Consider the following 72089-nt stretch of genomic DNA (forward strand, 5'->3'; position numbering starts at 1 on the left):
GGTTGAGGGACTGTGGTTGTGCGGATCATAACTGGGCCAGACGAGACCCAAGCAGAACCCGAGGTTGCCGCTGCTGCTTCTCTCCGAACATGGATTCGAGCAGAATATGACCGAACCACCAGCTCAGGTCCGAGCTGAACATTATCAGCACCCGTTTTCATCGATGAAAAGGAACAAAAGTGAAGGGAAACGAAGAGAGAGAGAGATGGGAGGTTTACCGGTGAGCTTCGTCGGACCGCCACGAACTGCCGTCGCTGCTACCTGCCGCGCCGCCGTCATCTGACGCCGGTGTCCTCATCTCCTGCGGCTACAGTCGTCGTCGGCCACCACGATGAAACTCGTCGGTACAACCAACTTTGACGTCGACCTGAACGAGGGAGAGAAGGGGCTTGAGCTGCTGAGGTGTGTGCGTAGGATGGAGGGGCTTCGCTGATGTGTGAACATGGGAGGTGGGTATTCGCCGGTTGGAAAGTGGGTGCCGGAATTCCGTTATCCGGTTGCCGGAAACACAGCCCAGTCACCGGAAATTCTGAATGGGAGTGAAGGGGCAGTGGGGTATGCGGCTGATGTTATGGATTTAGGGTTTTGGTTTTTGAGAGAAAATGAGAGGGGTGGGGTTTTAGGGATATTTTTATAGTGTAGGGTTTTTAGGTGAGTTGGGTTGGGCTTGGGCCCGGGTGTGTTTGGATCCACAATGTTAGGCGCCTCGCTCCAACGTATTGGCCCGTTTATCATAACCCGTAAATAATTGAAATTCTCGTCGTGGGTTATTATTATTTCGCAAACAATAAATATAATGATAACGATAATAATATTAGTAATAACTAATAATCGTGAATTCGAGCATTAACAAAGCGCTCGTCTCTCGTCGATCAGGAACAAGGGTTCGAGTTGTCACAGGCTCGTTGGCATCCGTTTGAGGAGGTGCGACTTCCACCGGGACTTCTCGCAGATTTTCAAGAGGAGGCTCTGCTGGAATGTCGTCCCACCCGGTAGGGTTGTTGACTCCAAGTGCTAGGTTCCAATCCTCTTGAGGGAGGATGGGTTCCATGGGAGGTGTTATAAGAATATTTAACCTCTGGTGCAAGAGGTTAATCTCTTGAAAACTATTTTCCAGCCCCACCGTAAGATAATTTATACGGTCTATTAGGACCTCCTTTACCGAAGTCATTTCATCGATAGCTTCCCGTAGCGCCATGACGTAGTGTACAAGGGTAGCTTCAATGGAAGGCCTTCTTCCACTTCTACTGTTTCTTTAATGCACCGACGATGTTTCACTGTTTTCACTTGATATTCTACGAAAATAAACCGAAAACAGCTTATTTTGATGAAACAATATCTTGGACACGGCCCCGTGCTTAGTGAGCACGGCCCCGTGTTCACCTTTCTGCAGAATTTTGAAACAAGGAATCTTGAAGTTTTAAGTTATTTTTCTAACTTGTGAAGCTTTTTTGATCAATAGTAACTTAAAACAATGTTATACAACTTATTTTTAACAGGATTCCTTGAACAAAACTCAATATTTCTTGCCATAAAGCTTAAATTCTCAAACTTTAATGGAGGTTTTTGGAGAAAGATGAAGAAGAGGAAATGGATAAAAGAGGAAAGGACAAGATGGTTGTTGGAACCTTCTTTTAGAACATACCTAGGACGACATGAGAGAAGATCCATTCAAATCTCTGTCCCTGGATGGTCCAAATGTGCAGAATTCTTGGCTGCATTTATAGAAAACGACAGCGTGCTGGACACGGCCCCGTGTGCAGATAGAATCCTGACACAGTTTGTCCGTATTCCGACGTAAAAGTCAGAAGGGAATCTTTTGGTGGACACGGGGCGTGTTGGCTGGACACGACCCCGTATCGAGGGGCTGATTATGAAGTTTGTCTATTTCTAAGGAATCTATTCGGATCGGGTGGTTCCTTACTGGATGGAACAACCCCAAAGTGCCTAAGATACCTTAATTGCCCTAGATTAAGACGAGAACGCAAGTGGTTGTCTGTGAGGGTGATTCCTATGCTATATGTAGGTGGACAAGTCCAACCCTTTCCCGGGCTCTCGTTAAAGAAGGTATATGCCGAATCGCTCAGGTCTATGTATGCACCGAACGAAGTCGATGGAGAGTCCTTCACGGCACAATCGGCACAGGGACGACTATCGTCCAAGTCTTCGCTAGAATTGAAGATATTTTTGGGAGCAACGAGGTTGTTGGAATGCGATCCCAACACTTCTTCATGGTCATCGTCTTGGGATGGATTAATGAAATCCTTCCTAAGCTCTTCTAACCAATTTAGAACTAGATTATCTAATTGAAATAACTCGTTAAGGAGCATTTCCCCTAGAATATCTGGTTGGGCGCATTCGAGGGAGAGATAATGATTATTTTTACTTTCGTCTCTCTTAAGGTTATAGGGAGACGGTGGGTCTATATAGTGGGGCTTATAATTTAGAAAGTAACATTCTAATTCTTTATGTTTGCCTCCACATAATTGACACCACGTACCATAAGAGTGCCGAAAGTAAAAAAAAAAAATCATTATCACTCATTTTTGTGTCAGAAATTACCAACCGTCGGGATCTTACGGTTTTGTTTTCAGTAACTGAATCTTGGGCACGGGGGCGTGTTGAGTGGGCACGGCCCCGTGTTCAGCTTACTGTCTGACTTAAAACAAGATTGCCAGTTCCAATGATTAGGCACGGGGGCGTGTTCAGCAAGCACGGCCCGTGCTGAGTTCTGCAGAAGTTGAAAAATTAAGAAAATCTAAAAAAATAAAAAGAAAATAGAGAAAAAAGCGTTTAGGCCGTTGATTCCTAACTTTCTTAAAATCCTTGTGTCCCCGGCAACGGCGCCAAAAACTTGATGCGTGTTAGTGTGTATATGTTTTAAGTGTATATTTTAAGCCCTTTTACACTTTTTAGCCAAGTTTTAAATTTATAAAACACGATATTTACTAACACTCAACACACATATGGGCAAGTGCACCCATCGTGGACATAGTATTGTGTTGGTAAGATACCGAGGTCGTCCAAGGACACAAGAGCTTTTAGTACTGGTTTATCCTCAACGTCTAATCAAATCAAAATGTTAGAAAAAGATTTTTAAACTAAGAAAATAAAACTAACTAAAATGCTGAAAATAAAAATAAAAGTAAAAACAGATAGACAAGATGAATCACTTGGATCCGACTCGTGTGTTAGTGTAACCTTTGATTATTTTCGCACTTTTGCACTTGTTTAAGAGATTATCTTAGTTATTGTAGTAGGCCCCTCTTTTGAAGGTGACGTTACCCTCAACCCAGTAGTTTGAGTCAGCAAGGATACAATCCTAAAGGGTTGGATTATTGAAAGATAATTAATTAAGTTATTAATGCATAATGTGGTAGGCCCCTCTTTTGAAGGCGACGTTACCCTCGGTTAAGTAGTCTGAGTCAGCAGGGATACAGTCCTAAGTAGCCGGGTTAAAGTTTTAATAGTAGTTTAACTTATGAGGGGATCAAAGAGTTTGGACCCCCGCCATCCAATCCCTTTGGGTATTGAAGGGGTCCTACTAAATTTGACCCAGGTTCTTTGCAGGATCTATACACTGAACAATGGCAAGACTCTTACCAAACCGTTCCCTTAACCCCCGACCAGGTAGCCAACATACCTCCATATAGACCATGGAGATATGAATGGTGAAAATCTTTTATTTTATATAGACAGTAAAATAATGCCAAGACACCACGGATAAACGATAAGGAAGAATCACCTTCAACATAAGAAACTAGTAATTAAAGTCATTAATACAAAACCAATTAAAAAGTGCGAAAGATTAAAAATAAAAAGTATTATACTAAACACTTGTCTTCACCAAGTGATGTAAGAGACTGAGGCAAACATGGCCTTTGATTGTCAAGAACTCTTACGATCAATCTTGGATCCCGAGACGACTCACACACTCTATGATGGACAATGGATGATGGTGGTGGATGATGGTGTTATGGTGGTGATGGGTGGTGGGTGAAGTGTGAGAGAGGTGGTGTGCCAAGGGATGAGTTGAAATGGCTCCAAGCACTCCTATTTATAGGCTGAACAGAAGCCTGGGCACGGCCCCGTGCCCGCTGGCACGACCCCGGGTCCATCTGACACTCTCTCTCTTCATTAATTGTAATTCGCAATTACAATAAATGCGCCTGCAGCAATCTGACCACGCCCCCGTGTCCGCTGGGCACGGCCCCGTGGTGGGCAATAGAAGCTTCTATAGGTTTGTCTTTTCTGATGCTTCTTGGGCACGGCACCGTGCTCGCTGAGCACTGGGCGTGTTCAGTCTTCTGGCTTCTCTGTTTTGCTTGGGGAGATGTTGTTGAGGGGTCGGGCATATCACTTTTGTTCCTTTTCTTGTGTTTTTGCTAGATTTTGCTGTCTTTTTGCTTCTTTTGTTATTTTAAGCTCATTTAATCCTGAAAACACAAAAGGAAGACAAAAGCATACTTTTTCCAACATTAGTACTAAAAAAGGGTTAGTTTTAAGCCACAATTGATGTAATTTATATGTTGCATTTTGTGCACATCACTACGCTTATTTTTACTCTCAGCACAAGCATCTTTGTTGAGTTAGGAGTGACATCCATATCTCGATAAAATTCTCCATCTCTATCCCGTGGTTTTGCCACACCTTCAGGAACAAAGTTGTTAAGTTAGGGGAACCCGCATCTTAATGACTAGTTCCCCTCTCTACTTTGATTTTACAAAACTCTCACCAAAGTCTCGATTATCCTAATGAACCGAGTCACGAAGTAACTGGAAGGATGAGTGTCGTTCACCGTGTTGCGGTGAGAGCATAGTCTATTAGGCCAAAGCATGTGCTCAGAGTCGTTGTGAATAATATAATCACTCTGGGAAGTCAATGTCTAGCACCCAAGATGCTCTGTTTCGATTCTGAGCCCGCAGCCCCTGATTTTACGAGTTATCGACTTATTTATAATTTTTGGCGTTTTAGTTTGTGAGAGTTGTGCTCTACGCTGATGGTTTCGATTTAACGCTTCTTGCTCTGTAAAACACGCATAACTCGCACCACCCCTTATACTACTCGCAACGCTACTCGCTACGCTACTCGCTATCGCTTGCAACTCTCGAATACGCTATCCCTCGCAACAAAAGGTCACGACGCGCGAACGTTGAAAAATAGGTGAATACGTGCAAAATATGTAGGTGAATACGTGCAAAATATAGGTGAATATGTGCAAAATATGTGCTTACGTGAATTACGTGCTCCTGTGTGCTTATATGCCTACGTGTATACGTGCTTATGTGGTTTATGTGCCTACGTGACTATGTGCTTATGTGCTAACGTGTTCATGTGCTTTACCTAATAATAATAATAATAAGTATGTTGGTTAAAAGCTAAACTTTTCAAAACTAAACCCGATATAATCGAATCTCATCTAATTCAATTGACGACGTCTGCTGTAGACAATGTCGTCATTTGGATTGCACACCCAACGCGTCGCTCGACGTAACCATGCTGACAAGCGTGTCGCTTCACTGGTAGCGAAGGAAATGGCTAAAGTCATAGCTCAGATCATCAGTGAGATCAACGAGGTCAGCAGCAAATCGTACGTCGAGTCAAAGAGCGACTCACCTCGAATGCCCCTTAGTTTCAAACAATTCAAGGCTTGCGGTCCTGCTAATTTCACGGGTGAAGATGGACCCAACGCTATGTTCCAGTAGTTTGACTCAATCGAAGACACCTTCAGACAAAGTGGATGCCCAGAAAATCAGCGTACTGTTAATGCTACTAGAGTTTTTCAGTCCAGGGCTCTGGACTGGTGGACTGCTGAGTGCAACAGGTGTGGCAATGATTCAGCTTATGGCCTTTCTTGGGAGGAACTCAGGGAGCTTATGATGAAGGAGTTCTGTCCTCCTCATGAAGTTCAAAAGTTGGAGAATGAATTCTGGCATATCAAGTAGGATGGAGGTGACAATGCTGGTCTTACCGCTCGCTTCAAGCAGCTCAGTATCATCTATCCTAGCCAGGTGGTAACACCTAATATGATGATCAAGAAGTATATTCGAACTCTCCCCGACTGTGTAGCTGACTTTGTTCAAGCACCTAAACCCACTACTATTGAGGAAACTACCAACTCGCCGCTGAGATCAACGACAAACGAGTCTTAGCTGGGTATTTCAAAACCTCAACCAAGAGCCTAATCAAGCAACAGCTACTCCAGCCACAGAAACTGCAGCATCACAAGTTTCAAAGTCTTCACGCCAAAATCGCAAGCGAAAGGGCAACAACAACAAGAACTATGCTACTACTGCCGCTCCTCTCAACGCTGTCCCCGTACAACCCAATAACCAGAGCTGTCAAGCTACTGTCACCAACGCGCCGCCTGCTAAGAGCGCGTATACTGGTGTTCACCCTCTATGCCCAACTTACTCCTACCATCACCCTGCAGGGGTGAATTAGCGTTTCTGTGCCAACTGCAACATCTATGGGCATTTCACTGCTCACTGCCGTTCAGGCCCACGTCAACAAGCTCAAGCTCTTCCAGCACCGCCAGCTCTTCTGGGTAACCAAGCTCTTCTGGGTAACCAGCACCGCCAGCTCTTCTGGGTAACCAAGCTCTTCCAGCACCGCCAGCTCTTCTGTGCCAACTGCAACATCTATGGGCATTTCACTGCTCACTGCTGTTCAGGCCCACGTCAACAAGCTCAAGCTCTTCCAGGACCGCCAGCTCTTCACTGCTCACTGCCGTTCAGGCCCACGTCAACAAGCTCAAGCTCTTCCAGCACCATGTCAACAAGCTCAACCCCTTGCTCTTCTGGGTAACCAAGTAGCTCCTGCGCCCGCTGCCCATGTGCGAGCTTGCTACTCTTGTGGTGACCCTAATCACTTTGCTAACGTCTGCCCAAATCTAGTTGTGAAACAAGAACCGCAGCAACAACTGCAACAGCAGCAGCAACCGCAGCAGCCACAACAAGCAGCCCGTGGAAGGACTTTCAACATCAACGTCCGACAGGCTCAAACTGACAACAATGTTGTCGATGGTACGTTCCTTGTTAACGGTATTTATGCTTCCTGTTTATTTAATACTGGAGCCGATAACTGTTTTGTGTCGTTTGAATTCGAAAAGCTCCTAAACCGTAAACGCGCTAACCTTCCAACGACGTTCGACGTAGAAATCGCCACCGGAAGAACCATCACCGTTAGTTCCGTTCTTCGTGATTGTACTCTCGAACTCAACAATCACGTTTTCCCGATCAATCCCATTCTGATGCAACTTGGTAGCTTCGATGTCATAGTAGGTATGGATTTTCTTCGTGAAAATCGTGCTGAAGTCGTTTGTTTCGAAAAGATGATTCGTTTCTCTCTTGCTAATGGCGACCAACTCTGTGTTTATGGCGAAGTATCCTCGAAAGAACTGAAACTCATGTCATGCATTCAAGCAAGCAAGTATCTCCGAAAGGAGTACATAGCTTTCTTAGCACACATCGTAGTAGCGGAGAAGGAAAAGAAGCCAATGGAAAAGGTACTTGTGGTTCATGATTTTCCCAATGTCTTTCCTGACGATTTACCCGGTCTACCCCCAACTCGTGATATTGGCTTTCGTATCAACCTCATTCCTGGAGCTAACCCTGTTGCTAAAGCTCCCTATCGCCTCGCACCGTCCTAAATGCGTGAACTTTCTCGTCAACTCCAGGAACTACTTGATAAAGGCTTCATACGCCCTAGCACATCGCCATGGGGCGCACCTGTCCTTTTCATGAAAAAGAATGATGGATCATTCTGAATGTGTATCGATTATAGGGAACTCAACAAGCTTACTATCAAGAATCGCTACCCTCTCCCTCGAATCGACAATTTATCTGATCAACTGCAAGGCGCTACGTGTTTCTCTAAGATCGATCTACGTTCTGGTTATCATCAACTGCGAATTCAGGAACAAATATCCCTAAAACCGCTTTTCGTACCCGCTATGGCCATTACGAATTCGTGGTCATGCCTTTTGGTCTCACAAACGCGCCCACGGTCTTCATGGATTTGATGAACCGTGTGTGTAAACCCTTTCTTGATCGCTTCATCATTGTGTTTATCGATGATATCCTTATCTACTCGAAGTCAAGAACCGAACACGCGCAGCATCTTCGTTTAGTTCTCGAGCTTCTCCAAGGGAATCGCCTATACGCCAAGTTCTCCAAGTGTGAATTTTGGCTTGAGGAGGTTCAATTTCTCGCTCACATCGTCAACAATCAAGGTATTCACGTCGATCCCGCGAAGATTGAAGCAGTTAAGAGTTGGATTACATCGAAAACCCCGTCCGAAGTTTGTTCTTTTCTCGGATTGGCGGGTTATTGCCGTCGATTTTTTGCTAATTTCTCTAAAATCGTTGTTCCTCTCACCTCTCTAACACATAAATACAAGCCTTTCATTTGGGAAACCGAACAAGAGGATGCCTTTGAAACTCTTAAGCGTATACTTTGCAACGCTCCCGTACTCGCACAACCCGATGGAAACGACGACTATTGCGATGCCTCTAACCTAGGTCTTGGTTATGTTCTTATGCAACGAGACAAGGTTATCGCATACGCGTCTCGACAACTCAAGGTCCATGAGAAGAACTAAACAACCCACGATCTCGAACTCGGTGCAGTTGTTTTTGCGTTAAAGATTTGGCGACACTACCTTTATGGTACCAAGTGTAAGGTCTTCACCGACCATAAGAGCCTACAACACATCTTGAACCAGAAAGAGCTGAATATGCGCTAACGCAGATGGGTTGAACTTCTCAACGACTACGACTGTGAGATACGCTACCACCCAGGCCAAGCAAACGTCGTAGCCGACGCTCTTAGCCGACGAAGCTATTTACATAGTGTTCGAAACGTTCAAGCCCAACATGACCTCAAAGCCCTCATTCGCGACGCTTAACACGCCTGTTTTCTCGAGAACGCCTTGAAGGAAGAAAGAATCCTTGGAACCGAAAACCAACTAGTGAATAAACCTAATGGTATTTTTCATTATCTCGAAGCATTTGGATTCCTAGTCGCAATAATCTCCGAGAGATTTTGCTGACTGAAGCCTACAAATGTCTCGATATTCCATTCATCCTGGTGCCGACAAGATGTACCAGGACCTTAGTGCCAAGTGTTGGTGGCCAGGAATGAAGAAGGATATCGCTTTCTATGTTTCGAAATGCCTAACGTGCTCGAAAGTTAAGGTTGAACACCAACGACCTTCTGGCTTACTCGTACAACCCGAGATCCCGATGTGGAAATGGGAGAGTATAGCTATGGACTTCATTACGAAACTCCCTCGCACGCCATCAGGTCACGATAGCATTTGGGTTATCGTTGATCGTCTAACGAAATCCACGCACTTTTTACCGATACGAGAAGATTACAAGGTAGAACGATTAGCACGAATCTATACCGACGAAGTTATTTGTCGACATGGGACACCTCGTGACATCATCTCTGACCGTGATGGTCGATTTATCTCACGTCTCTGGGAGATATTCCAATCCGCTCTCGGTACTACTCTTAATCTCAGTACCGCATTCCATCCCCAGATCGACAGTCAGACTGAGCGCACGATCCGCACCCTTGAAGACATGCTTCGTTCGTGCGATTTTGGTGGTAATTGGGATTCGCATTTACCTTTAGTAGAATTCTCGTACAACAACAGTTATCACGCTAGTATTCAAATGGCACCTTTTGAGGCATTATATGGTAGAAAATGTCGATCGCTTATTATATGGCACGAGATCGGAGACGCTCAAATCACCAGTCCTGAGTTATTACAAGAAACGACTGACAAGATCCTCCAGATACGAGACAACCTCTTGAAAGCTTGGAGTCGTCAAAAGAGTTACGCCGATAAACGCCGCAAGCCCCTTGAGTTTGAAGTTGGTGATCACGTACTCCTAAAGGTTTCACCTTGGAAGGGGGTGATCCGATTCGGCAAGAAAGGAAAGCTAGCGCCACGATACATGGGACCCTTTAAGATTTTGGAAAGAATTGGCAAATTGGCCAACCGACTCGAGTTACCGGAGGAACTCAGCAACGTACATCCGACTATCCACGTCTCAAACCTCAAGAAGTGCCTAGCTGAAGAAAATCTTCATGTTCCTCTTGAAGATTTGCAAGTTAACGAAACCCTACACTTCGTGGAAAAGCCGGTAGAAATCATGGATCGAGAGACCAAGAAACTTCGACGCCCTCGCATTCCCATAGTGAAGGTTCGCTGGGAAGGCAAACACGGCGCCGAGTTCACTTGGGAGCTCGAAAGTGATATGAAAGCTAAATATCCACATTTCTTTGTTACGCCTGCACCTTAATTTCGGGACGAAATTCCTTAAAGTAGGGGAGGCTGTAACAACCCGACTTTTTGGGTCATTACTTATCATTGTTATTCTTCTTGTAATCGCTTGTACTCCCGAGATCCCGATTATCGCTAGGGGTTAAAAACTATTTTAAACACATTTTAAACGCATATTACAACGCTTATTCAGAACGCAGTTATCGCATTTAACGCTATTTGTAACACATACAAATTGAATGTATTTTATCGCATTATACATTGCTTGTTAGACTAAACGCTGTCACAGTGCAATCTCAATGCAAATCGAAACGCGGATTTACTTTATGCATTTACTTGTGTTATTTGTGTGATAATTTGTTTAAATGTTATGTGGTGATCAACGCAACGCTTATACGCTCGAACGCTCACTCATAACTCGATTAAACGCAATGCAACACTTAACAGACGAACCAAAGTTGGAAAACTAACAAAACACAACTCGGCTGATCGAATGGACCACCGATCGAATGGACTTCCGTCCGGATGGCCATCTGCTCGGATGACGATCCGATCGGATGGCCATTCGACCGAACAGTCATTCGACACTTCGCCACTCTCCACCGACTTAAACTCACTCTCACCCTATAAATACTACCCGTGCACCATCCTTTCACTGATTTGACACCTCCATCTGATCAAACACACTCAAGTCGCTCTCAGTCACTTTTACTCGTGATTCAAGACTTTTTCGTAATTATTTCTCCTCAAATCTTGTACAATCATCATCACTAATCACTTATACATCATCTTCTCCATCAAAATCACACACAAACACTTACTTTTTCTCTGAAATCACTGATTTGGACCTCTTGAAGGTGGTTTCCACCCGTTTTGCTCCAACAAATGGTTAAGGAACACCACTTGATCGAGATTGGTTCTAGATCTGAAGGATTTCCACACTTTTAACTTAATCTCAACAAGATTTCAACACTTTTTCAACTGTTTTCAAACTCTTCTTCAATTTTCTATTGATGGAACCCAGACTTATTCAGACTCTCTACTCGTTTCCTAGTTGAGAGTTGGCTTGAAAACGGATTTCCCCCAGAGAGATGACCGATTAACGGGTCAGACATGAAACTTCATCAAGAACAGTGAGTCTAATCAAATGGGCTGAGACCATTCGATCGAATGAGCCGGACGTGGTGTGTTTCCGTTGTTTGACACGTCGTCATGCCGTCTCCGTTAAACTCAAAATTTTTACTTAGAAAAATTTACAAATTCTCAAATAACAGATCGCCTACTCGAGTGGCCATCCAATCGGATGACCATCCGACCAGGTGACCTGCCCCTTTATAATTTCCAATGTTTAAATGATTTGACTAAACTTCGAACTTTAACGATTTACAAACACCACACATCTTATTCGAATGGCCATCCATTCGAATGGTCATCCACTCGGATGACCATCCATCCGGATGACCATCGGCTCGAATGGAGACTCATCCGTTCGAATCACCATTCGAACACTCAACCATTCGATATTATGTTTACGCTCTGCTCAACGACTTACACTACTGATCTATGCTCAGGCTAACTCAACGCGCTCCCTTCAATCTAATCAGGCTTGTGTTTACTTGTTAAACACATACTGTGAGTATTCTCGAACCCATTTTCATTTTAACGCACTTTTGGGTGTTACATACGTTCTCTATCAAAACACAACAACACACAACACAAACATTTTATAAATGCTAACCGTTCCCGCATGCTATACATGATCTATGAATGCTTGTTACTATGCTTATACAGTGTTACACTATACCGCCTCTAGCAACGATAGTACTATAGTTTGGACTCAGTACCTGTCGTGGACAGGGGTTGCTAGGGATCACATCACTTTACTTCACGTGTCCGCTGGACATGTGTCGCGCATACTCTACAACGCAGTCTCGTGGTTAAGTTGTATGCATTGTTTGGTAGTTACATGCTTCGCCCGTTACGTGTTACATGCTGGTTATGCGTAAACGCTTTCACTACTATATGCTTTGCAAACTTGTGTACTCACCTTTATATATTATGTATTAACTTTATTTTAACGTATGTGACAGGTTGATAGGATGCTATGCTATGATGAAACAAGCTAGGAAGTCTAGAAACCCGCTAAATAAAAATCTGAGTTATCGGAATAGTATTTGTTCATGAGACTCGTTATCTGTAATGACTGTTATTGCTTTATATGTTAGTAGTATGGGATATTAACGTTAAATATATTGTCATTTATTAGTTGTTATAGATTCTCTTGAATAATCTGTTTCGCTCAGTGCCACGCCCCGATGATTCTGCCATCGGTTGGGGTGTGACATATACCGATCCGGTTTGTATAAACGGAAACACTCAGCCCTAGTCGTAGTCTCTGGTGAGAATGATCTCATCAACATCATCGACCGAACAGGGTTTACGGCCACCGCTACTCGGGACATGATAGAACGGCAGCCAGCAACGATGGGTTACATTTTGCAACAACTAAGCCAAATCATGCCATCTTAGCCTCAGATGAAAAAAATCATCTACATCAGCCTGAGTAGAGATGTTCTGGGCTCACCGGTGGCGAATTTCTCTCTACTTCATCTCGGTAGTGAGAAAAGTAGGAGGCACCGCCTGACAGAGGCATTCAACGGTCACCGGCGGGGGCCATCTCTCTCTATAGTAAGAGAAGGAGAAAGACGTACAGGAATTTCCGGCGGCGATGATGGATTCAACGTCTAGTGAGAGAAGGAGACGACGGTGGCCTTAAAGAGAGAGAAATAACCACATCACAACAATTTTCGTTCTCTAATCTCTATGAGAGATTCACAAAGAGGAATGTTTTAAGAGGTAACAGGTGTAATGGATACTAATTCTTTTTTTGACACGTTTGATTAAAATGCACAACCTACCAGATTAGCCATTCACATAAAACCACCACTCAAAACACTATTCATTTAGTTTTGTTATTAATAGATAGAGATTATAAACATCTTCTAAGTATTTTTTTTCTAGAAAATTTAATATAAATTTGAATTTTAATTAGTACTTATTTAAAGAATGTAAGAATTTAATCTTTCCAGATGCTTCCAATTATATAATCATATTTCAATCATACTCGCTTTTCCACTTAATATATATATATATATATATATATATATATATATATATATATATATGAAAAATAAGTATTAAGAATTATTATAATAATATGTAGTTTTTTTCTTCATATTTTTTAATGCTACATTAGATTCTATTATACATATTATTATTTACATTTAATTGTACCGCTACGATATAAAAAAAACCAAAATCAACCGAATAATCTATGTATTGGTACCAGTATTTATTTATATTGTTTCTGCTTTCGATAAACCAGTATTTTTTTATTTTGGTTTTGTATTCGATAAACTAACATCGTATCGCTACTATGCCGTACCGAACAGCATCGGTACCTGTACCGTACTCATTTGTATGGTTTATTTTTTGTCATGAATTTTGTGCCGCAACCGTAGTCAACCGAATCAACAACATCGGCATTGGTAGCGGTACTTATTTGTATTGTTTTTACTTTTGATAAACTGACGTATCCTATCGAACAACATTGTTATATGTACCTGTATTCATGTTTATGATTTCCAGATTCGATAATTTTCATTTACACAACTCTGTCTGCGATGATAAACGAATATCATTACCAATACCATGACGATCTAAACCGATCGATAATATTTGCACAACATCGTTGTCGGGTACCGGTGTTCGTTTTTTCTGTTTTCAATTGATGTAAGACATGTGATGCTTTCTATACTGAATGCATATATCGTACTAGTATTATAACGAACCTAACCGATACCGATCGAATGCCCGCGATACCGTACCGCCGCAACGCGTGGGGAAACAACCTATATAGTAATAATAGAAGCTAATGAATAGTAACTATAATATTATATATAGTTTTTATATACTTTTATTATTCGAATATTATAATTTTAGTTATTTTCTTTACTTTTTAAGTTTTCATATTCTTTTCCTAACTTTAATGATTTTTTTAGTATCACGGGTTGGGATAGGCTTGATGTCAACCGGTACTGGATAAGTTGAATACATTTTCATATTTTTTTTCTTAACTTTAATGATTGTTTTAGTCACGGGTTGGGATAAGCTTGATTTCGAATGGTATCAAACCAGTACTAGTATCGAAAATACCGGTACGGTCCTGTTCGGTATCGGTATCGGTATCGATACATGAAGGTAAAACCGGCACCAGTCGAGTATAGAAAAGGCCAAAAGTCGGTACCGAATTGATATTGAAAATCTTTTAGTTTGGGAAATTCGGTACTTCTATTGGGTATCATTTGCTCATCCATGATCACGGGTACCATACGAACAACAACGGTATCGTACATTTTTTTGGTTGATTTTCTTCAACTTTTAATGATTATTTTTTAGTTTTAAGGGTAGGGATGAGTTCGGTGCCAACCGATACCGAATCGGTACTGGTACCGAAAATACCGATTACGGTACCGGTATATGAAGGTAAAAACCGGTAGCGAACTGGTTCCAGGAACGTCAAAAGTCAGTACCGACTTGGTACTTAAGATATTTCGGTTCGGGAAATTCGGTACCGGTGCCGGTACCTAATACCATTTGCTCATCTCCGACCACGGGTTTTATACGAACAACATCATTACAATACAACTTTTTTGGTTATCTTTTAGTGTTTTTTTCTATATTTTCTTTTTATTCTTGTTGGCGGTTCATTGCGCAACACACTCGTAGTGATTTCAAAAACTTCATTAGTTTGTAGTTACAATAACTTTTAATCTCATTCTATCATAAATACACACTACAATTAGGGCTTTTGTCAATGAAACTTTCATAAGCCCAAATAATTCCCACATCGAAATTTCACTGTATTAATCTATAGCACACATAATATCAGCTTTACATTCTTTAATATTGATTATAAGGTCTACCGTCTACATATGTTTATGACACTAAATTCAACATTACTAGGTATACAAGCATAAGCACATAACACTTTTGCTCCCTTAAGAATGCGACTGTGGCTGTGTTGAACCAACCTGAACCTCGATCGGTAGCCGCAGAGAATATTTTAACGCTAGATATCAATGAGCCTCGAAATAACCATAAAACATGTTAATCGTTCTATTCTGGTAATGGGATATCAGCAAGATCCTCTCTATAAGGAGCATTTGTCATCCCATGCCCTCTACTCACACCATTATCGCCACTCTCCATGCTAACTTGAGCACTTGGATCAAGTTTCGTTGGTTCGATATAGGTGACCACAACATCCTTACGGAACATAAGGTAGAGTACAGATAGCACATAGATTGCCATGATAGGGAACACTATTATCCCAATGAACACGTTAGCAACTCTAGGTAAAGTGCTATGGATTAGCCAGTCAACAAATGAGGTGGTCAAGTAGTAAATGTTGATGCCGATAATCATAAGTCCTAGCACCCAAGAGAAGACGATGATCTGCACAAGAAAGCGTCATTAATGTGTTCGATGAATTATAGGTATATCATATCTAAATATGTAGTGAAAACAGAAGATTGATAACTCACAATCATTGAATTCTTGTATGGCCCCATTTTTATAGTTGTGCTACTGAATTTAAGGAGTGGAATTAAGGCGAAAGGAAGTTCAAATGACAATATCATCTGTCACACATCGTTAAGAAAAATATCAACTTACGGACACATGTAAATGCATTTGAAATAGGGATGGGAAATGGTACACAATCCCAGTCCCATACCCGATTCAATACTCACCGGGTATCTGTCAGATAATTATTGATTGGGTATCGAGTATACACGCATATATCGAGTATATTCGTTAGTTTATTAAAAGTTACCCATTGAGATTTCCAAATACATTTCTTTTCATTTATATTTGTATATAACTTTATTATCCAAGAAATTTAGAAATATAAGACTAAAAATTAGTTCATTAATAGAATATATTCCATTAGCAAAAGACAAAGAAAAACAAAAACTAAAATAAAATGTCTAGCACATAGTTCATGGTTCATGTAAACGGATATGCATGTTACAGGTAATCAGGTCAAGTATCACACCTAATAACATACCCGTCACATAACAACATTTTTTTTAAATTAATCCACTCGACCACTACCCAAATACCCGTCTCGTTACCCATCAGGATATTTTCAGGTTTCGGTTTTCTGGAGGGTGCAGATTTATTCATCTACCATCCTAGTTTGAAATGTGAATTATGGAAAGGAAGTGTGAGACACAAACCGATGCTATGACAATTAATCTTCCAGCACCAGAAGATCCTCCAATGATTGACACTATTAAACTAGGTGTGATGGCAATGCATCTTGTTATCAAGTTTCTCAGCCATTTCCTCATCTTTAAATCCAAGAAACCCTGCAAATAGCATTGATCAGCGCGTAGTGAGTACACACTTGGTTGACTATTAAAAACATGATATTGATACCGAAATGGCATGGCTAACTGCATTTGCAATGCAAAGAGACTTCCTTACCTGCATAATAAACTGTCCTGCATATGTTCCAGTAATGGTTGAACTCTGACCAGAAGCTAGCAGTGCAATAGAATAAAGAGTAGAACTGGACTTCCCCAAGACATTCTGTGTAGCAAATTTGGAGAAATGTAAGAATCTTTTATCAAATTCAAAGTTCTTAGTAGCTATAAGATGCACATATAAAATAACTCATACTTTAAGAAGAAATGAAGCTGAGTCAAGCGAAAGATCGCTGCAGCGATCCAACTCGTCACTTGATAGGTTTTCGGCTGAGCAAACAGTGCCGGAAACAGATATGATTGAGACGTTGATCAAGAATGCCACAAAGAGTGCAATACCACTCTCTATCAGAAAGTATCTGCACGCATCCTACAAAACATCATCCAGTAAGACATAGACTCGGTTTAAATCTTTTGATTGTACTTGTATTTAATAAAACTTACATTGACCCCACGGACAGAGTTTGGAATCTTGCGTGAAAGAACAAGAGCCGAATGGAGAAAGAGATTATGCGGCATAACAAGTGCACCAAGTAGTGCAATGGCATCACCAGTGGCACCATGGCCACTAAGTTTTGGAATAAACATTCCCTTTAGTACATCACCAGCAGGTGGCTTCACATAGCTCATTTCTCCAAAGAAGCAACCAGCCATGATGAAAACTAGAATGGCTATCAGTACTTCTAGCTTCCTCACCTATATATATTTGTATGCACTTTTATGAACAATCTTAATTTTATGTAACATATATGTTGAAATGTATATAAAATGAGCAATGAACTAAAATGCTTTTTGTAATTCGGTTATTAGTTAGATATACACCTTTTATTATGTTTTATGTTGTGATAATATTGTAACTGATTTATTGGAAAAGAAAAAAGAAATTCAATATTTATGAGTTTGAGTTCGCCACCTCTAAAAATGAATTTGGTGACTTCAATACTAGGGTATCGAATTGTCTACAAACCAAAACATTTTTAAAAACCTTCCGATAACGTTTAAGTTATTGTTAAATCACCTACAAATTAAAAAAAAAAAATCATAAATAGTCGATATAGAAAATTATCAAAATGATCATATTGAACATGACTAAGTACAAACAACTCTTTTTGCCAACAGTGGCGGATCTAGAAAATCCGCCAAGCGGTAACGTTTTATAAAAAAGCAGTAACGAAATCGAAAAAACGTCAATTTTTTCCAAAATTTACACTAATTTTACACTACTGCCGGAGCGCCAAGCGTTAGCGGGCGTTCCCCCTTGTAATGAAGTAGATCCGCCCCTGTTTGCCAAAATATCCACCTCGGCGCTATACTTTCCAGCATCTATGCAATGTTGACGTCGCACAAACCTCTATGTATTAACTTTTAAAAATTGTTTTTCTTATAAAAAATCTTTAATTTTTATTACTTTAAAAAGTTAATTAGGTATAACGTAATTTTTATTATTTTAAAAGTTAGGTATAACGTAATTTTTATTATTTTAAAAGTTAGGTATAACATATTTTTTCTTAAAAAGTTCTATAATAACTGTTATTATTATTATTATTATTATTATTATTATTATTATTATTATTATTATTATTATTAATATTATTATTATTATTGATTTAAGTTTTTATTTTAAATTTGTTACAAGTCTTCGTCATCTAACTGTACCTTATGCTATATAATTATTTCTTAATATAATTAGGTATAACGTATTTTATGTTTGTTAACAAAAATGACACATACGATACATATGACTTATCGCCCATTAGTTCATTAGTCATTTAAAAAAAATATATATTTTGTTGTGACTGTTTATATTTTTATTCCTTAATAAGTTATATTTTAATTTTTTATACTATCATTATTATTAACTTTCTATATATGATTCAGTTTTTTATTAAGTCGATTTATTTTTTAAATATATAGATTATATATATTTAGTATAAACATGGTTGTGGTTTTTATTTTATTTTTTTGGTGCAAGAGTAACCAAGTCTTGCGCCAACATGGCATTATAGGCGCAGGAGCATGTAGATTTTTCCCTGTGTTGTGACACAATTTATAAAATTGTAGACGTGCCATTATTTTAGTAGTTAAAAATCCTCGTAAAAGTTTTAGTAAATGACAACTATTGCAAAATTGTTTTTTCAAATCGCTAGCTTTTGGGTGATTTTCACCTTAAAGTATGCGGATAGTGAAGCTATTAATGGAACATGACAATGTTTAAGAAATTTAACTAATATATTAATTCATCCTATCAAGTATTCTGTATGCTATATATAAATAGTTTAATCTTGCCGGCCTTCTAATAAAACGGTCAACTTACACCATATTTTTGGAGACCAAGAAGGAGAAGGGTGCTGAAACCAGTGAGAAGAACTCCAACCCAAACAGGAATCTTGAATAAGATATTCAGTGCAAAAGCTGTCCCAATCACTGTCCACAACAAAGAAATAATAAAAAATATGCCCACAAAAGTTAAAATAGAACATTATATATATGATTGACACATCAAGCCACATAATTGTAGTTTGTTAATTCACAAAAATACAACCATACCTTCGGGAATATCTGCTGCAATGACTGCAACCTCAGCTAGCAGCCATAGACAATACTTGACAAAAGTTGGGTATTCTGCCTTGCATAGCTCGGATAGATGCTTGCCTGGATAAGAAGCCTCACATTCGTTATCAAAATTATTTTGTTAGTAACATATGTCGATCTCTTTTTACGTACAGAGATGATAAAACGACTATTTTTTTTTAAATCTACGTGTTTTAGCAAAATGATAAGCGCTTTCGAGAGGTTATAGAGCTATTTTGGTTTCTAGGGAATTCGCTACCCAGGATAGCAGACTCTAAACAGAATTTAACGTCAAATATTTACGTGGCAAGCATACTCCTTGAATATGTTAACATGAGAAAACTTAAAAAAATGGCTCTGCTCCTTTGACTAACAACAAACTCCTTAGGGTGAAAGGGGTGCAACCCTCTTGAGATGGGGTAGACTTTACACTCACCCGATCATCTATTGTGATGTCAATTCTCCTCTCTAGCTCTCCTCTTGCCCAAAAAACATAAGAGATGGTTCACCCAAATAATTTTTTATTAAAAAAAGGAAAAAGAAAAGAAAAAAACTATGATTGGTTGAAAGAGAAGGGGCCCACCAGATATCCCCTCCATCTCCTCTTCCCTCAAGCGGTGAGTAGTCACCTATTCAATCATCATCAATTGGTTGAAAGAGAAGGGGCCCACAACTTTGGCGACAGCGGCGGAATTGCCGATCGGCAAATGGAGTCACCGAACTGTTTGCCTCACCCACCCCTCCTACCCTTATGAACCAAAACAAGTTTAAAAACCTTTTACAAAAGCTTATTATTATTTAAACCACATGGAAATAAAAAAAAATTAACAATTCAAATACAATACAAGATAACCATCAAAGTTGAAAAGTACCCTCGAACTAATTTAAACACAACACAAGAACAATAAACTAGACGTAGATAACTACTTTAACTTATCATTAGCAATATAATAAGAATTCTAAGATATAGATACGAATATAATACATACATAGCTAATGATAATTAACGACTGATAGTCTTACCGGTGGTTACACCTAAATTTGCCGCCAGAGATTGAATGACAAGTGCGAAGATTAAGCCGATTAAAATCACCCAAAGAAGCTGAAAACATGACATTATTCGACAATCAAATCAAAGGTGTTTTTATCAAAGTGTATGTGTATCAATGGGTGTTCTTGGCATGAACATAAACCTCGTATCTGTGATTTGCTCCTGCTTGTAAATCGGTTTCCACTGTACACAAACATAGATAAGTTTGTAACATTTAAGGTAATTAAGGCCTAATAAGATATCAAGAGCACAATATCAAACTTACAGTTTCCAGGATCAAGATAAGCCAAAGAAACTAGAAAACCAGGACCAACAAATGAGAGGAAAGTTCTCCATCCAGGTTTCTGATTTGTTTAGCCATTTTCATAGGTTTAAACATCAGAATAATCATCTCTCGGTTAAATATATAGACGTCGAATAAGAAAATGCAAATTGAAACTATGAAATTAACCTGATAAGAGTCCATTTCTTGATGATCATAATCTTTGCTGTTAACAACAGGAGATGAAATTCCAGTCAGATTAACGGCTGAAATGCGATTGCTTCCTCCGATAAGTTTTGATTCATTCTCCATCCCTGCCATGGATCACTGTGACTATTTTACCTTTGAAGATGTGATGATGGAGTGTCTACATGTATCATTGGGATTATAGCTCTTTAACTGAAGTTTATATTTATAACTGAGTTTCAGTGGTTACATTAATTTTGGACTATTATTATCATTGTTGACATATGGTCAAAAGAACGGCCAATGCCGGTTGAAAGCGTGGGATGACTTCATATTTGTTATTTATTAACAAAAAAATATATAAAATTAATATACTTAACTTCGATGACGGGTCTTAAACTTTTAACTAGAAAGGGTTAGAAGTTTTAACCAAAAGTAACAAGGAAGCCAGACTCATGACATATAAATTTTAGAGTAAACTTCCGTTTTCCTTCATTTGGTTTAGTTGTTTTTGTTGGGAATCAGACGACAAATATGCAGCGGAGTTTAATGATGTATTAGGGTTGTGAGTGGGATTTGTGTTATCATAGATAAGTGATCCAAATTGGATATGCATGATGAAGTGATATTGATGAACAATTGAAGTGATTAAGCGGACAATTCTTAGAGGGAATAAGAATGTCTTGATACCGGATATTGTTTCCGGTAACTCGAATATATACATATGAGTATTTGGCGGTTCGAAAATGGCGGGTAACTGTCAAGGACAGTTATTTGAAAAGTTTTTCCGCTTATCTACCGATCATTACATAATCTTATCACTAACTAAACTAATACATATCATATGGTGTTCTAATTATATGTTCGAATAATAATAAAACATATAAACATAACTTAATTTAATAAATCCAACATAACCCCCCTTAAACTAAGTTATGTTTCCGAGCTTGATCCAAAACGCTTCGATTTGCTTCATCTACAGCCCATCTTGCATAGTTGAAATTGAAGCGTTTCCTTCTTTTCCCTTTATTCCAGTCTTCATCATCAATACCTGCAAATAATGCGACTTGTTCCGTCCCTGCAGATTCTTGTTGAGCCTCTCCTGCACTTTTTGATCTTTCATGGCAGCCACCGGTAGACTTTCCTTCTTCTATAACAGTCTCCTTGTCCTGCACTTTCTTTTGAACTTGTTTGAAATTGTAATAATACTCTAGGATATCAAGATACATGGCATATGTGACTCTCATGTAATCTCCGTCTTCATAATCGAATCCCATATCATTTGCTATTGCAGGCCACAAGTTCTCCGTTGTTACATTTCTGTAACCCCCATCCACGGCCACCAACAAGTACAGACTCAGCAAGTTAACTTTCTCATGTGTGAAGCAACTGGTGGAACCGGCCTTGTTGAGATTCCCATGTATTCGAATAGAAACCATTTAACCAATTCTTCAAACTTTGAATCGAGTATATGTTTATACTTGACAACAAAGTCTCGATCATCCAGTAAGTTCATAAATGCTCTACAGTCTTCGAATTCTTTGAATTCCATAGCCATAACGATCATGATACTCCAATCTGTCTCTTGTGAAGACAGATGAAGTTCTTCAAAATATGAATTCAAATATCGTTGCTTGAACTCTTCATCAAGTACACCTTCTTCAATTATTTTTTGCTTTTCTTGTAACCCAATCTCCTCTTCCCTCGTCATCCCACTCGCTTCATTAACCAAATTATTCACCGGAACAGAAAACATGGGAAAGATTCTGCAAGTATCACCGTCTTTGTTGATAGTAAATCCTTGCATAGTCAATTGATCCATGCTTAATACGTTTCTGTCTAATTCCGGAGAATAAAAAATACTCTGAATTTTCATAATTTCATTACTCGTTTTAATCTCTACCGATCCAACTCCCCGTGTAAACAAGAAATTTCTTTCACACGTCTGTGTATCAACCCCAATAATGTGTTTAATGCGTTTAAACACATTCAAATTTCCGGCCATGTGATGTTTAAACACAGAACTAACGTACCATAAATCGCTCCATAGCCCTCCTTCGGTACCGACAACGATCATTTCTTGATGATCTTTGATCCCTCCTTCTTCGTTCTGTATCCCCGTATTCACTGCTTGCCGGATAAGTTGGGTTGCCTCCTCTGTTTCCTTTTTCAGACATGAAGAAATTTGATGCCCGGGTTTTCGGCAGTAAAAACATACCTTTTCCCAATAACGATGTTTGTTCTTGCCATTCATTTCATCTGTACAATGTTGGCACGGTAAGAGTGTGGATGTTGATCGAATTTCAGTCGTCTTCATCTTTCCCGTCGAAGCTCTGATACCACTTTGTTGGGAATCAGACGATAAATATGCAGCGGAGTTTAATGATGTATTAGGGTTGTGAGTGGGATTTGTGTTATCATAGATAAGTGATCCAAATTGGATATGCATGATGAAGTGATGTTGATGAACAATTGAAGTGATTAAGCGAACAATTCTTAGAGGGAATAAGAATGTCTTGATACCGGATATTATTTCCGGTAACTTGAATATATACATATGAGTATTTGGCGGTTCGAAAATGGCGGGTAACTGTCAAGGACAGTTATTTGAAAAGTTTTCCCGCTTATCTACCGATCATTACATAATCTTATCACTAACTAAACTAATACATATCATATGGTGTTCTAATTATATGTTCGAATAATAATAAAACATATAAACATAACTTAGTTTAATAAATCCAACAGTTTTAATGGTTTTGTCTCAATCCTTTAAAAATAGCCATTTTACTCATTGATCTATTTAACTTGTCTCTATTTCACTCTTCACCTCTAACTCTGTCTAAAATGTTTGTTTAAGATAAGGGTATTATGGTAATTTTATAAATAATGATTAACATATAACTAATTTATTAATCTAAAAGATCAAATCTCTCTCTATCTCTTTATTATCTCTTTACTGTAACAACAACAACCAAAACCACAATCACCATCCACCTTTACGAATTACCATATCTCTCGCTCTCTCTAAACCCAGTATCTTTTTCATTGATTCCGTCACCACCACAATACTTCCGGCACCACCACAGTAAATTCCGTTAAACCGCCACCACCACCACCACCTCGTCATTAGAACCACCACAATACCCCCATTATTAGAAGCACCACCACTTTGATCTCAGGCCTGTGAAGCCATAAAAACCGTCAGTGCACTCTAGGGTATTTCAGTGGTGGTTATTGCAGATCTAGGGTATTTTGGTGGTGGCTATTACAGATCTGAACTCGTCCACCGCTAAGGAACCCCCAAATCTGTGTAGGGTTAAGACCCGGGGCTAGGGGAATACGGGGGGTCTAAAACTCAGATCTGCGGCGAAATGGGTGAGTGGTGTTGATGACAAGTGGTTACAATTTGCAGGTGGCGGTGGATGATGACGATATTTGGTGGCTGCTTGTGGTCGTAGGTGGTAGGGGGTCGGATTTGGTGTTTCGAAGGGGTTCATTTTTCAGGTGAGGTGGGTGGTTTAAATTGTGGTGGTTGTGGTCGACTGATTGTGGCTGGCAGGTGGTGGTGGTAGGTGGTGAATGGTGATGGTGATGTCGGGTGGTGGTGGGCGGTGTCAGGTGGTGGATGGTGGTGTAGGAGAGACTATATTTGTTATGTGTGTGTGTATATATATATTAATACTTTACATTTAAATGTAAATTACCAAAGTACATTTATTTTATATACTTGAAATTACCAAAATACCTTTCAATTATCATACAATATGGATGGAGTTAAGGCTGTGGAGCAAACTAGCGATAAATCCAACATCAGGGAGTAAAATGACTATTTCTAAAGAATTAAAGTAAAACTGTTAAAACGATCAAACCACAATGAGTAAAACGAAAGTTAATTTTAAATTTTACACTTTCAAACGAAAAGTGAGAAGGGGAGGGGGTGTCCCCCTCTGCTTAACTTTATACCGATTAAGTTTTTTATTTTATTATCATTTACATATCATGTGCGCCCGCTAGTGACCAAAAAGTTTGTTCGATGTTTAGAATCTTGCCAGACTTTATATTACAGCCAATACTGGGAGGTTATGCATCAGAAGTCTATCACTTCAAATTACCACTTGACTTATTTATTATTTGTACAAACAACCTTTAACGTGATGTTATGGCATCCAGGTAGATGCTTCTTGGCTTATTTATTATTTGTAGAATTACATATTTTGCTTATTTATCAGCTTACTTTTTCTTATATAAACAAACAAACCTACGCACTAAAATCGCATTCAGCATTTATTTTCGTACAAAAACTTAATTTTATTTCAGTTAAGGCATTCACATCTCATCCCCCATCCTTAACCACATAATTTAACTAAAACTCACAATTTTTTTTTAATTTGTTACTCACTTTTAAAAAAAAAATCCTACATCACATTCCCAATATTTTTTATCTTTCTTCTACTCACATCTACTCGTAAATATATTAAAATAAGGCTAGCATGAGACCTGCACGTTGAGACGAGTGAGGACCAGTTACTTTTGGTGCACTCGGTATAGCAAACAAAAGAAAGGACCAAAAAATATGGTCGTAATATGCCTAAAACATGTTCACCTTAAGTTTTTTATGCTACTTAGGTTAACTTTATCACAATATTAAAAATTATATTCAGTAATAAAAAGTCTTAATAAATATACATCGTAATTTGTATTTTTGTATAACAGAAAATTATATTAAAACGGATGCTTAAAGTAACATGTCTTAACGCATAATCTTAAAGTATTATTATACTATATAAAAATATAAGATTGTAAACCTAACAATTAAAATATGTAAATGAAAGGTTTTAGCATTAGGGTTTAGTTTTTATGTTTTAGAATAGGGTTTAGTTAAACTGTCATGAAACCCGTACTTAATCTCGTTAGTTAAACTGTCATGAAACTGCTACAAATAAAGAGCCTTATTATAAACCAAGTAGTGATTTATACCAGTCAATTAACCGTTACATTAAATGTTAACACCGCTATTAAAATCATTATTTTTGTAATAATGAGGAGAAACTAATTTGCTTTGTATGTTGGATTTAATTTATCTTGGCTCAAAACGGTTCAGATAAAACCCGATTTTAGAAGAAAAAGGGATTTGGGAAAACTTGCGGAAAACCGACATAATAGATAGCTTGAGAATGTGCCACCTATCCCACCAAATGCTTTATTTATGATACGAGTTTTTAGAACCCGTGTGTTTCGATAGGACTATCAAATTGTACCAAAGATGGATGTAAAAATGTTGAACCACAACGCGCGTTGCAAAGTGTTAACTCATCAACTTTAAACTAGAACGTAAAATTACATTATCGTAGGAAAAAAATATTTTAGTCAAAACGATAACTAAACAAACCCAAGAAATTAATCAAATAGTACTAAAAATAAATAGATTTAGCTATATAGTTAAAAAGAAAACATTGCATTGAATGTTAATTCATAGTTATCAACAATAAACGTTACATTTTAACTATCATATTAAATAATTTGGTAATATGGTGGTAGTCCATTGACAAAAACAAAACGTTTAAACACCTTAGTTTGAAATGGTAAGATTTTGGGTTCAAATTCTATAGAGTACAGGGTTTAAAAGAAAATTTTACCATTCAAAAAAATGGTATTGTTTCAATCCCACCATTTCAATATACCGTACTATCCACAATAAAATGTAATAAAATTGTACTTTTTCAAGATAAAATAGAAAAATCATTGTAAATTAGCTTATAAAATAATTAAATTTTTTTCCTTATGAGAAACCATATCTTCATTTAAACCATACCCTTGACCCATTCTAATTAACTCACCCTATTTATTTAACCAATCATGACAAAGCAAAAAGGAATAGTAATAATGCGAGTAGAAATATTTTTGTAAATTAATATAGGGGAAATTAGTATGATTGTATGTTATTGTACTATACACATCGATTAGTGAAATATAAATCTTTTTCTCCTTGCATCTCTTTTGTATTGCCTTGCTATTAAACTAGTTTTATAACAAATTATCAGCTTTGCTATTAGGCTAGTTTTATAACATATTACCAGCATGAAAGTGCTCTCGCCAAATCCTAGTCATGTTCCAATAAGTGATTTGTAGTCGTTTCATTAAAGTATGTTCAATCAGACATTCTTATAGTTTCTGTTAAATTAATTATTGATATCCACTTACCACTCTTTTGTTTGTATGCAAATGTATTTCTTCAAAGTGATCATAAACTTAAATAAATAAACAGTAGCTTCCTTTTAAAAAATTAAAAGTCTTTCGAAAAAAATAAATCGTAGCTTCGTTCTTTTTTAAACTATTTTAAGAGAAAAATATATTTGACGTATTTCTAGAGAAATACCATTTTAGTGTTTTATTTATCAATGCATTGTATTCTATTTATATAAGATTAAATATGAAACATAAAGAAAACATTAGCTAATTAAAATTTAAAGCAGGAAAGGTTACAAAAAAGTGTATTTCCATATATCCACTTTATAAAGTCAAAGCATTATTATCAATATAGTTTTAAAAAAAATATTTAATATTCAATATTAATTATTATTAAAATGATTTTGACCAACAAATATATATAAATTTGATGGTCAACCCAATACTAGTAGCAGGACAAATATGCACATACCATGTATGTTGTAAAATAATATTATATTTTTGTATTACTTGACGTTACTTTTAGTAAACAAAAAATAAAAATAAAAAAAAATAAAAAAAAAAACGTTAAAACATAAATAAGATAAATTTACTTATTGTATTCATGTCTTTGTACTTGTTGATCTTATTATTATAAATTAGTCTCATTAATATTATGTTTAAAGAATTAGCAACTTGTTTGGGACTAGCATGTTTGTTTTAAATAGTTATTGCATATGTCATGAGTAGCAAGAATTTTATCTAAGATTTGTGTGCATGTTTATTTGTTTGGCTGTTCTTACATGGGCCGAATGAATTTTAAGCTTAAGTTAAGAAGTCATAATCTATAGTCACAAATTAGTAAATTAAAGAAAGTTTAGGTATTATATAACGTATTTTCATGTGCTTGTAATTTATTTATAGGGCCATTTATATCAAAATGTTTTGTTATAACTTGTTTTATATGTCGATATACCATAATGTCTTGTATTTTATAATCTAACTTTATAATATATCATATATTCTAGATGTTGGTATCAATAGTATGGAATAGAATAACTAAACCAAAATTATTGTCAATCTCATGAAAAAGTGTAAATATGTTTAGACATGACGTCTGAAATGTAATTCTCTTTAAATCTCATTATTCATTTATAGAATATCGTAGGATCAAAGAGCGATAAATGGTACATGACGGAATTATGTAATTACTTCTCATTTATATTATGTCGTGAGAAGATTAATTATAAGGAGAAATAGGGTAAAATAATATTCATTTATCACACTTAATATATGCTTCTAAAGTTAATTTCTTTTAAAGATATGAAAAGTTTGACATGATCTAGTACATGTGTAACCAAGTAAATATGGAATCATGGATATATTTAGCGAAATTGTAATAGTGCTAATGTTAATAATAAGATCAACCATTAGAAATGAGATATTTATCTAATAATACGTTTAACCATAATTATTTACAAATCAATGGAGTGATCATATAAAAAATGTAGAAAGCATAAAAGTTATACATGTAATACATTGTTCTCTAATATCTTATGACTTGAATTAGCATACGTGCAAATAATACATATTGATCATAAACCAAAAGTTAATGGATCATGATTATTTAATTGATTGGCATAACCGGTTAGACCACGCCGAGTCAACGCTGATATGAAATTCATTGAAGACCCAAAAGATTCTTCCTAATAATTAAACATACAACATATTCTTTTGAGGGAAGTTAATTATTTGCCAATTAAAATAGGATATGAATCCCTAAATAGTCTAGAAATAATTTTTGGGTGTGAAAATCCTAAGATGATACTATTTAGTGTTTTAAATCGATGCATCATCTGAATGGTTATCAAATCCACAATGAAGATTGTGTGACTTATGGAATAGCTAATGATAAAACAAGCATATTGTTCTAGATTGACGTATTTATTTTTGTTATAACGGTGACTTTGATTCCTAAGTTATTAATGATCATTAAAATAAGTGTTTTTGTTGAGATGATCTGTGACAACCAGAAATTTCTAGGTCTTTCCTCTACACATCACTTGTTCACGATTCTGTTTCATAATTTGTTTTGTGTTGTAACATGTGCATTGTGATGGAATGTTTAAAGTATTGTTATAATGTTACATGAAAACTTAGGAGTTGTTTAAGGGTTAGACTTAGCATGTTTATATTTAACTTTGGATTGTGCACACACTTAATCATGAAGAGCCCGAGCCAACGAAGAACTACAGTTCTTCGTCACAACCACTCGACGACGAAGAAAGGTCTTCGTCACAACCTTGTTCGACGAAGAAGGTCTTCGCAACAAGCTCTGCTCGATGAAGGTTGGAGCTTCGTCATAAGAGGTTCGCCGAGAGGGCCTTCGGCCCAATTGAAACCAGGCCCTGTTCACATCTTATAAACATACATCTGTACGTAAAACCTAAGGACTTCATCAAACTCTAACACTCAGCCCTTTCTCTCTCGGCCGAGGGTATTCAAGTGTGTTCATCGAAGCCTCAATTCTTCAAGCATCATCTCCTTCTCTAATTCAAGTGTGCAACCTTAACACTCTTGGTTAGTATAGTTCATCGCTAGACTGACTCGTGTCTTTGTTATCATTGATTTTGTGTACTTGTATGCTAAAGTTCATTAGTATGAGATCTAAGTATGATTTTGGAGCTTGTTTGTGATTGGGCTTCGCATGATGATTTGTTAAATAGATGATTAGAGCAAACTGTATTTCAATATAAGAGAATTACTAGTGATATTAATCGGAATTATGGTTTCAAGAAGTTGATGTCTGTTGATGAGGGGATTCACGAATGAGTTTATATGATAAACAAACCTTGATGTGCCGTAATGTAATTGATTTGATACTGAGTGATTGATGATGTTAATTCTCATGATAATTGATGATGTTAATTTGTATGATGATTGATGATGTTAAATGCTAAGGTAATTAGGGTTAGTAGGAATCACGACAATCTGTTAAGGATCAGCGAAGAAGGATTCCCGACGAAGAACCCAAGTCGACGAACAATGATTCTTCGTCCACTGGTCTCTTGCGAACAATTAAGGGTTCTTCGCCGCCATCACTTATTGACGAAGTCTGAATCTTCGCCTTGAAGAATTCTTCGCCGTGAAGGATTTTTCGCCGTGAAGGATTCTTCGCCAACATTGATTCTTCGCCGTAGAGTATCCCACGAAGAATGGACTCTTCGTGGAGATGTTGTTAGCAAACAAACAGAACAGTTGTAACAATTTATATAGTTTATGACTTGTATGAGATTTGAATGATTGCTATCTGTTATGTGATGATCTTTGTTATGAATGCACACTATGATTATACGTGAACAATCTGAATGTAAACTGATTACGTGTACATGAACACCATAGGCTTTGACTGATTAAGTGTGAACATGTAACTAGTCATACCGAGCAAACCAAGTTGAGTTCACTTCTCTCAATACTAGCATGCGTCCGGTGGGGACAATCAAACAGGTAAATAAATAAACGGGTTTTCAGAAACCCACATCCTCGTAGGGGATGTCAGGCAGGTTTCACAAACCCATATCCTTGAAGGGGATATGAGGCGTTTTTCAGTAAATGTTGATGTTTGATAATACACTCACTTTCTATCACTTAAGTCCCATCATACTACCGAACAAGTTGCTTGTAGGGCAAACGGGTTATTAGTTGATAGCGCTATTAGGTTTGGCACCCTCACGACGTACCTGGATAGGACGGGCATGAACTAATAACTTTAAAATCATGACTAATGTTTGATAGAGCATTGGAGAAGGACAAAAAGGAGCCGTCTGCGGTATTGAGTTATTATCAATATAACATAAGTCAATACTTGGTAACAATCGGTTAAACAAACTATGAACTCACCAGCATTGTCTGATACACTTTTCTGCATGCTTGCAGGTCCTTAGGTACACTGTCATGGAACTTGCTGTCTGGGAAGCTGGAGTGGTCATGGGTCGTGACATTTGGAACCGCTTCTCGCTGTTGCATTGTTTTGAACATTATTCATTTAAACTTATTGAACAAACTTATTATGCTTCCGCTGAACATGTTTGATTTTCTAAACTGGTGTTGATTTATACTATTTTATTTAATGGGAAAGTTCTATTTTCTTTATGGTTCAATGTGATTAGTGGCTAGATCCTGATACGTCACACGCTTCGCGGGGGTTTTCGCTTGTGGTATTTTTGGGGGTGTGACAGTTTGGTATCAGAGCTAGGTTATAGTGAACTAGGTTTTAAAACGTTTTCCTAAAACCAGACTATAACCAAACAACATCGAAAATGACCATGACACTCAGCTCCGGATTGCAAGGTTCGTCCTCTGTTTACTTTATGCATTACTTACCTAGTAGACACACACCCACGACTTGCATGAAACTACATACCATGATGTGATTACCTGTGTTACATGCTCTAATGATGCTTGATAGTTTAACACTACCCTTCGACTTGTGTGATTCCTAGTTTTACAATATCCTTTGTTTTATTGTTTGAGTGTGGGGAACCTTTTAGCTCGAGTTAAGAGGCACTGAGATAAGCATGCAAATTGCCTTATTATTATGGGTGCACACATAATAATGATTTGAGGTGCATGTGAATCCCAGTGAGGCTTAATAAGTGTGAAAGGGGTTCTGTTCCACTATTCGTATAATGTTAGAGTTTCTCAAATCCATGGAAGTCATAGTGATGATTGACTTCAACTTAACTGCGATCCTTATCTTTTCCACTCTTCTTGTTTAGAATCATGAGCGGACGTGGCAGACGTAACGGTGGACGTGGAGGTGGCCGTGGCGGTGGATTTGGCAACATCAATATGACTCAAGCAGAGTTGACTAACCTGATTAACACACGCGTGGCTGAGGCTTTGGCAGCTTAGCAAGCTGGTAAGATATATACCAGACAAAGCATAGTCTTCGGTCATTCACTCGATTCTTATTTGTGCGTACTTTCTTTTTGTTTTAGGTCAACCTGTGAACCAAAACCAGAATAATCCACTTGTGTGTACGTTCAGAACGTTCATGGATTTCAAGCCTCAAACTTTTAGTGGAGCTGAAGGTCTCGTGGGACTGCTCCATTGGTTCGAGAAAGCCGAATCCATTTTTGCTATGTGTAACTGTTCAGCTGGGGACAGGGTAAAGTTTGCTTCTGGAACCTTGGAGGACGGTGCTTTGACTTTGTGGAATGCTCAGGTGCAGATGCTGGGAATTGAGATGGAAAACGCTACTACTTGGGATGATTCTAAGGAACTGATGAGAGAGGAGTACTTTCCTCGTGATGAAGTGCAAAAGTTGGAAAACGAGTACTATAACTTGAAGATGGAGGGTTCTGAGATCGAGGCTTATATGAAACGGTCTCACGAGCTGGCAAACATGTGTCCTAACCTATCCCGACCACCACCCCGCAAGATCGAACTCTACATTAAGGGATTAGCACCACAAGTTAAGGGATTAGTCACTGCAGCAAATCTCGATAACTTAACACGGATTATCAGACTGGCTCACAAGATCACTGATCAGGAGGTGGAGCGTGGCTCGCTGCCACCACGTGTTGATGCTACTACTGCTACTACTGCTACCCCCACCACCTACAACAAACGTAAGTGGAATGACGCAGACAAGGCGTGTAACTCGAATCAGCCGCAAAAGAAGCCTGACAACAACAACACCCGCAGCTTCAGCCAGTCATCCTCTGTCAACTAGAATCAGAACAACAATCACACTTTGGGCTCATATGCGGGGAAACAACCGAAGTGCAACAAGTGCGGTTTCCACCACTATGGCTCGTGTAACCGAGCATGTCAAAGGTGTGACAAAGTGGGTCACATGGCGAAATATTGTAGAACTCCACACCCCAAGCAACAACAGCAACAACCTCAGCAACAGCAACAGAGGCAACAACCCCAGAAGAATCGAGGTAATCAAAGGGGATGCTATCAGTGCGGCAGTGAAGGGCATTTCAAGAAGGATTGCCCACAATTGAATCAGAATGCCAACAATAACAATGGGGGTAATCGCCAGAACAACAACGCGGGAAACAACAACAATGGGAACAACGGTGGGAATGGCGCTCGCGGGAGAGCATTTACGATTGGAGCAGGTGATGCAAGGAACGATGGCAATGTTGTGACTGGTACGTTCTCTATCAACGGTATTTTTGCTACTGTATTATTTGACTCTGGTGCCAACTGGAGTTATGTGTCTTTGGGGTTCAGACGTCAGTTAGGGTTAACTCATGCGCCTCTTGTAAACAAACACGTAGTGGAATTTGCTGATGGCAAGTCGATAGAAGCCACACATGTACTCTTAGGGTGTAAACTCGATCTTCTGGGTCAAGTGTTCGACATTGACCTTCTCCCCATCACTGTTGGTAGCTTTGATATAGTTGTCGGTATGGATTGGTTGTTTAGACACCGAGCCGAAATACTTTGCAAGGAGAAAATCGTGCGTGTACCTCTCCCTAGTGGGGAATCGTTGTCTGTCCATGGTCATCGAAGTGGTTCAATCGTCAGCCTCATTTCATCCATGAAATCCTAGAAGTGCTTACGGAAGGGCTATCCTGCTATCCTTGCACTTGTTACTGATACTCAGCACGAAGAGAACCGAATAGAGGATCTACCTGTTGTTCGTGAGTTTCCTGATGTTTTTCCCGAGGAACTTCCAGGTCTACCTCCACACCGTCAGGTAGAATTCCAAATTGATCTTACACTAGGAGCAGCTCCGATTGCTCGTGCACCTTATCGTCTTGCACCTGGAGAGTTGCAAGAATTGTCTAATTAACTCCAAGAACTGTTTGATAGAGGCTTTATCTAACCTGGTTCTTCGCCTTGGGGAGCCCCGGTTTTGTTTGTAAAGAAAAAGGACGGATCGTTTCGCATGTGTATTGACTACCGTGAACTCAACAAGGTGACAGTCAATAACCGTTATCCTTTACCTCGCATCGACGACCTGTTCGACCAGTTGCAAGGGTCGAGCTTCTACTCGAAGATTGATCTAAGATCAGGCTATCATCAGGTGAGAGTCCAAGAGGGGGATGTTCCAAAAACAGCTTTTCGAACGCGTTATGGCCATTACGAGTTTCTGGTCATGCCATTCGGGTTAACCAACGCACCGGCGGTATTCATGGATCTCATGGACTGCGTATGTAAACCATACCTTGACGACTTTGTCATCGTGTTTATCGATGACATTCTGATCTATTCTAAGAACAAGGAGAACCATGACCGACACTTGCGTCTTATCTTGGAACTCTTGAGAAAAGAGCAACTTTACGCGAAATTTTCTAAGTGTGACTTCTGGATTCGAGAAGTACACTTCCTTGGCCACATTGTTAACGAAATGGGGATACACGTGGATCCTACTAAGATTGATGCTATCAGAAATTGAGCGGCACCGAAGAATCCTTCAGAGGTGCGACAATTTCTTGGTCTCGCTGGGTACTATCGCATATTTATCAAAGACTTCTCAAAGGTTGCTCAACCTCTCACCGCATTAACACAGAAAGGCGTTGTATATTCTTGGGGATCGAAACAGGAGGATGCCTTCCAACTCTTGAAACAAAAACTCTGCAGTGCACCGATTCTGTCCTTACCTGAGGGTACTGAAGATTTTGTGGTGCACTGTGACGCCACTATTCAGGGTCTCGGTTACGTGCTAATGCAACTTGAGAAAGTGATAGCTTACGCCTCTCGTCAATTGAAGACTCACGAAAAGAATTACACGACTCACGACTTAGAGGCATTACATGTACGGTACTAAATGCACTATTTTTACTGACCATAGGAGCCTTTAGCATATCTTCGACCAAAAGGAGTTAAATATGCAACAGCGTCGCTAGGTAGAACTCTTAAACGACTACGACTGTGCAATCAAGTATCATCCAGGTAAGGCTAACGTTGTAGCTGATACCCTTAGCCGAAAGGAAACAAAACCCAAACGTGTCCATGCCTTGCAGCTCACCATCCATTCTAATTTACCTGACCAGATCCGTTCTGCTCAAACTGAAGCGTTGAAAGGGGAAAACATTGAAGCTGAGTATTTACGGGGCATGAAGAAATGACTTGTAGAGAGATCTGACGACATCTACTATTTCATGGAACGAATATGGATTCCTCTATATGGTAACCTTAGAGATCTTGTGATGGATAAAGCACACAAGTATCGATATTCTATTCTTCCAGGTTCTGATAAGATGTATCAGGATCTACGAGTCTTATACTGGTGGCCAAAGATGAAGGCCTACATCGCGACTTATGTAAATAAGTGTTTGACTTGCACGTAAGTCAAGGTGGAATATCAAAAACCCCCTGGTCTGCTTCAGCAACCGGAGATACCTATGTGGAAATGGGAGCAAATTGCTATGGATTTCGTCACTGGATTGCCAAGAACTCAAAATGGAAATGATACCATCTGGGTGATCGTTGACCGTCTCACAATATCTGCGCACTTCCTCGCAATCAAAGAAACTGACAAGTTCTCACAGCTAGCTGGTGTCTATCTAAAGGAAGTGGTTTCCAGGCACGGGGTGCCAACCTCCATGATCTCTGATCATGATCTGACTTTCATATCCGATTTGTGGCAAGCGATGCACAAATCATTTGGCTCACGTCTTGACATGAGAACTGCCTATCACCCTCAAACGGATGGTCAGAGCGAGCGAACCATCTAGACATTAGAAGACATGTCGCAGGCATGTGTTATCGATTTTGGTAAAGGTTGGGAGAGACACTTACCCTTGGTGGAGTTTTCCTACAATAACAGTTACCATACCAGTATCCAGGCAGCTCCGTTCGAGGCTTTATACGGACGGAAATGTCGATCTCCTCTCTGTTGGGCTGAAGTGGGTGACAGCCAAATCACGAGTCCGGAACTTATGCTCGAAACTTCTGAGAAGATTGTACAAATCAGAAATCATATGGCAGCAGCGCGCGACCGTCAGAAAAGCTACGCTGACAAGCGTAGGAAACCTTTGGAGAACGCTGTAGGCGATCGCGTTATGTTAAAAGTCTCACCCTGGAAGGGTGTGGTACGTTTTGGAAAACGCGGCAAGCTTAATCTGCATTATGTCAGACTGTTTAAGATTTTGGGATGAATTGGTAAAGTGGCATACAAGCTCGAGTTACCAGCTGAGTTGGGTAACGTTCATGATGTCTTCCACGTTTCGCAACTTAAGAAGTGTTTGTAAGATGAAACACTAGTGGTACCACTCTAGGAACTGAAAATCGATGACAAGTTGCAGTTTACCGAAGAACCTATATGGATCGGGAGGTCAAGGTCCGTAAGCATAGCCGAATTCCGATCGTGAGAGTCCGTTGGAACTCAAGACGTGGACCGGAATTCACGTGGGAATGCGAAGATGAGATGAAGCTCAAGTATCATCAACTTTTCCCAACTGACCAATCTAATTCTGAGGCCCCTGGTGAATTTCGGGATGAAATTCCCTTTCAAGTTAGGGATGATGTGGCACCCGAGGAAAATTCACAGTCATCCTGATATCTTATGACTTGAATTAGCATACGTGCAAATAATACATATTGATCATAAACCAGAAGTTTATGGATCATAATTATTTAATTGATTGGTATAACCGGTTAGACCACGCCGAGTCAATGCTGATGTGATATTTATTGAAAACTCAAAAGATTCTCCCTAATAATTAAACATACAACATATTCTTTTGAGGGAAGTTAATTATTTTCCAATTAAAACAGGATATGAATCCCTAAATAGTCTAGAAATAATTTTTGGGTGTGAAAATCCCAGCATGATACTATTTAGTGTTTTAAATCGATGCATCATCTGAATGGTTATCAAATCCACAATGAAGATTGTGTGACTTATGGAATAGCTAATGATAAAACAAGCATATTGTTCTAGATTGACGTATTTATTTTTGTTATAACGGTGACTTTGATTCCTAAGTTATTAATGATCATTAAAATAAGTGTTTTTGTTGAGATGATCTGTGACAACCAGAAATTTCTAGGTCTTTCCTCTACACATCACTTGTTCACGATTCTGTTTCATAATTTGTTTTGTGTTGTAACATGTGCATTGTGATGGAATGTTTAAAGTATTGTTATAATGTTACATGAAAACTAAGGAGTTGTTTAAGGGTTAGACTTAGCATGTTTATATTTAAGTTTGGATTGTGCACACACTTAGTCATGAAGAGCCCGAGCCAACGAAGAACTACAGTTCTTTGTCACAACCACTCGACGACGAAGAAAGGTCTTCGTCACAACCTTGTTCGACGAAGAAGGTCTTCGCCACAAGCTCTGCTAGACGAAGGTTGGAGCTTCATCATAAGAGGTTCGCCGAGAGGGCCTTCGGTCCAAATGAAACCAGGCCCTATTCACATCTTATAAACATACATCTGTACGTAAAACCTAAGGACTTCATCAAACCCTAACACCCCTCCCTTTCTCTTTCGGCCGACGGTATTCAAGTGTGTTCATCGAAGCCTCAATTCTTCGAGCATCATCTCCTTCTCTGATTCAAGTGTGCAACCTTAACACTCTCGGTTAGTCTAGTTCATCGCTAGACGGATTCATGTCTTTGTTATGATTGATATTGTGTACTTGTATGCTAAAGTTCATTAGTATGAGATCTAAGTATGATTATGGGGCTTATTTGTGATTGGGTGTCGCATGATGATTTGTTAAATAGATGATTAGAGCAAACTATATTTCACTATGAGAGAATTATTGGTGATATTAATCGGAAGTTATGGTTTCAAGAAGTTGATGTCTGTTGATGAGGGGATTCACGAATGAGTTTGTATGATAAACAAACCTCTATGTGCCATAATGTAATTGATTTGATTCTGAGTGATTGATGATGTTAATTCTCATGATAATTGATGATGTTAATTTGTATGATGATTGATGATGTTAAATGCTAAGGTAATTAGGGTTAGCAGGAATCACGACGATCTGTTAAGGATCAGCGAAGAAGGATTCCTGACGAAGAACCCATGTTGACGAACAATAATTCTTCGTCGACAGGTCTCTGGCGAACAATTAAGGGTTCTTCGCCGTCATCACTTATTGACGAAGTCTGAATCTTCGCTATGAAGAATTCTTCTCCGTGAAGGATTCTTCGCCGTGATGGATTCTTCGCCAACATTGATTCTTCGCCATAGAGCATCCCACGAAGAATGGACTCTTTGTGGAGATGCTGTTAGCAAACAAACAGAACAGTTGTAAAAATTTATATAGTTTATGACTTGTATGAGATTTGAATGATTGCTATCTGTTATGTAATGATCTTTGTTATGAACGCACACTATGATTATACGTGAACAATGTGAATATAAACTGATTACGTGTACATGAACACCATAGGCTTTGACTAATTAAGTGTGAACAAGTAACTTGTCATACCGAGCAAACCAAGTTGAGTTCACTTCTCTCAATACAAGCGTGCGTCCGGTGGGGACAATTAAACAGGGAAACAAATAAACGGGTTTTCATAAACCCACATCCTCGTAGGGCATGTGAGGCAGCTTTCACAAACCCATATCCTTGAAGGGGATATGAGGCGGTTTTCAGTAAATGTTGATGTTGGATAAGACACTCACTTTATATCACTTAAATCCCATCATACTACCGAACAAGTTGCTTGTAGGGCAACGGGGTTATTAGTTGATAGCTCTATTAGCTTTGGCACCCTCACGACGTACCTGGATAGGACGGGCGTGAACTAAAAACTTTAAAATCATGACCAATGTTTGATAGTGCATTGGAGAAGGACAAAAAGGAGCCGTCTGCGGTATCGAGTTATTATCAATTTAACATAAGTCAATACTTGGTAACAATCGGTTAAACAAACTGTGAACTCACCAGCGTTGTCTGATACACTTTTCTGCATGCTTGCAGGTCCTTAGGTACACTGTCATGAAACTTACTGTCTGGGAAGCTGGGGTGGTCATGGGTCGTGACATTTGGAACCGCTTCTCGTTGTTGCATTGTTTTGAACATTATTCATTTAAACTTATTGAACAAACTTATTATGCTTCCGTTGAACATATTTGATTTTCTATACTGGTGTTGAGTTATACTATTTTATTTAATGGGAAAGTTCTATTTTCTATATGGTTCAATGTGATTAGTGGCTAGATCCTGGTATGTCACACGTCTCGCAGGGGTTTCCGCTTGTGGTATTTTTAGGGGTGTGACATGATCACTAAATGCCTATGATTGGTTACAAAGCCAATGAACATGAGAGTAAAAGTTAATGTGGTGTTGGTAGATTGTTTTACATGAAACAAATTAATTCACACCAGGAACAAAGTTATAATTCTTCATCCTCATTATAGTTGATTTTGGTCAGAAATCTAATGTGCCCTCTTAAGATTTATGATTATGCATTATATATTGAAATCGATTCACCGCAATGCACAAAGATAGAACTTCAAATTTGATTGGGAATATATGTTGAAGAATAGAGTCATTAATGAAGAGTTTATTTAAGGCTCAGTTATTGATTTCCACTTTATCAAATTGAATCAACATTTCCAACATTAGGGAAGTGTAAAAAGTTGGAATGAATTATCCTTGTCTAATCTTGATCCTAATAATATACCGAGTGAACCAAAGGTTCCAAAGATAATTTATTTACCGAGATTAAATAATCAATTACCTAATGGGTTCGCTCACCTAAATAGTGTGACTAAGTACGTCACATAATCAACCGGTTATGCTTCAGTTATATTAGTAAGTGTTAGTGTATTTTCGTGTATCCGTCATTGTATGAATAGGTTAGATTGAGTCATATGCTAATTATGTGTGTTAAGTAAAGCAATACGAATGAAGATGGTTTCATTTGCTAGGTGTGTCTAGTGAATGGATGGCGATTCGCTGGAAGAGGGTCAGCAAATAAGGTATTTGCTTGATGTGTTTAACTAATGATCTCATTCGTAGAGTTGAATTGAGTAAATGACTCACATTTCCTAGGATGATGTTAGCGAATGGGAGGTGGCTCTATAAATACCAGTTTATTCATGCAGATCACACTTGATTTCCCGGTTTGTCATGATTATCTATATGTTTTTCTATTAAATTATATTTTATTATAATGTGCATATCTCAACTTCTTTCATGTTACCAAATCAATCACTAAAACCTGGATTTCGATCCATTTCATGGTTTTGACAATAATTAATGAGTCTATTTCACGTATGAAGCGTGGTAGACTTGTTGATTTCAAGAATAAAATTCCTCGAATTTTGGAGCAAGTAATGAAGATAGTCTAGTCGAGGTAGTACTAAAAAGGTCTCCTGAAGAGACATTAGACATGACATTTCCCCGAAGAACCTTAGATACTTGAAAATAAAAAGATCTTATCAAACTATTCATGTATAGAAATGTATGGAATCAAAATAAAATCAACGACATTAAACTTTTGTATATAATGTAACAGTTGGAATGAATGAGGACCAAGATTTAAAATTTGTCTATGAATGAAAACATATAAATGATTGGCCAAAACAGAAAGACGCAAATAAGGCAGAGTTGAATTCTCTAACGAAATAAAATGTTTTCGGGCGAGTATTACATGCTACTAATGTTGTAATATATGTTAGATACAAGTGAGTCTTTTATGTGAATCATGTGAAAATTAAACTAACTAATATATGACAATATTCATGGTAAAAGAATTTTTTCAAAGATCTGTGATTGATTATGAGAAGATATGTTATCTAGTGGTGGATGCAATAACTTTCTAATATATTATTGTTCTGGTGATACAATGCTTCTAATAAATGTTGTCATTCACTTGATATAGAAAGTTTAGATGAAAGTCCCCGATGGCTTAAGTTGTCAAAGTCATGTAAAGTAAATTCTCGAGAACACCATGATTATTGTATATAGATTCAGATCAAAATACATCATGTTTATATCAAATTGAATATACTTAAAACTGCCAATGAATTTTTAAAACAATTAAGTGCTAAATAGTAATATGAAACATTTTAGGAAGTATTTCTTGTGCACCAATACATATGCAAGGAATAAATGGAGCCCGGTGATTATGATATCTCATTGTGTAAAGATGGTAAAATATGGATTGGACATAAATTGGATATTATCTATTCTCTAATTGATTTGCAAAATGATAAAGTTTATGTACCAAAAGATTCAAAAAGAGTGAATGCACATACATGATTAGTCGAGATGAATTAAGTTTCTAAAGGATTGAGGAACATTGATATTAAAACCTCAAAAATGCCTTCTGTAAGTTAATAAAATGTGTATGAACTAAACTAGTCGGGTCAAGTGTTTTACAACTCCTCAGATATTCTATTCTGATAAAGAGGTATGTAAGTTTGATAAAATTAGCCATTTTTTTAATTAAAATTTCACTCTTAAAATTTCTCTATAATCAAAGTTTACAATGATGTACACATCAGAGAGAGAAACTGCCAAGCGTTTAGATTGAAAACATATGAAACACCTTAACACAATGTAATTATTGCTCAACTTACAATTCGAGTATATGTGTATTTATATATTTATTAATCCATCAATGTACATCCACAAGATGTTAAGACATTTTACGATAGACAAAGCTCATCCTTAAGGTACGTCAAAGGTTGTTCAATAATGAACACTATATTTCCTATTAAAGAAATCGAAAATTTTGATCCAGGAGTACCATAATTAAGTTTAACTAGTATTAAGGCCCCCCGCGTTGCGGCGGGGGGCGTAAATCGTGCCAAGTAGCACCAATGCTATATCCGACCAGCAACACCGAAAAAATGGGTAAAAACAAAATAATAAAAAAGGAAAAATAACACCGAACGAAAACATACGTAAAATCATTGAACCATGCATGCATGTTGTGTCGTGTTAATGCAAAAAATTAGACTAAAACGTAAAATATAGAAAAGAATAACTAAGTCGATCTAGGACCCCGCTCGTTGCGATGAATCTGTCAAACAGGGAAATAAGGACGCATTGTGACGAGTCTGTCAAATGGAAAAAATAAACGAAGAAACATTGAACCCACGCGCACATTGCGGCGTATTCACTCGCAAAATTTAGAACGAAGCGTAAAACAAAAAATTTAAAAAAGATGAAAAGTATGGGGGATCAAATTTGAAAACAAAAAAAAATATTAGGGGTTAACTTGAAAAAGTTGAAAAGGTTTGGGTAAAAGTAAAAAAAATCAAAGAAGTTAAAATATAAAAAAATAAAAAACGAGAACCTTTAAATTAAAAATGAAAAAGCCAACTCTTTTTTGAAAACCTCCATATGTTTAGATTACAACATTATGAAGCACCAACATGTTATTAATTTATAGTATGAAAACTATGCATTAATATATCTTTTAAACCACTATTTCAATATAGTCGTGGATCTTATGATATTTGTTTTCGAGAGGAAGCACCAAAAGTCACATATGATGATCATCCAACGTTTCACTATTTTCCTCATCAACGGTTCATTGGTTACAAAAGCTTGGAGCAACTTTCTAGGAAGATCGGCACACATCACTTAAAGGCTACATATTCAAATGAGGGAGACTATCATACAAGTTTGACTATTTTCCCTTTAACTAAGTTTTATTCCACTGTTTTTTCATGATAAGGTTTTTAATAATGAAACATACCTAATCCAAAAGTATGAGGGAGAGAAAATATGTGTTGCACTTTGAGAATTTGTCCCACTAAGTTTTTAGCATAGTTTTTAATGAGACAACATCTCTAAGCGTATAAAATTGATAACTAATGGGGAGTGTTATAAAAATATTATTGTTATTGTGGTTATCAATGCCTAAAGTAAATTAGACTTATTCTATAAGTTTTCTTCCCTATATATACTCAATTGTATTTTATTGTATGACATACCCTAATCAATGAAATATCAAACTCTTTAGAACGTGGGGTACGGTGGGGCGTGGGTTGGGGGCATAGTGCGACACGTGGACTATGGGGCACCCAAGACCAAAAGCCAATTTCAAAAGGGTATGGCAGGGCGTGGCTAGCCCGGCGTATTAAAATAAAAAAAATCTAAAATTTAAACATCGCCTGCTATGCCCTAGCCAATAAGAGCCGGCCACATAGGATCGCTAGCATGCCTCACACCTGGCCTTAAACTCCCGCCCAATGGCCCACGCCCAAACCCAAGCCCACCCGGCGTGATGACTTGGGTGTTTCTCTCCAACCCACGCCCCATACCCCATAGTCTTATCCCTAGATCTGTTATACATTGTTTTTCTATTAAACCGGTTTTATAACAGAACTATTTTTTTATCAACATTTTTTAAACTTAAATATCACATAAGACTAGAAGGTATGGTGAGGCCCATTCCCATGAGGATGGGCTGCCACGTAGGCGCCACATCACCGGCTCATAGGGGATGGACCTACTTCATTTTTGAGGGGGGTGGAGGATGGGGCTACCCCACCTTAATATTTTATAATTTTTTAAGTTTTTTTATTAACTTAATAAAAACTTTATAAACTTTATTAACTTAACATACGCAATTGCTAGCGCCTCCTCCTCTACTTTTGTCCACTGTCTCGGCTTTGCTCTCGAACCACTTTTTTTGCAGTGTCGGATTCGGTTTCAACCGCCTTCCCTTTCCCCGTTTTTTTTTTTGCGCTTGAGTTCTTTAGGTGGCGATTCGGGGACGACTTCATCATCATCGTCAAGCTCCACCGAGGGTTGCGGTTGGGAAGTTGGCAGTTGCGATTGGAATTGATCAAGTTGAACCGAGTTGCGTTGCATGAATTGTTGGAGTGCTTGGTATTGTTGCATTTGTTGAACTTGGGACATTTGGGAGAAGGCGTTAGGTGATTGTTGGAAACCCGAAAACGTAAATTGTGGATTCCCCCACGAAGGATCCATAGCCGGAATGTAAGCGGGACTCGAAAAAAAGTTAGGATTGTTCGGGTTGGGGTTGTTTGGTTGAATGGATTCATGATGGTAAAAAAAATGGGAGTGTTTTTTATAAAAATGGATGAGAATAGGAGAAGAATGGGAGAAATGGATGTGAATGGTATAAAAAATGGATGAAGTTAATATATATTTAAAGTGAAAAAGGTAATTTTTTTTTATTAAAACTATCCGTTATGCAACGGATATATTTTTGAAAGTGGGGCCGTTGACTTCGGTTGTGGGTCGGTGGATTCGCCGGGCCGTTTTGAGGGGGCGGTGTGGGGGACCGGCGCCGGTCCCCATACCACTTAGTCTAGCATTTTGTTTACAAGAATTTATATTCATATACTATATATATGCGTGTGTGTGTGTGTGAGAATGTTTAATTCATAAGACCAATTAATTCGAGAAGAGCGAGAAGAAGATATATACTTCAGTTTTCCAAGCTTAAAAGTTTAAAATTAAGTTAATATATAAGAAAGTCATTCAGATACAGTGTTTATTAAATAATCTTGAAATACAAAAACAATATTAATATTTTTTTTCTACGCATATAAGCTACACATATGTAAATTATGTGTAGAATTATTTCCTACACATAATCTAACACATGTGTATCAAAAAGTTTAAAAACTTAAAAAAAAACATATAAGTATTTTAAGTTAGTGAATTTTTTTTTATGTATATAGCATATAATTTTGTATGTAAAAAATTTAAAACTTAATATATGAAGAAGTTTAGTTTTCTTCTCACACTACTCATAGTTAAAACCTCTTCACAAATGAAACTCTACCAATATATATAGAGAGCGAGAAAGAGAGATGAATGCATATCAACTTGTTTATTTCATCCGAAACTAAAAAAAAACTCAATTTGTTGGTTACATGGAAATTATAACAACCCTAAAATAAAACGACACCCTCGAAATATTTTTCGACACCCTAATATATTTTAAAATACGCCTATATGTCTTAAAATACACCTCATACGTGAAAACCGAGCCCAAAATACGATATAGCATTAAAAATAAAATAAAAACACAATTTTCGTATCGCTCGCGGGCCGCGTAGCCTATGGCTACATCTTACGCGGGCCACGACAACTTGCATTCAGGGCTGCACCCGGTGCCGCCACGTGTCGTCACGCGTGTCGACCTTACTCATGACCCGGATCAGCTATGCCGTAGACCCCCCCTACTACGCGCGCCGCGTAGGCCTTAGCCTCATCTTACGCGGGCCGCGTAAAACTCGAAATCAGCCCCTATAAAGCTGGAGCTCGGGGTATCAGTTTCAGTCGCTCAAATTTCGACTTTCTCTCTCAATTTCTTAATAGTAGAAGTTATACTCGGGCCTAAATCCCCCCTAAATAACGAAGTTCTGCTCCGTTGTAAGTATCATAACCCCTGGATACGTATTAGATACTCTGCTCGATTGATATAGGGTTCCGTAACGGCTGTCGGGGATCTGCCCGACGTAGTCGTTGGAATGCCATCTCGGGGAGGGTATTACTAATGTTAAAATGAGTTATTATACTAACATGTGTGCATTTGTGTAATTTATAGATTATTCTCAGGAAATCCTTACTGAAAACCTAAGATAGCAATGTAAGTAATCTCCTTTTTGTTAACTGTTTTTACAAAACCTCACACAATTAACTATATATTAAACAGTTATTGAGTATTTGTAAGGATACAATTATCGTCGGTATGTTGGGGTTTTGTATACAAAATTTGTTACTACCTTGCGAGGGTGACATTTCCACAAGTCGGGTCTGACAGTACCATGGGTGGTAATTGATATGACTTGGAAACAAATGTAATTGCGAGACCGCCCTCAATACTGTACAATGGTTTTTATTTAAACTTGATTAAACTGGGATTCACTCACCAGTATTTCCCACTGACAAAATGTTTTTTAACGCGTTTCAGGTAACAAAACGTTAAAGCCAAATAAAAGCCAGCTGGACAGCACTGGAGGCTTGGAAAAGTGGCTATAAAGTTACCTAAAAGAAATAGATGTTTTTATTAAATAAAAATAGGATTTATTCCTATGAAAATGTGTGTATTTAAAACTTAGGTTTTACCCCATGTGTTTAATATTATGAAAATGTGGTATTTTACTCTGATAAAACATTTCCTAATTACGATCCTGATGTAATTTCCGCTGCCAAAATTAGACAAACACCAGATACCACTGAAACTGGCTGCGGCCGCCCGTTCCCGGGTTTAAGTAAGGAACGGGGGTTGCGACAGAAGGTGGTATCAGAGCTAAGCCACTGATTCAGCCACAGAAGTGTTCTGCTGACACCAAAATTCAAATTGTTAGGAAATATATTACGGAAATACGTGCATAATTGTATTTTCTTGTTATGTGTTATTTGACTATTTGTTAGTTTACAGTATGAGCGACCAAGGACCATCTGTCGCGTACCGTCAATTGTCTTGTTCGCCTAGAAGCGAATGTGCCTTTTCTCAGCCTGCCCTCTCAGGGTACTCTGCTGATACGGAAGAAGGAATATTCGTATTTAAGGCTCAATCTGAAGAGCCATTTCCTCAGAAAAAGAGGGGATGGTTCAGTCAGGGAGCACATGAGCGTAGAAAGCGTATGAAAAAGTTACAAGAACAGAGAGCACTAGCCGCAGCCAAAAGAGAAACCGATGCCTATGCCCAGGACATGCTTAATAGGGGTATAGCCAACATTCACATCTTAGCAACCACTGCAGCTGACCCTAACCTGGAGCAAATGTTAGCACCCCAACCCCAACCACAACCACCAATTCTTGACCAACCAATGGAGATAGAAAACCCTGAAAATCAAGTAGAAATGCATGATTTCAACCCGGAGGAAATACCTAGGGTACCCGCACCAAATCCCTTAGACCCAAATTATGACCCATGGTGGGACGACAATAGGGACTATGTGCAACGTTACCCGATACACGAAGACATGCCCATGCAGAACCTAGGAGCCTACCCAGGGTTAGACCCTCTAGATTCCTATTATGATAATGATGTATTCATTAGGGAGATTCTAGAAAATACTTACCCATACCAGGCCCCTATACCTCCATACCAGGAACCCGCACCCCAGATTCCGAACCCAGTCCTAGAACTTGTACCCCCAATGAGTGCAGAAAACGTCCAAGAACTTAGGACATTTGGTGAGGAAATTTTAGAGAATAGTGAAAGAATGAGTCAGGTGGGAGAGCGACTCGTCTGGAAGTACGACGAGCGCAATATGGATTTCTGGATGAATCCATATCCTTGAAAATGATGGCGGAGAAGGTTATAATAATAATAATAATATAATATAATATAATATAATAATAAAATATGTTTGTATGTGTATGGAAAAAAAACTACAGATGGCTACTACAAGTGTGTAACTTTAAATTTCAGTCGGTATTGTAATTTAAATTTCAGTACTGGTTTGTAATAGATGCATATTATATAAATAGAGTAAAGTCGCAATGATCGACGCTTTTGACCAAAGTGCGTGCCATGTGATTGGCTATATTAAATATTATTTTTGTGATATTAATGCGTGATAAATGTTTAAAATTCAGGTGGATAACGAAGTGAACCAGGAAAACCTGAACAATGAAAACCAGAGTGATAACCACCCGAATAACGATAATCTGAACAATGAGAATCCAAACAACAATAACAATGGAAACCAAGTGGATAAAAGTGCCATCCAACATATAGTGACACAAGGAATCATAGATGCAATGCCATTAATTATCCAAACTGTTAAAGAAGCTGATAATAAAAGTAAGCATAGCAGTAAGCGACCAACTAAACCGGAACATGTAGGATCGATATACGACCTGAATGAGTCGGTCAGAGTCAAATCTAAGTCATTAGAGAGGCGGAAACACTCTAACAACTGAGAATCGGTGATAGAATGGTGTAGAAACAGAGATGTATACTTAAAACAGGTTTTTCATTGATTTTCAACTTGAATACACGGTGAGAAATTGACAGCACTTTGTTACACAGTTCACCGATTCGTACCAAATGAAAAACCCAAGACCCCTATTTATAGGGAAACCATTCCGCACGAAATGACCAGGAACCATTTCGTACGAAATGACCAACATCCATTTCGTACGAAATGGCCTAACACCCATTTCGTGCGAAATGGTACATAATACACATAACTTTACATATTTGACACTTTGACCCCTATTACAAGCTATTGACATGACCTAGACTGTAGACGTAGGCGATAGACATCGTGTATCAACAAACTCCCCCTTGGATATTGCCAGAGTCTTCAATTAGGTTGTCTTCAGCACTTTCTTCACAGGGACTTGAACTTTTCTTCCCTCTGCTTCGGCTTTCTTTTCAATGCACTCTTTAGCTTCTCATTTTCTTTAGCAGCTTTCATCTTTTCTTCAGCTTGTAACCTCATCCATTTACCTCTATTCCCTTCAAGTTTCTTTCTTTCTCAGCTTTTATAGCTTCCTCTTTCTCTATCTTTCGCCACTTAGACGACCATTCACTCTCAGCATTGATTCCATTTCTAGAAACAAATAGAAACCACTTTCTGGAACTGCAAAGCCTGATCTTTGTCTTCAGCTTTATAACAGATCTTGTTAACGAACAAACACTTGATATCTTCAGCTGAGCAATTTACAATCCACATTGGATCATACAAGTGGATATGTCTTACTTCATTCTCCACCTTGTATGTGATCACTGCTTCAGTTGACAAGCAGCTGTACACCCAACACAAAAACCCTTTATGGAAATCTTGCTACATCTTCGGCAATGGAATGTTCTTTAACACTCTGGGCTTCTTTATCTGTAAGATCGTCTCTTCAACACCTATCACTGGATCTATCCTCTTCACTTTCTTTGGATAGTGAGGTTTTTCCAGTGTTTGAAATCTTTGAACGCTTCACACTTCATTAGGCCCCAAATAGGCACATCATGTTTTCTGACAGGATAATTCAAAGTTCTAACTTTTGGAAGTTCTTCAACGTCCCACCATGGTAAGGACATGATATCCTGGATATAAGCAAAATACTGAACACCATACTCTCGACGGATAGCATACGCATTAACCTGTGGCAGAAAGCCACAACTGATAATATCACCCAAGGACACTTCCCTGTCTCTCTTGTAGAACTTCAGTGGCCTTTTAAACTTTCTTTCAGTGTCTTTTCGAAACCATTTCTTTCTTTCTTCGCGACGTTCATCTTTCAACGTCCCATTAAAATTTTTATCCTTTAAACATTCTTCAACTTTCCTTCTCAACTCATCTATGTTCGCTTGACTGAAGAATTCAATAAGCGTTGGAAAGTTTGAAGTATCAACATGAGCACTTTCAGATTGATCCTCATCACTCCAATCTTCAACTTCAACCCTGTCGTAATTATCAACTTCTTCAACATATTTATACTGATAATCTGACTGCTGGTTGATATCAAACTAATTCAGTTCTTCTTCAAAATCAAACTTGAAGTTAATATCTTCAATGTGCGTCATTTTGATGATATCATCCATAGTATAAGTATGTCTAATTTCACCTTCCTCTATATCAGGTTCAAGACGAAGAATCAACTTTTCACTATCATCAACATTCTTATCATCAACATGCTCCCCCTCACTTCCTGCATTCTCAGGCTCTTCATTAGCATCGTCATGAAGATAATCGTCAACGTTTTCTTCAGTAGACGCTTCTGTAACTTTAATACCTGAAGTACCCTGATTGTCATCATCATTTCCATCATCGTCATCATGACAACTTGCAGAAAACACATCGTCTGCATCATCTTTCTTACTTTCATCATCATCCTCTTCTTCATCATCTTCCTCATCATATTCCTCTTCATTTACAACATCATCAACCTCTACATCTTCTTCAAATATACCAGAAACTGCAGAGATAGGACGAGGATTTTGAACAGGTGATTCAGAAGATATTGACGGAACAATTGCTCTTTCAGTAACTTCTATAGCACCTTCAGTTTGAACACCTTTACCCTTATTCTTCATTTCTGCTTCAATCTCAGCCTTTCGACGAGCTCTAACTTCCTCAAGCTGGATTTCTTCAAATTTTTGTTCCACAGACTTCCCGATCAAGCTTTCCAATACTTTATTCACCATGTACATTTCGTGTTCTTTCTTTGCATTAATAGCTTCCAGCTCTTTATTCTTTAGCTTGAAATACTCATTCTGCTCATCTCTGCGTGCCTTTTCCTCTTGTAACTCAGCAATACGTACTTTAAGAATATCAATGTCAGCCTGATCAGCTTCAACTCTTTTCAACAATGACGAGTTTTCAGCTTCAACTGTCTTGACACGCTTTTCAAGTTTCTTTTCACGATCTACCAACTTTTTATTCTCAACTAACACTTCTTCTACCTTCTTTTCCAACTTCTTCACCTGCTCATCATTCACAAAACTGAAATCTCCAATATCATCAAGAGCAAGATTCTCCGGAACACGTGGAAAATCTCTGTATCCAGAAGAACCAGGAGTGGTTTATACTTGTGGTTGTGTGGTTGGAGGTGTTTGAAAAATATGTTGTGAGGTGATAACAGGTTGTTCTTGAATAGGTGATTGATGTGGTGGTGTAGGTTGTTTTGGTAGTGACGGAGTAGGATCAGATTGTTGTGGTGGTGGTGATTGATGTAATGGTGATTGATGTAGTGGTGATGGTGGTTGTTGTGGTGGTGTAGGATGTTTTGGTGGAATAGGTGGTTTTGGTTTTGATGAAGGTTTAGGATTCAACTTGATTGTCAACTTTCGAGCAGCTATAGATTGAGCACGTTTCCTTGCATTAGACTTCTTCCTACCACTAGATGAGATGATGGTGGTGTTTCAATTCATCGACTAGCATAGTCTCAACAACTTTTCTTTGACGCTTTTGTTTAGGTTGAGAAGATGAACCTTCCTCTGCTTGTACTTTAGGAGTTGTCTTTCTACTCCTCTTCTTCTTTTCCTCCTTCAAGAACCACTCGTTTCGAGTTTCTTTGAAGTCTGCAACTATGGTTAACTCATCAGCAGCACTTGCTTCTTCCATTTCTTTGTCATTCCTCCACTTTTGATGATCAACTGGATCTGGATCTTGGTAATTTTTATCTTTGATGAACCCAAAGAATTCAGCCTTTGTCGTTGACTCTGGATGATTTTTGTGATATCTGGATAATACAGTCAGCGTCTCATTATCCGTATGATACAAACCCAACAAATCATTCTCTTCATCTTTCTTTAGATCTGGATAAGCATGATCTAGTATCATCTGTACGAATCTTGGATAAATCCAGGTCTTGCTTTTTGATGTAATATTCTCCTTCATGTAATGAAAAACAATTTTTGAAAAATTATACTTCTTGTTCAACACAAGTGCAGTCACCATGTACATTTGATAATCTCGCATCACATCATAACCTCCCTTTCGATGACTGAGAGCATGTACTACTGAATGTATGAAAAACTTGTAAGGCTTTGAAAAACATGACTTCAGATAATTTGCACTGTTAAGTGGACCAGTGTAACCCATCCTTAACATGCAACCTTTGACCATCCTTTCTGGAAACTTTGTAGGAGAATTCTCATCATCCGGAAAGTCTAATACTTCACGAACTAGCTGCTCTGTGATAATGATCTCTTTATCTTTTCCGTTCAAGTTCACAATCGAAGTAATCGCTTTGCTTTCCTCATCATACTTGACATTCTTCCAGAAACGTTCAATGTGCGATTGAAAAACATTATGTTGATTTGTCAGTGCTTTCTGGATTGGTAACCTCTTCATAAACTCCAGAATCTCTTTGAATGCCGCCATTTTTGGAAGTTCTTCATCATAAACACAACAGATGTTGTGTAACGGATCAAACTGAACATTAGAAGCCTGAAATATTCAACAAAAACACAATGTTAAACACTTAGAATATTTTTCAACACAAACACTTCATTCAAACGAAATGGTTCTAAGCGAAATGACATTTCATACGAAATAGCAGATTCAAACGAAATGGTTGATTGAAGCGAAATGGTAGTTTAAAACGGAATGAATGTTTTATGCGAAATGATTGTTACAAGCGAAATGAAAAATTGAAACGAAATGGCCGTTTGAAACCAAATGCTCATGTCATACGAAATACATCATCATTTCGTTTGAACTTCCAGTTCATGAACATATTTCACAAAACCTTATCTGATGATGGAATTGAAACCCTTAGATTGATCTACAAAGAATTCCGACCACATAGGTGTGTTTTATTTCCATTTTTACCCATAAAATCAATCTAAATCTATGTTCAAAGTTCAGTTCATCTGGGTTCAACCGATTCAAGACTATCTGATACAAAATTGAAACCCTAGACCTAAACTATAACATATTCCGAACACACTGGTATGATTTTTGTTGATCTTAGTCCAATATTAAACCCTACATCTAAGTTTCAACCATCAGTTCATCGATATACAACCAATTTGGTTCAAAACAACACAAATCTCACCTTTCCCATGATTATAAGTTGAATAAACCAACTTAAAGTCAGATTATGATCAACAAACAGGCAAGAATTTGACTGAAAATCAAAGAAACAGGTGTTTCGTTTGGAATCGCCTATGAGAGTGACTTTGAAGCGAAATGATGGAACTGATTCCTTCAAGCGAAATGAGATCCCTATTTATAGACTTGCCCATTTCGCACGAAATGGGCAATGAGGCGGTTGTGACACTTTCAAGCGATATGATTATTTGAAACGAAATGGCCATTTCGTGCGAAATGGTCATTTCATTTGAAATTGCAATTTTTTCAAACTTTTCAAATTTTTAACGTTTTGACTTTTTACCATCACACCCAGTTAACCAAGTCCAAGTTAATGACCTTGGTCAACTGTTTAGCCTGCCAAGTCCAAGTTAATGACCTTGGCTGACCAATTTATGAAGTTGCTGATTTTCTGACACTGATTTAAGTTCAAATTAATGAACTTTTAAACTTTCAAGCAATTTCCAACACCTTTTCATAAACTTTTGTTTATCCAACCCTCATGATCCAACTTGTTCAGCATTGTAAGACTTTGATCATCAGATCTCCAACGTTCGTTGTCGAAAATAAGACGAAAATCAAATCTTTTTTGATTTTTAATTTTGCTAAACAAACAGACAATCTTTTGGATTTTTATAAACAATAAACTGTACACACAATATTTTTAGTGAGCGTGTTAGAGGATCATATCAGCTACTGACAAGATACAAGTACCGTTAAGCTTTGATTTCATACTAAGCATTAAGCAATTCACAGTGATTGCCGATATACTGATCCTCTTAAATTTTCACACAATTTTCAATTTGTTCAGGATAAGAATTTAGTGTTTTAAAGTCTTAACTTTTACATGTGTACCACCTCAGAATATACTCCGGTATCCAGACCACTATATTCAGTCTTATAGGTGAGTGCACAGTAATGATATCTGTAATAGGTGAATATGAGGCCATGAGAGCTCAGGCTAGAACTTCCGTTCAATCAGAGAGATGATGGCTCGACTTTCGGTGGGTTCCCTTTGGGAATCTATTTTACAACAGCACATGATTAGCATTTTACAATGTTTCATCATTCTTTATGCTGAGGGGAGGCTTTATGAATAAAGTTGTGCAGAGTATTGACTAGGCTATTGTTTCCGCAAAATCAGAAGTCCTGGTATAATACCTCAGATATCATCACGTACAAAGACCTAGTATGTCAGAAATAGGATCTTTCAAACAGGATTTCAGGGGTTACCTATATATCCTGGAGATGTTCCCCATGTAAAGGCAAGTTATGATTTTTGTTTATATCCCAAACAAACTTACTGACTGTGTAAAAACCTATCGGCATATCATCAGCGAGACTGCTTAACACATTTTAAACTTTACAAATCTTTAGCGTACTGTATCTGTCTAGCTGATGTACTATCATTTCCCCTTTTTACACAAACTCTTTTTCATTTTTTTAATGTTTTTGGATTTTGAAATTTTATCATGTTTTTGTATTTTCTACAAACTTTCTCCCCCTAAAATCAAAGACATATTTTTGTGTTTTTGGTTTTATCAAACGCAGAAAATGAACTGTACAAAAACTTGACAACATGACGGGGATCACTTCAGATCGCCATCCTCCTCGGCTTCACACTCAATTACCCTCCCAGAAAACAAATTTTTCAAACAATTCAATTTTAAAAGATAGTTAAATCTTGTTCTATCAAAATGTTTTGTGTAAAAATCAGCTCTCTGGTCATCGGTGTGTATATGTTCAATTCGAATTAATTTCTTCTCGTGACAATCATGGATGAAATGATGTCAAATTTCAATATGTTTCGTTTTAGAATGGTGAACCGGATTTTTGGTTATATTTATTGCTACCTCATTGTCCACAAATATAGGCGTGTCCAAGAACTGCAAACCAAAGTCCCTCATCTGTTGTTGGATCCAGAGGATCTGAGAGCAACAGCTGGAGGACGAAACGTATTCAGCCTCGCACATACAGAGAGCGACTGAGGTTTGTTTCTTGCACTACCAGGTGACTAGTCGAGTTCCAAAGAACTGACAGCCAGCAGTGGTGGACTTTGCATTTTGCTTGCAGCTTCCAAAATCAGAATCAACATAACCTCTAAGGGAAAAGTCACCAGACTTAGGATACCACAAGCCGGTGCTTGGACAGCCTTTAAGATACCGTAAAATGCGTTTCACGATCATCAGGTGTGACTATCTCGGGCTGGACTGTTATCTGGCGTATAGACAAGTTGGATACATGATGTCCGGTCTGGACGCAGTCAGATACACTAAGGATCCAATGATTGACCGGTAGTATGTCTCATCCACCTTGTCACCGCTTTTGTCCGGACAAATCCCATGATTTTTAGCCAGGGGGTTGATGTTGGAGTAGATTCAGACATGTTGAACTTTTCCACCATATCGTTCACGTATTTGGTTTGGTGAATAAAGATTCATTCGGGCATTTGCTCCACCTGTAGCCCTAGGAAGAACTTCATCTCCCCCATCGAACTCATCTCAAACTTTTTCTTCATAACCTTCTCGAAATCTTTACACAAATCATCATTCATCGATCCAAAAATGATGCCGTCAACGTAAATCTGCATGATTAATAGATGCCCTGCAACCTCTTTTGTAAAAAAAGTGCTATCAACTGTCCCTCTGGTGAACCCGTTGGCCAACAGATGTTGGGAAAGCGTCTCGTACCAGGCTCTCGGGCCTGGTGTAGCCCGTAAAGCGCTTTGTCAAGAAGATAGACTTTGTTTTTGTGCACTGGATCTGTGAACCCCGGTGGTTGTCCAGCGTACACTTCTTCTTTGATTTTGCCATAAAGGAATGCAGATTTCACATCTAATTGGTAGACTTTGAATCCTTTCCAAGACGTGAATGCCAGGAAGATTCTAATCGCTTCGAGTCTAGCAACAGGCGCATACACTTCGGTAAAGTCGATGCCTTCTTGTTGACTGAAACCCTGTACTACCAAACGTGCTTTATTTCTCACAATCACCCCTCTATCATCCCGCTTACACTTGAATTCCCACTTTGTTTTGATCAGCTTTTGATTTTCCGGAAGATCCACCAATCTCCACACTCCAAGCTTCTCAAACTGCTGAAGCTCTTCCTGCATAGCATTTACCCAGCTTTCCTCAGTTAAAGCTTCTTTATATGTTCTTGGTTCAACCTGCGAGATGAAATATTTCAGTGAGAAATCAACTTGTAAAGGAGCGACAGATGTATAAAAACATGTAAATCCTTTGTTGATCTGATCTCGCGTTTTCACTCCACTGTGAAGATCACTAATAATTTGTTCTGAAGGATGATAAGACAAAGTTCTCGGCATGACTGTGTCAGGCATGCTCACTTCCGATTGCAGATTTGTGATGTCCTGATCACCTGTGTGATCAATAACTTCTGTTGTTTCAACATTTGGTTCCTCGTAAAAAATCGGACCGTCTTCCGATTCTAAGTTGTCAGAATTATCAAATACTGGAGCTGGTTCTACTAGGGTTTCGTGTGTTGTTCCACTTGGACCTGCCTCGTGATTGTTTGCACCCTCGGTGGGCTGAGAAACTACCAACGGTCTTGGCACTTGATCTTGTGACATAGATTGCTGATCTTGGTATAATAATACGAGTTCCTCTACACTTGGCTCAGTCGGCAGTTGGAAAGACTCCTAGAGTTTGTCATAGTCAAACAGCAATCTTTTTCCGGGAAGTTGTGGTGGTGCAATATGCTTCTGACAATCAACATGCTGAACTTGAATAATCTTCCCCATGCATGGAACGAATACCCTCTTCAGTGGACTCGCATAACCTACAAAGAAACCTTCGTTACTTTTTGCACCAAACTTACCATCTGGATCAACGAAAGTACAAGGTGATCCAAATGGTTCTAAGAATTTCAAATTTGGTTTATAGCAATGTAGTAGTTTAAAGCAGGTTTTCTTGTATTTCTTCACTGTGAGAACACGATTCAGAGTATAACACGCTGCTGCAACTGCTTCACTCCAAAAGAATATCGGCAATTTGGAATCGGCTAGCATAGTTCGAGCTGTTTCAATCAATGTGCGATTCTTTCGTTCAGCTACACCATTTTGTTGTGGAGTATATGGTGCACTAAATTCATGAAGAATGCCTTTCTTATTGCAATACTCGAGCATGCGATTGTTTTTGAACTCCGTTCCGTTGTCACTCCGAATTCTTCTGATCGGCAGTTTGTACAGCATCTCCATCTTCTTGAATAAGATCATCAACGAATCAAATGTTTGATCTTTTCTTTCCAGACACATTGATACGTGGTCGAAAACCGGTGCTTGTAATTGTTTAATTTGATGTTTTTACGCAAGTTTTAATTTCGAATAGCCTACTTTTGATTAGATACTTGTTTTGCAGGTCTAACAGAGTTTAAGGAGCTTTTCGGGAGCTTTACGGGTCACCGGAGTGAAAACGGAACCATCGGGATGCGAAAACGGGCCAACCGGACTCAAGAAACAAGGAAAACAGAAAGTTAAACTTCTGGGCACCATCTCCGACGCCCAATTGGGCCGTCGTCGACGGTTGATGTATCCGTCCGTCGCTTGTTCATCCGTAGACAGCAAGTTTAAGCGTCGGCTGAATGTGCAAAAGTATGCACCGTCGCCGACGGGGCTTCAGGCCGTCGCCGACGGCCCCTCAATCTTGGTACGCGATGTTTGTTGTTACTTGGTCTAGAAACGAATCAAAAGGGGTTGTTGGCTATTATCCGGCAGTTACACATTATTGGAGTTTTGAATATCATTTTTGGAGCCTATTATCACCATTTATCATCCACCAATCCACCTATCTTCATCTCTACAACCCGAATCAAGAATTGGATCAACATCATGTTCTTGATTCCAAACCCTAGCTCCATCAATCCATTCATCCATTCTTCATCATCACCTACCCAAACCCTAAACCTCATCATCCACCATCCTCAAGGCTTCAAGATGTTCAACTTCGAGTTTTCAACATCCGGTGATCAAGCTCTTTCGATCATGCGCGGCTAATTTCTAGGAGGTTTCACCCCGGTGTAGACTTTTGTAAGCGTTAGGGTTATTAGTTTTGATGTTTGCTTTGTGAAAACTTGATTTACATTTGAATCTTTAGACAATTGTCCTACGTTTGTATTGAATTTACGAATTGTCGAGTGAATGATTAAATTTGACTTTGTGAAACGAATACACGTATTTATGCCTTGTCTTTTGATAGGATTTGCTAGTCCAAAGTAACGAAGTGCATCGTGGTCCGTTTTCTATGACGTTGATAACGATTGGCACCTAAGCTTTGTGATTGTGACCCGTTAATGAGTTATTTCGAGTAAAGCAAATTAAAACACATAGTAACCCTAGGTCTTGCATTTGTTGAAACCGGGTGTGAGCCTTGTTTTCTTACTATTGTTCAAGCAATCAATTTCACTTTTTGCAATTTGTTTACCATTTGTAGTTAATCCATTCAACCACTTTAGATATTGTTATTCAAATCTCTTCAATCAACAAAAAAATCATAAAAACAAAATAGCAAGCTTCATAATAGTGACAATTTCTATAATTCATTCAAAGTCCATTCGCAAACCACAGACTCTTCGTGGTTCGACCCCTTGCTACCGCTAACTATTTGTTAAGGGTAATTTGGGACCATAAATCTTATCTTTGACCGGAGCGCGACACTCCAATCACACATCACCCATGAAAATCTAGTGAAGTCGTCAGTGACTACTAGACAATACAAATCTCCACTAATGCTCTGCACATTAACTGGTCCAAAGAGATCCATGTGGAGTCTCTCGAGCGGTACCCTGATAGAGTTTAAGAGTTTCTGTGGGTGTGTCTTCTTCGTTTGTTTTCCCTTCTTGCATTCTACACAATCATCATTCAAATGAAAATTTTTAAGATTTACACCTTCAACAAGATCATTATGCACTAAGAATTTCATTTTTTAACATCAATGTGTCCCATCTTACGATGCCACATTCTTGACTCTTTTTCAGTTGCTTTAGTTTTAGTTACAAAACATTTTGGTTTCATGTCTGTTATTGTTGCGACGCTCATCTCTAGGACATACAAATCGTTTTCCCGTGGAGCTCGCATCAACACCATATCTTCAGGAATTTTGAAACCAGGTTTTATGATTAAACACTCATTTTTTGTGAAATGAACCGTGAAAGACTTGTCACAAATCTGTGATATGCTCAACAGGTTGTTTTCAAGTTCAATGATATAGTTCACTTTATCAAACGTTACTACTCCATTTGTAAGAGTTCCTTCATCAACTATTCTTCCTCCGTGATTTCCTGCAAATCCAACATATCCTCCGTTGATTGATTTGACATCATAGAGCAATGCTAACATTCCCGTCATATGCCTTGAGGCGCCGCTATCCATGATCCACTTGGAAATTATCGACCTCGGAAGCCCCTGCATACATCAAAGAAATTCATTCAAACAATGAAGCCCATGATTTCTTCACAGTTGGAACACTGCCAAACATAATATCACAAGTTACATCAACTTTAGGAATGTTGAAGACAACGTTTGGAACAACAGGTTTTGGCTTTGATTTAAGATCTCCCTCCCTGATTGTTAGGAATTCCTCAATCAATTTATCCAACACAAGTTCTTCAATATCATTTACACAAAATTTTGATTCAGATTTTAAGACTTTCTCCATTTTCTTTTCTTTAACTGATTGTTTTGGTTTTTCCACCCATGATTGGTTTTGAAACATTTTTGTCTTCGGATAAACCTTTGAAGTCTTTTGGGATTTTGAAGATTCGCCAATCTCAAAGGTTGATTTCGGTTGTCCTCGGACTTCAAAGATTCATCTCTTTTCAAAATACGAACGGGGGAAATCATCGGTGTTTTACCCTTAACATCAGTTGAAGTTTTAGGTTTGGGTTTCTGGAAAACTAGTTTTTCAATCTTTTTCACACACTGCTTGGCCATGTGACCAATTTCATTGCAGCGGTAACAGATTCTTTTGTCATACTCGACAAAAGTTGATCTGTAGGTCTCTTCTCTCAACTTTTTAGCTGCATTGAAATCGTCAACGGGTTTTTGACTGAAGATATAATCCTTTTCATCATTATCAGTTTTAAGGTCCGTTTTACCAAACCCGTCAGACTCAGACTCTGACTTTTCTCCTGTTTTGATCTCCTCATTTTCTGATTTCTCGTCGAACTCCTTTTTGACTAACTCTGTTTCGACAGACACATTTTCAACTGACTCTGTTTCGACAGACTCCGTTTCAACAGATTATGTTTCTACCTCTTTCAGCTTGCCCATCAACGCCTTGTCAGCAATCTCTTTTAGAGTCTCTTCATTCATTTCTTTGGAAACGTCTATGATTTCTTCAACTGGATCTTTTTCGACGTCGTATTGTGGACAAAAACCAGTAGTTGGCTCGCTGAAGAATCCTGCAAAAGAATCAAACATGTTAGGAGGAATTATTGATTTAAAAGAACTAGCAATAATCTCCTGTTCAGTTTGGTAGTAATAAACTTCTGCAGCTGCTTCTTCAAGCTCTGCCAAGCTCTCTTCACTCATTACTTCATTGACATTCTCAGCTTCAACAACGCATTCTGGCTCTTCCACAATCTCTGCCATCATAGCAAAACCTTCACTGGGAATATATTTATCCCAGCTAAACCCTTCTGCAACCTTCTCATCATCCTGATTGACTAAAAGAGCTTTTTCAGGTTTGTTTTCAATTTGAGGTCTTTGGTTGAATGGTTGTTGACTAGTCTTGTGATAGATTGCTTGTCTGTAATAATCATTGGTGACCGGATTTTGATGATTGTTGACTTCTCTGTTACGACACTCTCGTTTGAAATGGCCCTTTTCTTTGCATTTGAAACATGTGACTTTCATTTTGTCAAACCCAAGCTTACAATCCGGTCCTGAGAGACTGTTTCGACCGGTGATCTCCATAAATCTTTGTGCTCTCCTTACTAAGCTTGCCATGCCCCATTTGATATCAATAAGCTCTAATTCTTCAGGATCAATTTGATCATAATCCTCCTTTGTCATGTCAGGATTACCGATCCTTCCAGTAACTAGACTTTCATATGATTCGAGAACGGAAGCTAATAGTGTGATATGTTGCTTTGCAGCTGCTTCTGTAAACTCTTGACCATTTTTGATGTTTACATCAATATTGCACTGTATCCCAGAAGCGTAACTCTGATTGTTTGAGTTTGATGAACTTTGAGGAGACACTTGTTCTTGAACTTTAGGATTTGGTTCAAAACTTACAAATGGTGAATGATTGTTGCTTGGTGTACTAGGTGATGTAGAATCAACACTAAATGCTGTCTGAATTTTTGGACTTAGATTCGATGTTGCTGATGTACTTCCTTTGTAATACAATGAAACATCTTGTTGTACACTGGAAGACTTCATTTTTCTAATCTTTTTCAACTCAAGCTCATGTGATTCAATTTTCTCGATGAATGTGCTAAGATTGAATCCAACATACTCCAAGTTATTTTTCAATACCAACAAATAAGTACCCCACTCATCGTACGGTAAAGCATCCGCCAGCTTATCAACCCATTCTTCATCCGTTTTGGTTATGTTCAACCTCTTCATCTCAACGACCAGATGACAATATCTCTCGATCAATTCTTTTGTTGTCTCACCCTTTATACCCGTAAAGATATCAAACTCCTTCTTCAGCAATGCTGTTTTGCTCTTTATCGTAGACACACTTCCAAGAAACTTTACTTTCAATGCATTCCATACAGACTGTGAGTTATCCTGATGTTGTAGTAGGACTAAGATATCCTCTTTGATAGCTTGTTTCAGGATACTCATCATTTTCTTTTCTGCTTTGAAACTCTCCTGTTCAAGCGGAGTTAAACTTCCAATAGTTTTCTCTATTCCCGAACCATTCGTTGGAGGAACATACTTTGACTCGATTTTCATCCAACACTCGAAATGGTTTGCTTGCACCCAGGTTTTAAACCTCTCTGACCACCTTGAATACTCATCAATGTTCATCAACTTCGGTGGCTTTTGCATCGTACCAAGTTCATTTTCCATGTTCACGTTCTGCACGATACTAGCTGGAGTTTGAGATGTTGTCATTCCCCCTCCAGAAAACATATTATAAAATTCTTGGTTATCCATTTTACGAAAACTGTTTCGAAAAATTTTCTAACTTTTTGAAAAATCACTTTTCAAGCGAAAACACTTCCACACGGAATGGATTTCAAATGAAATAGCACAAACGAAATGGACTTCCAAGCAAAATGACAATCTCAAACGAAATAAAATGTCATTTCATGCGAAATGAGTAAAAACCTTTCTTTTCGTGCGAAATGATCAGACGAAATGTATTTTCAAGCGAAAAGGCCCATTTCGTGCGAAATGAACAAAGTTTTCAAGCGGAATGATGAAACTTCACGCGAAATGGTTCATTTCATACGGAATGATCACAATTTTTCAAGCGAAATGGTACTCGTTCAAACGAAATGAAGTTTTTGGCCCATTTTTGTTAATTTTAGTTCCAAATTTAGGTCTGAAACTTTCAAGGATTTGTTAAAACAGTGTTTTACATGTTATATTCAAAGATCAGTCCATTTTGTCCGTGGAATTGTTAAAAAAATCCAAGAATGTGTAGAAAAACAGAGTTCTAAGCATTGATTCAACCGATTTGACTCATCCTGAGCTCTGATACCACTTGTAGGATCGATATACGACCTGAATGAGTCGATCAGAGTCAAATCTAAGTCATTAGAGAGGCGGAAACACTCTAACAACTGAGAATCGGTGATAGAATGGTGTAGAAACAGAGATGTATACTTAAAACAGGTTTTTCATTGATTTTCAACTTGAATACACGGTGCAAAATTGACAGTACATCGTTACACAGTTCACCAATTCGTACCAAATGAAAAACCTAAGACCCCTATTTATAGGGAAACCATTTCGTACGAAATAACCAACATCCATTTCGTACGAAATGGCCTAACACCCATTTCGTGCGAAATGGTACATAATACACATAACTTTACATATTTGACACTTTAACCCCTATTACAAGCTATTGACATGACCTAGACTGTAGACGTAGGTGACAGACATCGTGTATTAACAGAACACAACGTAAAGAATGGACCTGTACTTCAAGTGCCCATTCCCAAAAGAAGAAGAACCATGCCTTATGGTTGTTCTTATAAAAAATTATGGTCCTGCAAACCAATAGAATTCTCGGGCTATGAAGGACCCATTGCAGCTCTACGCTGGATAGAAAAGACTGAGGCTGTTTTAAAGATAAGAAAGTGTGCTGAAGAAGACAAGATAATGTTTGCTTCTAATCTGTTTAAGAACTCAGCCTTAGAATGGTGGAATACTATCCTCCAGTCAAGAGGAAGTGATAGGGTATGCAACATGGAATGGGAGGAATTTAAAAATATGGTAGAAAGGAATTTCTGTCCTCCCAATGAAAAGGAACAGATAGCAAATAAATATCTGAACCTTAGGATGATCGGGGTAGATAGTAAGGGTTATACTACCACATTCTTTGAATATGCTAGAATAGTACCAACCCTTGCATCACCTGAACCGGTATTAATGTCCCGATACATCTGGGGATTAATTGGGGAAATTAGGCACGTAGTCAAGGCAGCTAGACCCCAAACCATAGAAGAAGCTGTAGAACTAGCAAATACCTTGACAAATGAATTAATCCGTACTAGAGAAGAAGACCAGAGGAAAAACCTAGCTCAAAGGCTTACCCAAGAATTCCATTCTGGGAATTCCAACCATAGAAATATAGGTTCTACCACTGCACCATACTGCAAGGCCTGCAAGAAGAAGCATTCGTGAAAATGCTCCACTCACTGCAATTTCTGCAAGATGCCAGGACACAAGGAAGAAGATTGCAGGAGGAAATCCAGTAATGGACTGTGCTTCAACTGTGGAGGAAAAGGTCACATCAAGCTAAATTGTCCAAAATTGGCTCCAGCTGCTAACAACAAGAACACTAAAAATGCTAGAGTATTTGTTCTGACTGTAGATGAAGCCAAAATGATTCCAGACGTCAAAGCCGGTACGTTTTTAGTTAATGATGTTTTTGGTAAAGTATTATTTGACTCTGGTGCGAACCAAAGTTTTATTAATACTTCGTTTTGCAAATTTCTCAATCAACCATTAACTAAACTCTCACAAAAATGTCTAGTAGAGGCAGCAATTGGAGAAACGGTTAGGATTTCTGAAATCTTATAGGGAGCAAGAATAGAGTTTTTAAATCAAAAGTTTATTGCAAACCTTTACCCAACGAATCTGGCAGGATTTGATATTGTATAAGGAATGGATTGGTTAATAGCCAATAAAGCCAGTATTCTGTGTGATCAAAAGTCAATCCAAGTAAATTCACAAGGGGGTGAAAAGATCACAATTAAAGGAGATAAACCATCTAGATCCACTAAATTCATATCTGTGATGAAAACTGCAAATTGTATAAGAAAAGGATCTATAGTGTATTTGATTTCTATAATCACTAACACTAAAGGAAAATAACTAAAAGACATTCTAGTAGTGTCCCAATTTTCAGATGTCTTTCCAGAAGAATTACCAGGACTACCGCCAGAAAGAGAAGTTGAATTCAGGATTCTCCTACTGCCAGGAACAACACCAATTGCCAAAGCACCTTACCGTTTGGCACCCGTTGAAATGCAGGAACTGAAGAAACAGTTAGACGAATTATTAGAGAAGGTATTCATACAGCCAAGCTCATCGCCATGGGGAGCACCGATTTTATTCGTTAAAAAGAAGGACGGATCAATGCGTATGTCACACCCCCAAAATCCACCTTGCGGAGTACCACCGCTTGGAGGCGTGACGTGACCAGGATCGAGCCACCAATCATACTGAACAACGTATCTAAGTAAATCAAGCCAACCATAATACGATTGGTGACCAATATTTTATTAAAAATCATTTTCCGGACTGCACTCAGATTTATTATTTTCTGACTGCAGCCCACGGAATAATTCACTAAAAATTCATTGTAAGTCGGATTGACGAAATTCCAGTGGGCAACTACTACGACATCAGTGTCCATCTACTGTACAGATTTCATGGGCTGATTCGACACAGAACTCAAGTTATGAATGAAAACATATCGCCAATTTTCTGCAGAAAAATGCAGCTCTAGCTGCTGTTACGGAATGATAATTTAAAAATAGTAAACGGAGTCCGAAAATTATGATTCCGGTGCCATTAGAACCGTATTTCCTAATATCCCATTTTAGACTCAAAATATCAGTTTTTCGTTGAGTTTATGACCTGTTTATAGCCAACTGAAGTTGGCTGTAAAGCTTGGACAGATTCTGTTTTCAGTCTTTAGCTTCCTAGTTCGTGTTCGATTGATTCCGTTAACATGTTTAGTGATTATAACAACATCAAACATCAATATTAACCAGCAAAACATCAGATAATCAACCAAGATTCATAACAACACAAGATATACATGATTTACACACATAACTTCTCTTTATCCAACTTATTCATCTTTTGTCCAAGACTTTATCTTATGTTCTTTAGTGTATCAAATTTTCAGCCATTAAATCACTTATTAACCACCATAAATAAGGTTAAGATGATGTTTAGAGGCACTTACTACTAGCTCAAGGCTAGGGAAGAATCAAAGTATAAATGAGGTGGATAAAAGCAACATAGTGAGGTCCTTGAGATTCCAAAAGCACCGAGCTCTCTTGTATGATCTCTTACACCTTTGGAAGTATGTGAAATGGCAAGATTTATAACCAATTTTCTATTAACCTTTATACAAAGTGTCCCCTATATATTTAGCAAAGGAAATAAAATAATCAAACAATTCAAAAGTGTGTCTCCTTGGTGGTGACCGATTGGTTACCATGGGGGGGGGGGGGGGTTGGTTCATTTTGAACTAGGTAGTTAAGGTCTAGTTATGCTAAGTTAGGAGTTTATTTAGTGTAGGATGTGTGTTGCATGTTATAATGGGTGTTAGGGTACTCGGGGACCCTAACTAGCTCAGAATAAGAGAAACAGTGTCAATGACAATATTTTTATGTCCCGGGTAAAGTCCGGTTGTTCGGTTCGGTCCTGTTCCGTTAAACTGCTTAATTAATCCGTAAAGCGTCTTATATATATATATTTGTAACGTTTTTAATTTCTAACACTTCGAAAATCATAACGGACTATTTAATGACTTTATAGTATACTATTAATACGTTCACATATACATGTAAGCATAACACAGTAACTCGAGAGCCGTTAAATGATTCAGCACAGTCATCAAGCACTTTAATTAACATTAATATATTGTGCAGTTACATGTAATTTGAGGGTTGACACATTCTCCCCCTGTTAAGAAAAATTCGTCCCGAAATTTAGCTCGTGGTTACTGAGGAAGCTAGTTAAGTTGCGTTGTTTTCCTGATTTTCCTAGGGTGTCACATCATCCCCCCGTTGGTTTGGAATTTCGTCCCGAAATTCTGCAGTAGCTTCAGTCTCAGTAGTGGTTGTGTTTTTCTTAAACAACTGGGGATACTTGAGTTTCATTTGGTCTTCTCGTTCCCAGGTATACTCTGGCGCCACGACGGGAATTCCAACGAACTCGGACGAGAGGTATTCTGGTGTGCTTGAGAATCTTAACGTCTTGATTCGTAATCTCTACTGGTTCTTCGACGAATCGCAGCTGGTCGTCGATAGTGAGCTCCTTGAGAGGAACTATGAGGGTCTCGTCTGACAGACACTTCTTCAGATTTGATACGTGGAAAACATTGTGAACTCCGCTGAGTTCTTCAGGTAGATTCAACTTGTAGGCGACCTTGCCAATTCTCTCGATGATTTCGAAGGGTCCAACGTATCGCGGGTTGAGTTTGCCTCGTTTGCCGAAACGAACTACACCTTTCCAAGGTGAGACTTTGAGTAGCACTCGATCCCCAACCTGGAACTCGAGTGGCTTCCTTCGCTTATCGGCATAGCTTTTCCGACGGTCACGACCTGCCACCATGTGTTATCGTATCTGAGCAATCTTCTCGGTTGTATCTACTACGAGTTCTGGACCAGTGATTTGACTATCACCAACTTCTGCCTAACAAAGAGGTGATCGGCATTTACGTCCGTATAATGCCTCGAATGGAGCGGCCTGAATGCTGGTGTGGTAGCTGTTGTTATACGAAAACTCCACTAACGGGAGATGCTTTTCCCAGCCGTTACCAAAATCGATTACACATGCCCTAAGCATGTCTTCAAGAGTTTGGATGGTGCGTTCTGATTGCCCATCTGTCTGTGGATGATAAGCGGTGCTCATATCTAAACATGAGCCAAAAGACTTGTGCATAGCTTGCCACAGTTCAGAGGTAAAACGCGCGTCACGATCAGAAATGATGGAGGTTGGCACTCCGTGCCTTGATGCCACTTCCTTTAGGTAGATGTCTGCTAGGGTAGAAAACTTATCCGTTTCCTTGATAGGCAGAAAATGTGCAGACTTGGTCAGTCGATCCACGATCACCCAAATGGTATCATTTCCGCGTTGAGACCTGGGCAGGCCAGTAACGAAATCCATGGAAATTTGCTCCCATTTCCATTTAGGTATCTCTGGTTGTTGGAGTGGGCCTGATGGTTTCTGGTATTCGACCTTGACCCTAGCACAAGTCAAGCATTTACTGACGTAGGTTGCTATGCTGGCTTTCATACCAGGCCACCAGTATGTAGTCTTTAGGTCGTGGTACATCTTATCTGAACCAGGATCTACTGAATATCGAGACTTATGTGCTTCATCCATCACAAGCTCGCGTAAGTCTCCATAAAGTGGAACCCAGATGCGTCCGTTAACAAAGTAGGCACCGTTTTCTTTTTGTTTTAGTCGCTGCCTCGATCCTCGTAAGGACTCAGCCCTGATGTTTTCTGCTTTCAATGCTTCAACCTGAGCATCGCGAATCTGAGCAGGAAGGTTAGATTGGATGGTAAGCTGTAACGCACGTACACGCTTAGGTATAGTGTCCTTTCGGCTGAGGGCGTCGGCCACAACATTGGCTTTGCCCGGATGGTACTTGATCGCGCATTCGTAATCATTCAAGAGTTCGACCCATTGGCGTTGACGCATGTTTAACTCCTTTTGCTTGAAGATATGCTCGAGACTCCTGTGATCGGTGTAAATGGTGCACTTGGTACCGTACAGGTAATGTCTCCATATCTTAAGCACGAAAACAACTGCTCCCAATTCCAGGTCGTGCGTAGTGTAGTTCCTTTCGTGAACCTTAAGTTGGCGTGATGCGTAGGCAATGACCTTGTCACGTTGCATCAACACGCAACCAAGTCCTTGGATGGAAGCGTCGCAGTAAACCACAAAATCATTTGTGCCTTCAGGCAATGAGAGGATGGGCGCGCTACAAAGTCTATCTTTCAAGTGCTGAAATGCTGACTCTTGTGCATCGCCCCAACAGTAGGTGACACCCTTCTGAGTCAGTGAAGTGAGAGGTTGTGCAATCTTGGAGAAATCCTTAATGAATCTTCTGTAGTATCCTGCCAAACCCAAGAATTGGCGGATTTCTGTTGGTGTACGGGGTGCAGGCCAGTTCTTGATCGAGTCAACCTTGGATGGATCAACATGAATGCCATCCTTGTTCACCAGATGGCCCAGAAAATGGACCTCGCGAAGCCAGAAGTCACATTTCGAAAACTTAGCATACAGCTGCTCTTTACGAAGTAGTTCCAGAATAAGCCTCAGGTGTTGCTTGTGTTCCTCCTGACTCTTAGAATAGATTAGGATGTCGTTGATGAAGACTATTACAAATTTATCCAAGTAAGGCTTGCACACTCGGTTCATGAGGTCCATGAAGACTACAGGTGCATTCGTTAATCCAAAAGGCATAACCAGAAACTCGTAATGCCCGTAATGAGTTCTGAATGCTGTCTTGGGAACGTCTTCCTCTCGGACTCTCAACTGATGGTAGCCCGATCTCAAGTCAATCTTGGAATAGAAACTCGACCCTTGCAACTGGTCGAACAGGTCATCAATGCGTGGAAGAGGATAACGATTCTTCACAGTCACCTTGTTGAGCTCAAGGTAGTCAATACACATCCTGAAGGTACCGTCTTTCTTCTTTACGAATAACACTGGAGCTCCCCATGGCGAAGAGCTAGGACGTATAAAACCCTTTTCCAGAAGTTCTTGTAGTTGCGTAGACAGGTTCTTCAAGTTTTGATGGAGCAAGTCGATAAGGTGCACGAGCTATTGGTGCTGCTCCAGGAGCTAGCTCGATTTGAAACTCGACTTGTCGATGAGGCGGAAGACCAGGTAATTCCTCAGGGAACACCTCGGGAAAGTCGCGTACAATAGGTATGTCTTCTATTTTCCTTTCTTCCGCGGATGTGTCAGTAACGGGGGCTAGGATAGCGGTGTGGCCCTTTCGTAAACACTTCTGGGTTTAAGGAAAGAGATGATGCCTACAACAGCACCACTCATGTCGCCATGAATCACGAGGGGTTGTTTATCAGAACGAGGGACGCGGACGATTTTCTCCTTGCAAATAATCTCCGCTTGGTGTTAAGATAACCAATCCATCCCAATAATGACGTCGAAGCTACCCAGAACGATAGGAATAAGATCGATGGAGAAGGTCTGACCAGCAAGGACGAGGTTACAGCCCTTAACTATGTGTGTGGTTTCAAGGCTTTTACCGTTTGCTATTTCTACCGTGTGTTTGGTGTTCAAAGGTGTTAAAGTGCGCTTAAGCATTTGGCTAACTTTTAAGGACACATAACTAGTATCGGCACCTGAATCAAATAACACAGTAACAAAGAAGTCGTCCAGAAGAAACTTACCCATTACAACGTTGGGATCGTTCTTTGCTTCTCCCTGGCCAATCACGAACACACGACCTTGGGCGCCATTGCCATTATTGTTACTTCCATTGTTGTTTCCAGTGTGGTTCCCGTTTCTTGGATTGTTCTGATTCTGGTTTTGGTTTAGCTGGGGGCAGTTCCTCTTAAAGTGGCCTTCAACGCCACACTGAAAGCATCCTTTATTTCCCTGCTGATGCTGCTGCTGGTGGTTCTATGGAGCTTGTTGGTGTTGTTGGCGATTCTGATTCACAGGACGTGGGCTCCTGCAATCTTTGGCTTCATGACCCAGCTTGTGACATCTCTGACAACGACCCTTGTTGCACTGGCCGCTGTGGTGCAGATTACATCGATTGCACTTAGGGTGACTTCCCTTGTACTCACCCTGACCCTGATTCCCAGAAGGCTGCTGACCGGGGCTCCTGTACTCGTCTGTCTTTCTCTGCTGGGATTGAGCCGAAGTAGAACCCTTGCCCAAATTTCCATCCCACTTGCGCTTATTATCGTTGGGAGAATCAGAAGTAGTGGCGCTAATACGTTTGGGCAGTTTGTTCTGCTCAACCGCCTGATCAGTGAGACGATGAGCCAACTTGACGATTTGCTGTATAGTGCCAAGGTTAGCTGAGGTTACGTGGCTTTGAATTTCTGGCACCAAGCCCTTAAGGTACAACTCAATGCGCTTGTAGGGAGGGTCCACCATAGTAGGGCACAAGATGGCTAGCTCATTTGACCTCTTCGTGTATGCCGCAATTTCAGATCCCGTCATCTTCAGATTGAAAAATTCTACCTCCAGCTTGTGGATGTCGTCACGACTGCAGTACTCTTCTCTAATCAGTTCCTTGAAACCGTTCCATGGGGTGGCATTAGCAACCGCCAACCCAAGCAATTGAACCTGTGCTTTCCACCAGGTTAATGCAGCTCCTTCGAGTGTTCCAGTAGCATACTTCACCCTACGATCTTCAGGGCATTCACACATCTCAAAAACAGACTCAAGCTTCTCGAACCAGTGAAGAAGACCTACAACTCCTTCAGTGCCGCTGAAGGTACTAGGTCGGCAATCCATGAAGGTTTTGAATGTGCACACAGGAGGCTGTGCAGGTTGACCTGTGGTGCGAGAATAAAAGACAAGGTTAAGCACGAGGGTTGGTTTGTGAAGGTAGGATCTAAACGTCCTAAGATAGGTCGAAGTAGCAGGTTATACCTCCTGCAGGAACAGCTGCGAGTGCCTCAACAACTCGTTCATTGAGCAAAGCCGTCAACTGGGCTTGAGTGAGGTTGATACGTCCTCTGCGTCCGCTCATGATCTTCATAATGAAGCAACGTAAGTGAGAATAGTGTCGCGAAAGTGCGTAAGTGTGGGACGACAGGAGAGAGTAAACACACAAGGTTCAAATAGCAATCATCACGTTAACTAATGCACAGTGAGAACTATTTAACCGACAATAACATATATCATACCACTTATGGTGTCGAGTCTTGCACATGGAGCGAAGCGTCGTTGTGGATCGTTGAGCACTGTACAGGTTATAGTCTGGTTTTATCAAAAAGCTTTTCCCCTTTTTAAAACCAAGTTCACTATAACCAATGGCTCTGATACCAATCTGTCACACCCCCAAAATCCACCCTACGGCGTACCACCGCTTGGAGGCGTGACGTGACCAAGATCGAGCCACCAATCATACTGAACAACGTATCTAAGTAAATCAAGCCAACCACAATACGATTGGTGACCAATATTTTATTAAAAATCATTTTCCGGACTGCACTCAGATTTATTATTTTCTGACTGCAGCCCACGGAATAATTCACTAAAAATTCATTGTAAGTCGGATTGACGAAATTCCAGTGGGACAATTACTACGACATCAGTGTCCATCTACTGTACAGATTTCATGGGCTGATTCGACAAAGAACTCAAGTTATGACTGAAAACATATCGCCAATTTTCTACAGAAAAATGCAGCTCTAGCTGCTGTTACGGAATGATACTTTAAAAATAGTAAACGGAGTCCGAAAATTATGATTCCGGTGCCATTAGAACCGTATTTCCTAATATCGCATTTTAGACTGAAAATATCAGTTTTTCTTTGAGTTTATGACCTGTTTACAGCCAACTGAAGTTGGCTGTAAAGCTTGGACAGATTCTGTTTTCAGTCTTTAACTTCCTAGTTCGTGTTCGATTGATTCTGTTAGCATGTTTAGTGATTATAACAACATCAAACATCAATATTAACCAGAAAAACATCAGATAATCAACCAAGATTCATAACAACACAAGATCTACATGATTTACACACATAACTTCTCTTTATCCAACTTATTCATCTTTTGTCCAAGACTTTATGTTATGTTCTTTAGTGTATCAAATTTTCAGCCATTAAATCACTTATTAACCACCATAAACAAGATTAAGATGATGTTTAGAGGCACTTACTACTAGCTCGAGGCTATGGAAGAATTGAAGTATAAATGAGGTGGATAAAAGCAACGTAGTGAGGTCCTTGAGATTCCGAAAGCACCGAGCTCTCTTGTATGATCTCTTACACCTTTGGAAGTATGTGAAATGGCAAGATTGAAGCTTGAATGATGGTGGGATGTTGGCTATGGTTTCAGCCGAACATGGGAAAGGAGAGGGAGAGTTGAGTGAGTTGGTTAAGTGTGTTTGATGAAGTGAAAGTCTTATCCTTTGGTGGTTTATTTATAACCAATTTTCTATTAACCTTTATACAAAGTGTCCCCTAG

The 72089-nt window shown here is 38.9% G+C and overlaps 2 protein-coding genes across 2 annotated transcripts; one reads left to right on the plus strand and one right to left on the minus strand.

Moving 5' to 3' along the window:
• Positions 1–15164: 15164 nt before the first annotated feature.
• LOC110941246 (metal transporter Nramp5) lies at positions 15165–21110 on the minus strand. Its single transcript, XM_022182872.2, has 12 exons — positions 20921–21110; positions 20735–20813; positions 20612–20652; positions 20442–20520; positions 19395–19499; positions 19162–19271; positions 17292–17543; positions 17044–17217; positions 16849–16953; positions 16599–16730; positions 15903–15998; positions 15165–15813 (listed from the first exon to the last, which is right to left on the minus strand). Exons 1-12 carry the CDS (start codon positions 21050–21052, stop codon positions 15475–15477), a joined length of 1644 nt encoding a protein of 547 aa, XP_022038564.1. The 5' UTR covers positions 21053–21110; the 3' UTR covers positions 15165–15474.
• Positions 21111–32945: 11835 nt separating this feature from the next.
• On the plus strand, positions 32946–33899 carry LOC110943578 (TPR-containing protein DDB_G0280363-like). The gene is made up of 3 exons (XM_022185320.1): positions 32946–33270; positions 33382–33626; positions 33711–33899. Exons 1-3 carry the CDS (start codon positions 32946–32948, stop codon positions 33897–33899), a joined length of 759 nt encoding a protein of 252 aa, XP_022041012.1.
• The last annotated feature ends 38190 nt before the right edge of the window (positions 33900–72089 follow it).

The sequence above is a fragment of the Helianthus annuus genome, chromosome 5 (genome assembly GCF_002127325.2).
Source record: "Helianthus annuus cultivar XRQ/B chromosome 5, HanXRQr2.0-SUNRISE, whole genome shotgun sequence".
NCBI classification, from domain to species: Eukaryota; Viridiplantae; Streptophyta; class Magnoliopsida; order Asterales; family Asteraceae; genus Helianthus; species Helianthus annuus.

Bases quoted from the DNA above. Each gene is read 5' to 3' on its own strand.
- LOC110943578 (XM_022185320.1), top strand. From the start codon at position 32,946: ATGGCGAAATATTGTAGAACTCCACACCCCAAGCAACAACAGCAACAA. The intron at 33,271-33,381 runs GTATTTTTGCTA...ACAAACACGTAG, and splicing joins TGGTACGTTCTCTATCAACG to TGGAATTTGCTGATGGCAAG. The intron at 33,627-33,710 runs GTCAGCCTCATT...ACTGATACTCAG, and splicing joins GTCATCGAAGTGGTTCAATC to CACGAAGAGAACCGAATAGA.
- LOC110941246 (XM_022182872.2), bottom strand. From the start codon at position 21,052: ATGGCAGGGATGGAGAATGAATCAAAACTTATCGGAGGAAGCAATCGC. The intron at 20,521-20,611 runs GTTTATGTTCAT...TCATGTTTTCAG, and splicing joins GAGCAAATCACAGATACGAG to CTTCTTTGGGTGATTTTAAT. The intron at 15,814-15,902 runs GTGAGTTATCAA...TTTCTTGTGCAG, and splicing joins CATACAAGAATTCAATGATT to ATCATCGTCTTCTCTTGGGT.